The sequence below is a fragment of the Bubalus bubalis genome, chromosome 12 (genome assembly GCF_019923935.1).
Source record: "Bubalus bubalis isolate 160015118507 breed Murrah chromosome 12, NDDB_SH_1, whole genome shotgun sequence".
In the NCBI taxonomy this organism is placed as follows: domain Eukaryota; kingdom Metazoa; phylum Chordata; class Mammalia; order Artiodactyla; family Bovidae; genus Bubalus; species Bubalus bubalis.
In genome coordinates this window covers 50693596-50765684 of record NC_059168.1, presented here as the reverse complement: position 1 = coordinate 50765684, position 72089 = coordinate 50693596, and the positions used below count along the sequence as shown (strand labels likewise).

At 37.9% G+C, this 72089-nt stretch overlaps 1 non-coding gene across 1 annotated transcript; it reads right to left on the bottom strand.

Annotated features, from left to right (window-relative positions):
• Nucleotides 1–67630: 67630 nt before the first annotated feature.
• Nucleotides 67631–67737, bottom strand: LOC112578300. The gene has a single exon (XR_003102592.1). It is a non-coding gene; the product is annotated as a U6 spliceosomal RNA (small nuclear RNA).
• Between the last annotated feature and the right edge of the window lie 4352 nt (nucleotides 67738–72089).

Genomic DNA, 72089 nt, shown 5'->3' with positions numbered 1-72089 from the left:
GAACCTTCAGAGGAGTTTGTAGGTTAAAACACTCTTGTCACGCCCAGGAGTTTTTATTAACTGGAGCTCTAGGTTAACTCCTTCTCCGAAAGAGGTGGTGGGGGACAGCCCCCCGTAAAGTCAGAGGTGTAAGTGAGAGCACAAAGTAGTAAAGTAGGCAGGCTCTGGTCATGGGGGTAGATGCTCGAGGATTTCCAGGGGGACTCCTGAGGCTCGATCCCGCCTTTGCATATGTCGAGCCTCTTTCCTCATGACCTTTGCCATGGGCGGAGTACCTCACTCTGGCCCCCAACACTGAACCATGTTTCTTTTGTCTCCTGTTTGGCAGGTAGGCTCTTGGCCATTAGTGCCACCTGGAAATAGTTTCAGTTCAGTTCAGTTGCTCAGTTGTGTCCGACTCTTTGCAAACCCATGAATCACAGCACGCCAGGCCTCCCTGTCAATCACCAACTCCTGGAATTCACTCAAACTAATGTCCATCGAAGCAGTGGTGCCATCCAGCCATCTCATCCTCTGTTGTCCCCTTCTCCTCCTGCCCTCAATCCCTCCCAGCATCAGAGTCTTTTCCAATGAATCAACTCTTTGCATCAGGTGGCCAAAGTATTGAAGTTTCAGCTTTAGCGTGAGTCCTTCCAATGAACACCCAGGACTGATCTCCTTTAGAATGGAGTGGTTGGATCTTCTTGCAGTCCAAGGGACTCTCCAGAGTCTTCTCCAATGCCACAATTCAAAAGCATCAATTCTTAGGCACTCAGCTTTCTTCACAGTCAAACTCTGACATCCATACATGACCACTGGAAAAATCATAGCCTTGACTAGACAGAGGTTTGTAGGCAAAGTTATGTCTCTGATTTTGAATATGCTATCTAGGTTGGTCATAACTTTCCTTCCAAGGAGTAAGCGTCTTTTAATTTCATGGCTTCAATCACTATCTGTAGTGATTTTGGAGCCCAGAAAAATAAAGTCTGACACTGTTTCCACTGTTTCCCCATCTATTTCCCATGAAGTGATGGGACCAGATGCCATGATCTTCGTTTTCTGAATGTTGAGCTTTAAGCCAACTGTTTCACTCTCCTCTTTCACTTTCATCAAGAGGCTTTTTAGTTCTTCTTCACTTTCTGCCATAAGGGTGGTGTCATCTGCATATCTGAGGTTATTGATATTTCTCCTGGCAATCTTGATGCCAGCTTGTGCTTCTTCCAGCCCAGCGTTTCTCATGATATACTCTGCATATAAGTTAAATAAACAGGGTGACAATATAAAGCCCTGACGTACTCCTTTTCCTATTTGTAACCAGCCTGTTATTCCATTTCCAGTTCTAACTGTTGCTTCCTGACCTGCATACAGGTTTCTCAAGAGGCAAGTCAGGTGGTCTGGTATTCTCATCTCTTTCAGAATTTTCCACAGTTTATTGTGATCCACACAGTGAAAGGCTTTGGTATAGTCAATAAAGTAGAAATAGATGTTATTCTGGAACTCTCTTGCTTTTTTGATGATCCAGCAGATGTTGGCAATTTGATCTCTGGTTCCTCTGCCTTTTCTAAATCCAACTTGAACATCTGGAAGTTCACAATTCACGTATTGCTGGAGCCTGGCTTTTTGGGCATTACTTTACTAGTGTGTGAGTTGAGTGCAATTGTGTGGTGGTTTGAGCATTCTTTGGAATTGCCTTTCTTTGGGATTGCAATGAAAACTGACCTTTTCCAGTCCTTTGGCCAGTGCTGAGTTTTCCAAATTTGCTGGCATATTGAGTGCAGCACTTTCACAGCATCATCTTTCAGGACTTGAAATAGGTCAACTGGAATTACACCACCTCCAAGGAGCGGTGGCTGCATGGATGTAGGAGGGCCGAGAGGAGCTACCCCATGCCCAAGGTCCGGGGAGGTGGCCTAGAGGAGCAACCTCACATCCAAGGAGCGGCGGCTGTGCAGGAGGGCAGAGAAGAGCTACTCCACATGCAAGGTCAGGAGGGGCAGCCATAAGGAGATACTGCTCGTCCAAGGTAAGGGGCAGCAGCTGTGCTTTGCTGGAGTGGCCGTGAAGAGACACCCCACGTCCAAGGTAAGAGAAACCCAAGTAAGACGATAGCTGTTGCGAGAGGGCATCAGAGGGCAGACACAATGAAACCATAATCACAGAAAACTAGTCAGTCTAATCACACAGACCACAGCCTTATCTAATTCAATGAAACTAAGCCATGTCATGTGGGGCCACCCAGCATGGGCAGGTCATGGTGGAGAGGTCTGACAGAATGTGGTCCACTGGAGAAGGGAATGGTAAACCACTTTAGTATTCTTGCCTTAAGAACCCCATGTACAGTATGAAAAGGCAAAATGATAGGATACTGAAAGAGGAACTCCCCAGGTCAGTAGGTGCCCAATATGCTACTGGAGATCAGTGGAGAAATAACTCCAGAAAGAATGAAGGGATGGAGCCAAAGCAAAAACAATACCCAGTTGTGGATGTGACTGGTGATTGAAGCAAGGTCCAATGCTGTAAAAAGCAATATTGCATAGGAACCTGGAATGTTAGTTCCATGAATGAAGGCAAATTGGAAGTGGTCAAACAGGAGAGGCAAGAGTGAACATCGACATTCTAGGAATCAGTGAACTAAGATGGACTGTAATAGGTGAATTTAACTCAGATGAGCATTATAGCTACGACTGCAGGCAGGAATCCCTCAGAAGAAATGGAGTAGCCATCATGGTCAACAAAAGAGTCCGAAATGCAGTACTTGGACGCAATCTCAAAAATGAAAGAATGATTTCTGTTCATTTCCAAGGCAAACCATTCAATATCATGGTAATCCAAGCCTAGGCCCCTACCATTAATGCTGAAGAAGCTGAAGTTGAATGGTTCAATGAAGACCTACAAGACCTTTTAGAACTGACACCCAAAAGAGATGTCCTTTTTGTTATAAGGGACCAGAATGCAAAAGTAGGAAGTCAAGAAACACCCGGGGTAACAGGCAAATTTGGCCTTGGAATACAGAATGAAGCAGGGCAAAGGCTAATAGAGTTTTGCCAAGAGAACGCACTGGTCATAGCAAATACCCTCTTCCAACAACACAAGAGAAGACTACACACGGACATCACCAGATGGTCAACACCGAAATCAGACTGATTATATTCTTTGCAGCCAAAGATGGAGAAGCTCTATACAGTCAGCAAAAACAAGACCGGGAGCTGACTGTGGCTCAGATCATGAAATCCTTATTGCCAAATTCAGACTTAAATTGGAGAAAGTAGGGAATACCACTAGACCATTCAGGTATGACCTAAATCAAATCCCTTATGATTATACAGTGGAAGTGAGAAATAGATTTAAGGGCCTAGATCTGATAGATAGAGTGCCTGATGAACTATGGATGAGGTTCGTGACATTGTACAGGAGACAGGGATCAAGACCATCGCCATGGAAAATAAATGCAAAAAAGCAAAATGGCTGTCTGGGGAGGCCTTACAAATAGCTGTGAAAAGAAGAGACATGAAAAGCAAAGGAGAAAAGGAAAGATATAAACATCTGAATGCACAGTTCCAAAGAATAGCAAGGAGAGATAAGAAAGCCTTCCTCAGCAATCAATGCAAAGAAATAGAGGAAAACAATAGAATAGGAAAGACTAGAGATCTCGTCAAGAAAATTAGAGATACCAAGAGAACATTTCATACAAAGATGGGCTCGATAAAGGACAGAAATGGTATGGACCTAACAGAAGCAGAAGATATTAAGAAGAGGTGGCAACAATACACAGAGGAACCGTATAACAAAGATCTTTATGACCCATATAATCACGATGGTGTGATCACTCACCTAGAGCCAGACATCCTGGAATGTGAAGTCGAGTGGGAATAGTTTGCTGCTAAGTCGCTTCAGTCATGTCCGACTCTGTGCGACCCCAGAGATGACAGCCCACCAGGCTCCCCCGTCCCTGAGATTCTCCAGGCAAGAACACCGGAGTGGGTTGCCATTTCCTTCTCCAATGCATGAAAGTGAAAAGTGAAAGTAAAGTCGCTCAGTCGTGTCCGACTCTTAGCGACCCCATGGACTGCAGCCTACCAGGCTCCTCCTTCCATGGGATTTTCCAGGCAAGAGTACTGGAGTAGGGTTCCATTGCCTTCTCCAGGGAATAGTTTAGAACTACTTAAATAATCTATTTCAAATTGAGTAAATTTTGGCAGGGTATGTTTTTCGATGAATTGGTCCATAGATCTATGATTGTCAATGTTATATATGTAAAGTTGTTCATATTATTTCTTATTATTTCCATATCTGCAATATCTGCAGTGATACCTACTTAACTCCTGACACTGTTAAGTTGTGTCTTCTCTCTTTTTCTCTTTATCAGTCTTATTAGAGGTTTGTGAATTTTTTTAACTTTTTAAAGAATTTTTTCATTGCTTTCTCCATTGTGTTTTTTTAACATTCCTTTTTGTTTTATTTTTAATTTTAATAATCCCTACTGTGAACTTTCCATCTTTCTGATTGCTGTGGTTTTATTTTGCCTTCTTTTATATGTTCTTTATGTAGAAGATTAGAATATTGAAAAATGACTTTTCTATTATCAAATATACACATACGGTATTACAATTTTTGCGTTAGCTGTATTCCAAAAAAAAATTAATAAGTTGTATTTTCATTTTAATTCATTTCAATGTATTTTTATTTCCCTTAAAATTTAGATTATTTATAAAGGGTTTGTTTAGTTTCCAATTGTTTGGAGATTTTATTATCTTTTATTGATTTCTAGTATAATTCTATTGTGACTAGAAAACATGCTCTGTGATTCCAATTCTTATAAAATTGTTGGTTTTGCTTTATGGCCCTGAACATAATCCATTTTGGTTTATGTTCTGTGGATAATTTAAAAGAATCTGTATTCTGCTGCTATTGGTTGGAATGTTTCATAAATATTTATTAGATACTGTTGCCTGCTGTTATTGTGCAGTTACTCTTCATTCTTGATTATTTTCCACCTTATTTTTCTATCAAGAATTGAGAGAGAGTGGTTGAAGTCTCCAAATATAATCATGGATTTTTCTATGTATCATTTAGGTTTTATTAATTTTATTTCATGCGTTTTGCATCTATGTTGTTTGGTATATACACATTTAGGGGCAATTATATCTTTTTTGGGGGTTGATGTCTTCTATCATTATATGCAATTCTGAATTCTCCAGTAATATTTTGGCTCTAAAGTCTAATTTGGCTGCTATAAATATAGCCATTTCTGTTATCTGTTGTGAATGTTTTAATGGTATGTATTTTTCCATCCTAAAATGGGTTGAATAGTGTTCATCAAAAGTTATGCCCATACCCTGAAAACTAAATGTGACTTTATTTGGAAAAAGAATCTTTGCAGATATAATGAAGTTAAGGGTATTGAAATGAGATCATCCTGGATTACCTGTGTGTACACTAAATCAGTTGACAAGTTTCCTTATAAGAGACAGAGGAGAAGGAAACAAGAAAAGAACATGTGACAACAGAGGCAGAGATCAAAAATATGTTCTCAAACCAAGGAACACCTGGAGCCACTAGAAGCTGGATGAAGCAAAAAAGATTGTCTTCTGGAGAATTTGGAGGCAGAACAATCCTGCCAACATCTTGATTTTTGACCTCCAAAATGATAAATTAATAGATTTATTTTGCTTAATCCACTTAGTTTTGGGGACTTTTGTACAGCAGTCCTAGGAAATTAACATGCATATTTTTATTTTCACCATTCCTATATCATTATATTGAAGTGAGTTTCTTGTAAAGATATCAAAACATCATAGGGGTGGGCCATTTTTTTTTTCAATCCTCACTTTTAATCTCTGTGTTTTAATTGCTGTACTTCTTATACCAGTTGCATCCATGGTGTAATTATTGCTAGGATATGGTTTAAATCTGTCATTTTACTTTTTGTTTTTCTTTTCTGGTTCACTTAAATATTTACTTTTTTTTTTTTTCCTCTTTAGTTCCTTCATTTAAGTTATTTTTTTAATTTTATTAATTTTATTGGTTTCACCATATATCAACATGAATCCACCACGGGTGTACACGTGTTCCCCATCCTGAACCCTCCTTCCTCCTCCCTCCCCATACCATCCCTCTGGGTCGTCCCAGTGCACCAACCCCAAGCATCCAGTATCATGCATTGAACCTGGACTGGCAACTCGTTTCATATATGATATTTTACATGTTTCAATGCCATTCTCCCAAATCATCCCACCCTCTCCCTCTTCCACAGAGTCCAAAAGACTGTTCTATACATCAGTGTCTCTTTTGCTGTCTCGTATACAGGGTTATTGTTACCATCTTTCTAAATTCCATATATATGCGTTAGTATACTGTATTGGTGTTTTTCTTTCTGGCTTACTTCACTCTGTATAATAGGCTCCAGTTTCATCCCCCTCATTAGAACAGATTCAAATGCATTCTTTTTAATGGCTGAGTAATACTCCATTGTGTATATGTACCACTGCTTTCGTATCCATTCAACTGCTGATGGATATCTAGGTTGCTTCCATGTCCTGGCTATTATAAACAGTGCCGCAATGAACAGTGGGGTACACGTGTATCTTTCAATTCTGGTTTCCTCGGTGTGTATGCCCAGCAGTGGGATTGCTGGGTCATAAGACAGTTCTATTTCCTGTTTTTTAAGGAATCTCCACACGGTTCTCCATAGTGGCTGTACTAGTTTGCATTCCCACCAACAGTATAAGAGGGTTCCCTTTTCTCCACACCCTCTCCAGCATTTATTGCTTGTAGACTTTTGGATAGCAGCCATTCTGACTGGCGTGAAATGGTACCTCATTGTGGTTTTGATTTTCATTTCTCTGATAGTGAATGATGTTAAGCATCTTTTCATGTGTTATTAGCCATTTGTATTTCTTCTTTGGAGAAATATCTATTTAGTTCTTTGGCCCATTTTTTGATTGGGTCATTTATTTTTCTGGAATTGAGCTATAAGAGTTGCTTGTATATTCTCGAGATTAGTTGTCAGTTGCTTCATTTGCTATTATTTTCTCCCATTCTTAAGGCTGTCTTTTCACCTCGCTAATAGTTTTCTTTGTTGTGCAGAAGCTTTTAAGTTTAATTAGGTCCCATTTGTTTATTTTTGCTTTTATTTCCAATATTCTGGGAGGTGGGCCATACAGGATCCTGCTGTGATGTATGTCAGAGAGTGTTTTCCCTTTGTTCTCCTCTAGGAATTTTATAGTTTCTGGTCTCATGTTTAGATCTTTAATCCATTTTGAGTTTATTTTTGTGTATGATGTTAGAAAGAACATAGATGGAAAAATCCTTAACAAAATTCTAGCAATCAAAGAAATAAAGTCAGAAAGCTAAAAAAAAAAAAAAAAAAAGAATCCAACAACACATTAAAAAGATCATACACCATGACCAAGTGGGCTTTATCCCAGGGATGCAAGGATTCTTCAATATCCGCAAATCAATCAATGTAATACACCACATTAACAAATTGAAAAATAAAAACCATATGATTATCTCAATAGATGCAGAGAAAGCCTTTGACAAAATTCAACATCCATTTATGATAAAAACTCTCCAGAAAGCAGGAATAGAAGGAACATACCTCAACATAATAAAAGCTATATATGACAAACCAACAGCAAACATTATCCTCAATGGTGAAAAATTGAAAGCATTTTCTCTAAAGTCAGGAACAAGACAAGGGTGCCCACTTTCACCATTACTCTTCAACATAGTTTTGGAAGTTTTGGTCACAGCAATCAGAACAGAAAAAGAAATAAAAGGAATCCAAATTGGAAAAGAAGAAGTAAAACTCTCACTGTTTGCAGATGACATGCTCCTCTACATAGAAAACCCTAAAGACTCCACCAGAACATTACTAGAACTAATCAATGAATATAGTAAAGTTGCAGGATATAAAATCAACACACAGAAATCTCTTGCATTCCTATACACTAATAATGAGAAAATAGAAAGAGAAATTAAGGAAACAATTCCATTCACCATTGCAACGAAAAGAATAAAATACTTAGGAGTATATCTACCTAAAGAAACTAAAGACCTATATATAGAAAACTATAAAACACTGGTGAAAGAAATCAAAAAGGACACTAATAGATGGAGAAATATACCATGTTTATGGACTGGAAGAATCAATATAGTGAAAATGAGTATACTACCCAAAGCAATTTATAGATTCAATGCAATCCCTATCAAGCTACCAACGGTATTCTTCACAGAGCTAAAACAAATAATTTCACAATTTGTATGGAAATACAAAAAACCTTGAATAGCCAAAGCAATCCTGAGAAAGAAGAATGGAACTGTAGGAATCAACTTGCCTGACTTCAGGCTCTACTACAAAGCCACAGTTATCAAGACAGTATGGTACTGGCACAAAGACAGAAATATAGATCAATGGAATAAAATAGAAAGCCCAGAGATAAATCCATGCACCTATGGACACTTTATCTTTGACAAAGGAGGCAAGCATATACAATGGATGAAAGACAATCTCTTTAACAAGTGATGCTGGGAAAACTGGTCAACCACTTGTAAAAGAATGAAACTAGAACATTTTCTAACACCATACATAAAAATAAACTCATTTAAGTTCTTTGACATATTTTACAATTTCATTTTGATTTATGTGTGGTATTTTGTATAGCTGTTTTAGCAGTCACTCAGGTTTATATTACATATGCATAGCTTACCCAAGTCTACTCACATCATTATTTTAACAGTTCAAATTAAGTGGAGAAACACTTTTATATCCCTTACACCCCTTTATATCCATTTACTATGCCCTGTTTATAATTAAACTGTATTAAATATTTCCACTTTGTATTTTTAGAACCATATCCAGCCATGTTTCTTCATCATCAAATATAATTTAGAAAAACTCAAATGCATAAAAAAAAATGCATTGTATTTACCCATATTTTTGTTTACCATGTTTCTTATTCCTTGATGAAGTTCCAAGATTTCTTTTGTCTTTCTTCTACTCTAAATAACTTCCTTTAGCCATTCATTCATTGTAGTTCTGCTGACAACTATTTCTCTTCATTTTCATTCTTCTGAGAATATCTTGATTTTCCTGAATTTAATTTTTGATGGACACAGAATACTGAGTTGACAGATTTTTTTTTCTTCTTTCAGCATGTGAAAAATGTTTTGCCACTTCCTTCTGGTCTTCATGGTTTCTAGTGGAAAATCTATTGCCTTTCAAATCATTTTTCCTATAATTAAGGTATTTTTCTCACAGTTAATTGCTTTTTTTTTTTTTTTAATTTATAAGTGTTTGAATACAAGGTATCAGTGAACCAGTGAAGTTGCTCAGTCATGTTCAACTCTTTGCAACCCCATGGACTGTAGCCTACCAGGCTCCTCCATCCATGGAATTTTTCAGGCAAGAGTACAGGAGTAGGTTGCCATTTCCTTCTCCAGGGGATCTTCCTGACCCAGGGATTGAACCCAGGTCTTCCTCATTATAAGCAGACGCTTTACTGTCTGAGCCACCAGGGAAGCCCTGAATACAAGGTGCCTTGATATAAATATCCTTGAATATAAAGTGCCTTGATATAAATATCCTTGAGTGTTTCCTTTCTGAAATTCACTCAGTTTTTGAATATATACATTTATGACTTGCCAAATTTGGGGAAATTTCAACCAATATTCTTTAAATTTTTCTAACCTTTTTCACCCCCTTTTTTAAATCTTGAAGACACAAACATTACTATACTTTGTTACAGTTCCACAAGTCCCTGAGTGTTTTTGTGTGTGTGTGTGTGTTTCTGTTTGCAGTTTATTTTCACTCTATTTTTCAAATTCAGTAATTTCTATCATTCTAGCTTGTGATTTGTGCTTCTTTCTATTTGTGTATTAAGACAATGCAATGATGTTTTTATTTCAGATATCCATATCAGAACTTGAGACCTGGCGTCTAAAAGCAGAACCCTCAGTCCTAAAGATCCTCCTCTGAGTTGATCATGAAGGTACTGTGACTTGAAATTATTTAGTAGCCAAGAAATTCTCTGCAATATTGTCCAATGATAATATAAAGCAAATCAAGTACAAATTTATTTCTCTCCAATACTTCATCCACATGTATAAGCATGACTGATTCCAAGTTAAATCAATAATTGATCCTTAAATCACCACTTGCATCCAGTAGTCTCAGCACAATCGATAAACTAGCATCTCTGAATGAAACAGAAAAAGGATGAAGCATATTGGGAAATATAGATTCATCAGAACTAGCATACCATTTTATGGAGGGTGCCAAAAGAGAAGTCAGGTATGACTTACTGTTACAGTGACTAATACTAGGTATTTGATCAAGATTTGACAGAGAAATTGGCAGCAGGAAAACATAATTTGCTATTCCTGATGTGCCTAATTATATCTGGGGAGGAACTTAGCACCAACAGTGATACAAGCTCAGAATACATTTCACGCTGGAGTTGCATTTTTCTTCTGAGATGATCACCAGATATTTTACAAACCTGAAATTTCCCAGTAGGGAGTAAGTTTTACAAAATCCTTTCTCCACAGGCCAACAGAGAGAATTGTAGAACCAAAAACAATCTTGACCTTCCAATAGTATAAATTTACTTCCATTTACTGAAATATGCCATTTTCTTATAGTAGGTGTAAGTCATATACTCAATAAATGATACACTTGTCTCCTTCTAGGTATTCTTCAACTGTTTTGTCTAATAGTTTTTAATTTTTTAACCGCATCTGTGTGTTCAGAGCTCTAACTGGTCAAGTTAATATTGTTGCAGGTCATTTATTTACAAAGCAACTCATGCTTACAGATTAATCATTAGTTGTCTGAGGCCTTTGATCTCTTCACAAGTTTATAGTTTCAGTCCTACATAAAGAACTTTTCTTTCATTTCTATTGGTCTGTCCATCCCAAACACTCATTTTCTCTTTTAGTCTCTCATCCTCACATAATTTTTGTATATTTCTTCTTCTCTTTACATTCAACAATTCCCCCTCCAGGTTATCTTCTCTCTTCTATAAAACCTACATTAAAATAAAGAGTCTCAAAATTAATCCTAAGTTCAAATGAAACAAAAATTGTGATTTTTGTTTTATTTTATATTATTAATTTTTGGAAATACATATGAATTCATAGTGGGGAACTATGAAGTAAAGTAGTAAGGAAAAGGCAATGCTTATATTTTCTGATACACAGTGGATCAGCTCCATGCTAGCAAATTTACTTTCATTATTTCATTGAATCTTAAAAAAAATTAGGTTAAAAATTAAGAAACTGAGGTTCATACTCCTTATTTACTTTCTACAAAATTTTATGGTTAGTGAAACTTGTATGGGGATGACTGCTACAATTAAATATTAATAATTGTCTCCAGCAGCCTGATAATATGCATAATATCAATCAAAGCATTATTTTTCCTCTTTGTCCTTATTTTTTTTCCAGCTATAAAATCAGGATGAATAATTACATTATTTTCTTCTCAGTGCTTAAAGTATAATGGGAATCTTTTACTTTATCTCAGTTTTAGCTCGTTTCCCAAAAGATGAATATGGTCTGAAGTCAGGCAACGTGGTTTCCAAATCTAGCCTTCTTTATCAAGATTATTTTAGCTATTTGGAGACTTTTGCTTTTTTCTTATTGTTGTTATGACCATAAAATAGTGTGGTAATATTTTAAAGTTTGGATTTTATGTACAATTAAGGACTTGCAAAGAAGACAACCAAAAACTGGTTTTTGAAAGCACTTAGACCTATATGCATTTCACATTTATAGAATTATTCAAATTAAAGAAGCTTGAAACAAGAATTTCTTTGGAAAATTTTCAGTACTGTGGCATAATATCCACTTTTATGAAGAATAAGAATGTGTACTTCGTCCTTACATCAAAGTTAAAGTAAAAGACTTCAATGGTACCACCCTAGAACTTGAGCTATGAAATCCTGAAGACTCCATCATTGAAAGAGAATAAACATGAAGGACTATCACTGATTACCTGTTCTAGGGGCAGCACAAGAAGAGAAAGCTGCATTACTATAGGAAAGACAGAAGCACCTGAGTCAATTACTGTTTAGGCTCTTCTGAAGCCAATCTAAGCTTGTTGCCCAAAAGGAGTGCCTGCAATGAATCCAATAGAGAGTTGAGTAGTAAAACTCTTCGTTAAAAAACTGTGTATTATTTTTTAGGCCAAACCATAGGCATTTCCAAATGCTTTCCCTGGCAGGTCTCATAGAGGAAAGCTGACCTCCCAACACCAGAGTTGGTACACAGCCAGCGTATTACAGTCTCTAAAGGAAGTTGCAGCCAAGGACTCAAACCTCCCTGTTTGGTCATATTTTTATGCATCTTTGCATTTCTAGCCCAGGCAACTAGGTTCACAGACCTTACTCTTATGCTTCAGCTGAGGTCTTCCTACAGTCAGGTTGGGTAAGGGTGGTGGAGAAACCATGATCTTCTTTCCCACTATGACACTGTATTTAGTACTTTTGTACTCCGAGGTCACCCCTCTACCACCTTCCAGCCCTAGAGCATTAGATCTTAAATGAAATGAGTTTCCCTCGCCAATGAAGGTAAATCAAACCAAAAAAATATAGCTTAATAAAGGCTCTTCAAAATTCAAACACCAAATTCCCAGCCCTTGTAACTGTGTTATAACATAGAGTGCTAAACTCTCTTCCCTTATTTACAGCAAGAGCTCAGTTAATAGTGACTTGATGACCAGTTTTCAAAAATAAAGCAGTAACAAAGTAAATAATAATAATACTTAGCTTAAAATATGAAATGGTATTAGCTATAACAAATTACTGAGTCCTTGATAATCAGTTCAAATATATGCTGAGTCATAGGAATACAGGGCAGAAGCAACTATCCACTTTTTTAATGAAGGAGAATAAGCAAAGTTCTTAAATTTAAATATAATCTAAATTGTGTTTTTAATCTTAAAATATGATTTAAATATTAGTAGTATTAGCTAGGAATAAAAATCAGATGACACTCCAAGCAGGGAAACAGTATATATAAATACTAAGCTATGAAAAAGCTAAGTGGGAGTTAAGGATCATGTTGTATTTGTGTTTAGTTATTCAGTTGTGTCTGACTCTTTGTGACCTATGGACTGTTGCCCACCAGGCTCCTCTGTCCATGGAATTGTCCAGACAAGAATACTGGTGTGGGTTGTTGTTCCCTCCTCCAGGGGATCTTCCTGACCTAGGGATTGAACACATACATCCTGCATTGCAGGAGAATTCTTAACCATTGAGACACCTAGGAAGTCCATTAAGACATCAAGTGCCAGCGTCATGTTACAGCACATTTAAAAACAAGAGTTACAGTAGAGACAAGATTATTTTGAGCTAAGGATTTTATCTTGAAATTCATTTATCAAGGAAGAGATCAAATGAGATATGAGTTTAAGAAATAATGCGCTGAAAACAGAGAAAAAAACCTAGACAGGGATGAAATAAGAGACAGGGAAACCAAAAAAAAAAAAAAAAAAAAAGAGAGACAGGGAAACCAATGAGAAAAGCTATCTAATCCTATTTTCTCATTTTATATGTATGAAAATTGAGACACAAAATTTCCTGTATTTCTATAAGCTAGATACATAATTCTCCAATAGAAAGTTCCTGCCACTGGGCTACAACTATTATTTTTTTAATTTAAAATTCGGTGGTTTATTTATTATCTATATTATTGGTTTATATTATTATTTATTTGATGATCTCCTTTCTTCATGCTTCACCCCACAGCAATACATACACACACACACACACATACACATACATGCAAACACAAACATTTATTATAAGCTTCTTGATGTTAAGGGTTCACTCATTTCTCACCCATTTCTTTGTTTAAAAAGTATCCAGTAGACTTCACACATAGTAAGTATTTTGCAGTTGTAGACACTTGCTTGTGAGGGTGAAAGAGAAAACTAAAAATTAATAAGACAAATGTGCATCACACACACTACACATTTAATTTCTTTAGCCACATGGGGAAAAGAATAAGAGAAATTTTAAAGTCTCAAGAAGATTGGATTGTGGTGAGATAAGCAGACACGTACATCAATACTAAATCACTGGTTATGTTAACTTAAAAAGTAGTCACGACCTGTAAATTGAGTTATGTTTTATTTGGTGAGAATTTTGAACCTCAAGTCCAAGAGACAGCATCTCTGATAGCTTGAAGAGAATTTCTGAAATCTCCTAATGTATTAGAAGGGGAAGAGTTAGGAAGGTTGATGAAACCTACAGAAGTTGTCCCAAGCAAAAGAGTCTCGGCCTTCCTGTTCTGTCTTCAACTCCTGAGACATGCCTGTAGACATAGGTTTATGAGATCACAATGATGTCTCAGAATAGACATGTAAGCTGCACACCTCTACCCACACACCTCTCACACAGAAACATTCACCCTAAAGTCAATGATTTCACAAGTTATCCTGAAGACAGTGCACTAGTTAAGACTCCCATAGCTGGAACAGGGAGAAATTTGAAGGAAGTTCTGTTCCAGGCATTATGAAGAGCAATAACATTAGAAAGAAATAGTTATTATTGGCTATAATAATTGCAGGCTTTCCTGGTGGCTCAGTTGGCAAAGAATCTGCCTGCAATGCAGGAGATTGCCTACAATGCAGGTGACTACCTGAAATGCAGGAGACTGTCTGAAATGCAGGAAGTGTGAGTTTATCCCTAGGTTGGGAAGATCCCCTGGAGAAGGAAATGACAGCCCATTCCAGTAGTCCTGCCTGGGAAATCCCATGGACAGAGGAACCTGGCATGTTACCCCCATGGGGTTACAAGAGTCGGACACAATTTAGCAACTAAACCACCATCACTATATTTGTTGCACGAAGTTCTCATTGGCAAGCATCAAAAGGTTAGAGACTTTTCACCTGAAAGAGTGATAGGAAAGGATACAAGTATTACATTTTTCAGGTGACTAATCCCAAAAGAAAAATATAGTATCAGGAAAACAAACCTCAGCTCTATAATTAGAGGTTCAAAGCCCAAATTCTGGCTTGGAACAAAGTTGTGAGAGTAGATTCTAAGTGACTTCCAACAGGTATTGGGAGATGCCCGGGGGCATTTTCTTCAAGCTGAAGGGGGAGTAGATCCTTTCTTGACCTCAGTGCAATTCATCACTGGTTACCATGTAAATTCAATCTGAAGCAGCTCTGTGAACAAACCAATAATTCTGTGTAAATCAGTCACTATAGCTGGATCCATCCATAGCTTTTAATCTGCATGTTTCATTCACAAGAAGGCAGCATGATTGGATTTTCAGTTTTATACAACTAAGGATTTTTCTATTAACAGGGAAAAGTTATTTCATGCCTTTTCCTTCAGTGATTTCCCACTAAAGTACTGACCACAAATATGTCTATCAGGCTTCAACTGATAGATCACACTTCAACCCTTACCTTAAAACTAGAATTAATAGTATATGACTTTTCATACCACTATTAAAATGCATTATAACAGCTTGAAAATTACTCAATGTAAGCTAGATATTGGATCGACTATTCTTGGAGAGATTCTTTGCTATGATCTTGTTTAGTCACTGCTGCTGCTGCTGCTGCTGCTGCTGCGTCGCTTGTCGTGTCTGACTCTGTGTAACCCCATAGACGGCAGCCCACTAAGTTGTGTCCAATTCTTTCATAACCCTATGGACTGTATCCTGTTAGGCTCCTCTGCCCATGGTATTTCCCAGACAAAAATACTGGAGTGGGTTGCTATTTTCTTCTCTGGGGGACCATCCTGATCCAGGATTCAACTCCACATCTCCTGCATTATAGGTAGATTCTTTACTGCTGAGGCACCAGGGAAGCCTATAATCTTGCTTTACGGACAGTAAATCAAACATTTTGACAGTTTGAACCTGTGTCTAAAATGACCAAAATAACAAGAAAGCAGTTAACAAGTTTCTGTATTAATCTTAGTGGCAATATCAGCTTACCCTATAGCTGTCATATAACTGTTTTCGATTATTGATGCCAAAAGCACATAAATAAACTAGAGACAATGTGACAGTGACTGGGTGGACAGGTGATCTTAGTTCTAGTTCCACCATTCACCAGCCGTGAAGCTTTTTATAATTTGTTTGATAAAATATAATTGTTAGACAAGATAAAGATCATTCAAAGGGGGCAATCACCATCTGATTAATCAGTAAATATTGAAAAGCAAGGGAATTTATAATGTTCTTCCCACTGTGATACTTACATAAATCAGTCCAGTAAAATCAACCTGAGTTATTAAATTTTAGGACTAAATTGTATAAACTATAAAGATGATCCTATTAATTTTATCTAACAGGTACTCAATTTTATTTTTGGTAACCTACTCTATAGACCTCTGACCATTACTCAAGCCAATACAAATGTAAAGTACTCTAATACTGTGCTGTTTTGATTACTGTAGCTTTGAGGTACAGTCTGCAATCTAGGGGAGTGATATCTCCAGCTTTGGAGATCTCCAGTTCTTTTGCCTAAAGATTGCTTTAGCAATTCTGGGTCTTTTGTAATTCCATATAAATTTTAGAATTATTTATTCTAGTTCTGTGAAAAATGCCATAGATATTTTGATGATGCTGCTTAGCCACTCAGTTGTGTCCAACTCTGTGCAACCCATGGACTGTAACCTGACAGGCTCCTCTGTCCATGGAATTCTCCAGGCAAAAATACTGGAGTGGGTTGCCATGCCCTCCTCCAGGGATCTTCCAACCTAGGGATTGAATCCAGGTCTCCTGCACTGTAGGCAGATTCCTTACCACTGAGCCACCAGGGAAACCCTAGACATTTTTGTGTATTGCTTTGATTAGTGTGGTCTGTGTAACATTAATTCTTCCAATCTGAGTGCTTAGAATGTCTTTGCATTTCTTAGTGTCATGTTCAATTTCCTTCATTAGTGCTTTAGTTTTCAAAGTATAAGTCTTTCACCACCTTAGTTAAGTTTATCTAGATATTTTATGATTTTGATGTGATTTTAAAATTAGATTTTAAAATTTCTCTCTCTGACATATTATTAGTGTAGACAAAAGCAATAGATTTCTGTATATTAATCCCATATCCTGAAACTTTTCTGAATTCATTTTTTTTTAGTTCTCATAATTTTAGTGTGAAGACTTCAGGGATTCCTATATAAAGTATCATGTCATCTGCAGATAGTAAGAGATGTACTTCTTCCCTTTCAATTTGGATGCCTTTTATTTCTTTTTCTCATCTGATTTCAATGGTTAGGACTTCTAATACTTTGTTCAATAGAAGTGGTGAAAATGGAAATCCTTGTTTTTTTTCCTGATTGTAGAGGAAACACTTTCAGCTTTTCACCATTGAAAATTATGCTACCTGTGGGTTTGTCATGAACTGACTTTATCAAGTGGAGATGTGCTCCCTCTGTACCCACTTGCATGAGAGTTTTTAACATTAATAGATGGTGACTTTTGTAAAAACTTTTTTATGCATCTATTGAGATGATCATGTGATTTTTATTCTTTCTTCTGTTAGTTTGGTGTATCAAAGTGATTGATTTGTGAATCTTGAAACATCATGTCCCTGGAATAAATCCAACTTGATCATGGTGTATGATACTTTTAACATATTGTTGGATCCAATTTTCTAGTATTTTATTGAGAATTTTCACATCTACAGTTATCAAAGATATTGGCTTATAATTCTTTTTTTGTAGTGTCTTTGTCTAATTTTGGTTTCAGGGTTATATTGGCCTTATAGAATATATTTGGAAGTGTCTTCTCTTCAAGTGTTCTGTCCTCTTCCCCTTATGAAGCTATCTGGTCCAGAACTTTTTATCAGAAAAATTTTATTACAAGCTTTATTTCCATACTAGTGATCAGCCTGTTCAAATCGTCTGTTTCTTCTAGATTCATCTTGGCAGGCTGTATGTTTGTAGAAATTTGTCTATTTCTTCTAGATTATCTGCTTCATTTGAGGTATTCCCTTATGATTCCTTTGATTCCTTGTATCTCTGTGGTGTAAGCTGTTATTTCTCTTCTTCATTTCTTATTTGGCATATTTGGGCCCTCTCTCTTTTCATCTTGGTGAGCTTGGCTTTAAGTTTATCAGTGTAATTTATCATTTGAAAAACCAGCTCTTGGTTTCATTGATCTTTTCTATTGTTTTCTGTTCTCTATTTTGCTTATTTTCGCTCTGATCTTTTCTTTTTTTTTTTTTTTTTTCTCCCTTCTGCTGAGTTTGGGCTTTGCCTTTTCTTTTTTTTCTAATTCTGTTAGGGGGTGGGTTTAGATTGTTTATTTGAGATTTTTCTTGCTTCTGGAAGACTTGTATCACCATAATGTTCCCTCTTAGAACTGCTCTTGCTAAATCCAATAGATTTTTGGAGTGTTGTTTTTTCTTCTTCAATTTTTTGAGGTATTTCTTGATTTCTTCTTTGATTTCCTTATTAACAAACACACTATTTTTTTTCCTTAGCTGTTGTTTAGTCTCCATGTATTTGTTCCTTTCCCATTTTTCTTTCTGTAATTGATTTCTATCTTTAAAGAAGTAATAATGATATGACAGGATGATGAAGATACAGAGAATGATGGACTTCTTGTCCTCCTACTATCCATTCTCACAGATAAAGAATGATTACCCTTTAGTTAAGTTTGGGTAACACATAAATTAATGCTATTAGGTGTAAATTAAAAAAAAAATAGAAGTTCTAAAACAAATGTCATCCATTAGGAAATAGTTAAAGAAATAATAGCCCAGCTATTTACTGAACTATTATGCTGACATCAGAAAAAATGAATTAAGTATACAAGTGCTGATAAAAGATATGTTCAAGATTTATTGTCAAGTAAAAAGAACAAAAGTGGCTGTAAAAGAGAATATGTAAAATAATTCACTTTGTCTTATCAAAGAAGAGAAGTAGAATATTTACGGAAAGAAACACAAAACACTTGAAAGAAAGGTTACACCTGAAGAGAGATGTTGAGAATATGGGGATTGAGGTAAAGGACACTGTTATTTTTATCTAATGCACTTCTACACAACTGATGTTTTATCATAAGCTCAGATTACTTTTCTAATTAAAATAAAGTTATTTAAACTCAGTCTGGGTGATTTGTTGTGGCCAGAAAATGCTAAAACGCCTTAATGATCCCTATAACAGTTTGATTGTGAAACATTTCAGGTATGTTGAAACATAAACAGAACAATATGAGAAGCATGTGTCCTCATCCAGCTGTAAGAAATCTTATTTTTTTTCCTTCATTTAAAGAAGAATTGTTACAAATACAGGTAGAATTCTGACTACCCTTTCCTCATCTTACAAACTCTGCCCAACATGTAACCAATAATCTGAATTTAATGCTCACCATACTGTTCATGGTGTTCTCAAGGCAAGAATTCTGACGTGGTTTGCCATTCCCTTCTCCAGTGGACCACATTCTGTCAGACCTCTCCACCATGACTTGTTCATCTTGGGTGGCCCCACAGGGCATGGCCTAGTTTCATTGAGTTAGACAAGGCTGTGGTCCATGTGATCAGATTGGCTAGTTGTCTGTGATTGTGGTTTCAGTCTGTCTGCCCTCTGATGCCCTCGCTCAGTGCATACCATCTTACTTGGGTATCTCTTGCCTTGGACATGGGGTATCTCTTCACGGCTGCTCCAGCAAAGTGCAGCTGCTGCTCCTTACCTTGGACGTGGGGTAGCTCCTCTCAGCTGCCACCCCCAATCAGTTCATTCTAAAGGAGATCAGCCTTGGGTGTTCATTGGAAGGACTGATGTTGAAGCTGAAACTCCAATACTTTGGCTACCTGATGTGAAGAGCTGACTCATTTGAAAAGACCTTGTTGCTGAGAAAGATTGAGGGCAGGGGGAGAAGGGAACGACAGAGGATGAAATGGTTGGATGGCATCACTGACTCAATGGATATGGGTTTGGGTAGACTCTGGGAGTTGGTGATGGACAGGGAGGCCTAGTGTGCTGCAGTTCATGGAGTCACAAAGAGCAAAGAGTCAGATATGACTGAGCAACTGAACTGAAACTGAAACTGAATGCTCATCTCATACAATTACTTCAGAGATATACATAGATATCTGAAATGACATATTGTTTTACTATTTAAATACATTTTAGTAATCCTTTACTTTTCTTAAAACTATTCATAGTGAAAGTGTTAGTTGCCCAATCATATCTGATTCTTTGAGACCCAATGGACTGTAGCCCACCACGCTCCTCTGTCCATGAAATTCTACAGGCAAGAATATTGGAGAGGGTAGCCATTCCTTTCCCTGGAGGATCTTCTTGATCCAGGGATCAAAACTGGGTCTCTTGCATTGCAAGCAGATTCTTTACTATCTGAGCCATCAGGGAAGCCCAAGACTATGTATATAAAAGGCATAATATAGGTTATATTATTCTTCAACTTGTATTACTTACATTGTAGTGAAGTTGTGATGTACCTCCTAGCTCACCCTTCAAGACTGAAAGACTTTATGCCCAACTGCTGGGGGTGCTAGAACTGGTCTCCCTCACTTCCACAGTCATATTTCTCTGGAAATTACCTTATGCTAAAGAAAGCTGCCTTCCCCAAGGTAATGTCGTTACCATGGCAGGCTGGTTAACAGGAGCATAAAGCCCCTTCAAACCAACTCAAGAAGTTTTGAATGGCAAACCCAACACCAGATCTCCCTTTGAAGAGTCACAGTAAGACTGTTTTGACAAGCTAGGACAATACACAACTGAATCAAATGGTGAGGACAATTCAACTTTTTCAAATTGATTAAAATCTGGAAGATAACTAGCTACATTCCCTAGAAATACTAATGTCATAAGAGACAAATAAAATCTAATAAAATATCCCAGATTAAAGGAAACAAAAGAGATGTGCAACCAAATGCAGCATATGATGAGGGAGTTTCATGTGCTATAAGGAAATTGTTGGGATAATTTGTAACTGATAAGCCTTGATTGGTGCTTATTATAGGGCACACATTTTTCTAAGTAATATATGCTGCACTATGTTTAGCTGCTCAGTCATGTCCGACTGTTTACGACTCCATTGACTGTGGCCTTCCAGGAACCTCTGTCCATGGGATTCTCCAGGCAAGAATTCTGGTATGGGTTGCCATGCCCTTCTCCAGGGCATCTTCCCAACCCAGGGATTGAACCCAGGTCTCCCACATTGCAGGCAGATTCTTTACCATCTGAGTCTGCCTATGAGCCACTAGGAAAGCCCATGAATACTGGAGTGGGTAGCCTATCCCTTCTCCAGGGGATCTTCCCGACCTAGGAATCAAAGTAGGGTCAAGTAATATATATATATATATATATATATATATATATATATAATATTATATATATTATATATAATAGATATGTATGTATGTATATAATATTGTATAATAGATAAGTGTATATATACATATTCTCATATAGTCATCACAGGCACCTTATGAGTTGTATGCTAAGTCACTCAGTCATAGCTGACTCTTTGCAAAACTTGGACTGTAGTCTGCCAGGCTCCTCTGTTTATGGGATTTCCCAGGCAAGAATACTGGAGTGGCTTGCATTTCTTTCTCCAGGGGATCGTCCCAACCCAGGGATTGAAACCATGACTCCTGTATCTCCTGTGTTTTCCACATTGGAGTTGGATTCTTTACACTGAGCCATCAGGCAAGCCTCCACCTTATGAGTTAGGTAGAATTATTATTCTCATTTTGCAGATGAGGAAACTGAGGCACAGAAGGCTAAGTAACTTACCCAGAAAACACACTGAGTTAGAGGTAAAGTTGGCATTGAATGAAGGCAGTCTGCCTATGGGTCACTGTCATTAACCACAGCCTCTACTGCTTATTCTAAAAAGATCATTATTCCATAAGCTTTGGGCGAAAACTAAAGAGCTTGTCACCAAGTGTTGGTGAAATCGTGACAAAATGGGAAGTTCTATTTTTTAAATGGTCAAAGTGAGAGTTGTATAAAGGCAATTGGGAAAGCAATTTGGCAATAGGGAGTAAACCTGAGGATGCAAGTACTCTAAATTAGCAATTAAAGTGCTTGCATATACACAAGGAGACCTGGATAAGATTGTTAACAACAGCTTTGTCAGTAAGACCCTAGTGCTCCACCAGTAGGGCAATAGAAAAACTGTTTTTAGTCAGGTAAGGAAACACAGTAAAGCCCCAACATAATGATATGGATACAAAAATGCAATCGTGTAAAATTCAGGCCACATTATTACAAAGTTAAAGAAAAACAGTATTTTTCAGACTGCCCTTTCTCTAAAAAATAACACTAAAAATTATGGAACTCTAAAAAAGTGACTATAAAATTAACTGAAAAGATCTCAAGTAATTAATCACTATGTTTAGAAATTGAATAAACTCTCTATGCATTTCCCTTTGCACCAAAAAGTTATAGGTAGAGATTTTTATAAATTTCCAGGTAGAATGGCTTTTGGGACTCCCCTGGTGGCTCAGTGGTAAAAGAATTTGTCTGCCAATGCAGGAGACCTGGATTTAATCCCTGGGTCTGGAAGATCCCCTGGAGAAGGAAATGGCAACCACTCTAATATTCTTGCCTGAATAATCCTAGGGACAGAGGAGCCTGGTGGACTATAATCCATAGGATAGCAAAGAGTCAGACACAACTAAACGACTAAACCTCCACCAGAAGGAGTTTTAAAAAAGTGTTGATGCTAGTTTTATTACATTCTGATTAAAATATTGTTTTTCATGTTTTTACTTTATTGAATATATCAATGATTTATTTTTTATCTAATATGTGATCAATTTTTGTGAATGTTCTATGTATGCTTGAGAAGAAGTTGCATTCCCTATACTGGTGTATAATGTTTGATATAGAACCATAAGGCTGTAGGTAATGAATAGTGCCATCTTCATTTTGCTTTTTAGGTCTTTTCAGTTCAGTTCAATCGCTAAGTCACTTTTGGGTCCCAACTTTTTGGGACCCCGTGGACTGCAGCATGCCAAGTCTCCCTGTCCATCACCAATTCCCAGACTTTACTCAAATTCATGTCCATTGAGTCGGTGATACCATCCAAACAGCTCATTCTCTGTCATCTCCTTCTCCTCCCACCTTCAATCTTTTCCAGCATCAGAAAAAAATTTTTTCCTGATGAGTCAGTTCTTTGCAATGAGTCAGTTCTTCGCATCAGGTGGCCAAAGAGTTGGAGTTTCAGTTTCAGCACTAGTCCTTCCAATGAATTGTCAGGACTGATTTCCTTTAGGATGGACTCGTTGGATCTCCTTGCTGTCCAAAGGACTCTCAAGAGTGTTCTCCAACACCAAAGTTCAAAAGAACCAGTTCTTCGATGCTCAGTTCACTTTACAGTCCAACTCTCACAACCAAACAAGACTACTGGAAAAACCAAACCTTTCACTAGAATGACTTTTGATGGTAAAGCAATGTCACTGCTTTTTAATATGCTGTCTAGGTTGGTCATAACTTTTCTTCCAAGGAGCAAGTGTCTTTTAATTTCATGGCTGCAGTCACCATCTGCAGTGATTTTGGAGCCCAAGAAAATAAAGTCTACACTGTTAACACTGTTTCCCCATCTATTTGCCAGGAAGTGATGGGACCAGAAACCATGATCTTAGTTTTCTGAATGTTGAGCTTTAGCCAACTTTTTCACTCTCCTCTTTCACTTTCATCAAAAGGTTCCTTAGTTATTCTTCGCTTTCTGCCATAAGGGTGATTCCATCTGCATATCTGAGGTTACTGATATTTCTCACGGCAATCTTGATTCCAGCTTGTGTTTCTTCCAGTCCAGCGTTTCTCATGATGTACTCTGCATATAAGTTAAATAAGCAGGGTGACAATATACAGCCTTGACGTACTCCTTTTCCTATTTGGAACCAGTCTGTTGTTCCATGTCCAGTTCTAACTGTTGCTTCCTGACCTGCATACAAATTTCTCAAGAGGCAGATCAGGTGGTCTGGTATTTCCATCTCTTTCAGAATTTTCCACAGTTTATTGTGATCCACACATTCAAAGGCTTTGGCATAGTCAATAAAGCAGAAATAGATGTTTTTATGGAACTCTCTTGCTTTTTCCATGATCCAGTGGATGTTGGCAATTTGATCTCTGGTTCCTCTGCCTTTTCTAAAACCAGCTTGAGCATCAGGAAGTTCATGGTTCACATATTGCTGAAGCCTGGCTTGGAGAATTTTGAGCATTACTTTACTAGCATGTGAGATGAGTGCAATTGTGCGGTAGTTTAAGCATTCTTTGGCATTGCCTTTCTTTGGGATTGGAATGAAAACTGACCTTTTCCAGTAAACTTGTTATTCAATTTGCTGCCACAGATGAGGCAGATGGAGAGCTAGATATTCCTAGCTCTAAAGATTGTATGAAAGATTCTTGTAGCCTAAGAGCATAGGAGACAGAGAAAGTTTAAGGGTCACAGAGAAGACTTAAATTTCACTTTTGTGGAGACGTGTGTTAGCCACTCAGCTGTGCCTGACTCTTTGTGATCCCATGGACTGCAGCCCACCAGGCTCCTCAGTCCATGGGATTTTCCAGGCAAGGATACTGGAGTGGTTGGTCATTTCCTTCTCCAGTGGATCTTCCTGAACCAGATATCAAACCTGGGTCTCCTGTACTGCAGGCAGATTCTTTACTGACTGAGCTACCAAAAACATCCTTGTGGTGACATGAGGTAAGAGAAGTTCTCTCTCTGTTACTCCCTCCCACCTCCTCCATTTTGCTTCAGCCTTGATATGAAGGAATGTCATAAAGAATAACAGTCAAATACCAAGAAAGGCCATTGTGTTATGTGATGTGTTCATAATATAATATTACAGGTTTATTCTACTGAAGGATAAACGGGGTTTGGAAAATAATGCCAATGTTCGGGTTGAATAGATTTCCCTGATGGCTCAGACAGTAAAGAATCTGCCTGCATTGTGGGAGACCAGGGTTCAATCTCTGGGTCAGGAAGATCTTCTGGAGAAGGGAATGCCAACCCACCCCAGTGTTAATGCCTAGAGAATTCCATGGACAGAGGACCATAGTGGGCTACAGTCCATAGAGTCGCAGTGAATCAGACACGACTGAGCAACTGTTACTACTACCACTACTTCTACTCGGGATAAACAGAGGCAGGTTAAACTTCTAAAAGAGTATTTAGCTGTTATACATAGAATGGATAAGCAACAAGATCCTACTGTATAACACAGACAACTATATCCAATGTCTATGACAAATCATATTGGCAAAGAATATTTTTAAAAGAATATATATATATATAACTGAATCACTATGTTCTACAGCAGTAATTAGCACAGCACTGTAAATCAGCTATACTTCAATTAATAATAAAAATAATTTAAAGAAAGAGTATTCTCATGTATATCTGTGGCAGATTCGTTTTGATGTTTGGCAAAACTAATACAGTGTATCAGGTTTAAAAATAAAATAAAATACAATAAAAAAGAGTATTCTCTTTCATCACCGCTGTCATGATTTTTCCACAAAGGCATTTAATGCCCTAAATCATAGGGTCTAAGTGAAATAACTCAGTAAAAGCAGAGGGATACTGTCTATAAGACAGAACTAGGTAATTAATAGCTTGAGTAAATAAATGGCTACTATCCAGGAACAGTGCTTACCTTCCTGTCTGAAGATTCTGGAAAGAAATATGGTTAAGATGCTCTTAAGTCATTAAATTACATTGTCATTGGAAGCTTGATGCCCTGGGCACTCCCAGAACATATGGCAGAAAAATATCTTGTCAAGCATTTCATTGCCAGCATCAATCCTCAGTTTTGAGAGTCACAGCTGCCATGCTGGATGGGGGCCAAGGATGTCTCAGGGCTGCCTGTGCTTGTATAAGATAGATGGAAAGGTTGGGGATTGGTCCCGTCACTTTATTTTTATCTTGCTGCCGAGAGCATGGATCACAAGCCACAGTCTGGTGAGCTGTTTCCCCAGACCTTCTGCTCCACCTTCCTAATAGAAATGAAGGAAAGACATTGTGACCCAGGGCCATGCATCCCTAAGTGTGTGATGCATTGGCTTAACCAGGAAAATCAAGATTCTTAGTTCTAGTCTCATTTGTAATGAAGTAGTTAAAAAGAACCCAGGTAAGAAATGGGGTGACTGTGGGGGGTTTGATTTGCTTCAGTAGTACCAGGTACTAGATTGAACGTGTGTGTATGTTCAGTCTCTGGGTCATGTCTGACTCTTTGAAAGTCCATGTATATATAGCCTGCCAGGCTCCTCTGTCCATGGAATTTCCCAGACAAGAATACTAGGGTGGATTGCCATTTCCTCCTCCATGGGATCTTCCCAACTCAGGGATCAAACTTGCATCTTCTACTTTGCAAGTAGATTCTTTACCACTGAACCACATGGAAAGCCCACCTAGTTTGAATAAGACAGCCCTTCTCTAGGAAGTTATTAAGACAATAAAGCTGCTTAAGTGAAGCTTGGAGTCTTAGCTAAAGGAGAAATCAAAAGCTTTTCAGACAAGCAAAAGCTGAGAGAATTCTGCACCACCAAACCAGCTCTCCAACAAATACTAAAGGATATTCTCTAGACAGGAAACACAAAAACGGTGTATAAATTCGAACCCAAAACAATAAAGTAAATGGCAATGGGATCATACTTATCAGTAATTACCTTAAACGTAAATGGGTTGAATGCCCCAACCAAAAGACAAAGACTGGCTGAATGGATACAAAAACAAGACACCTACATATGTTGTCTATAAGAGACCCACCTCAAAACAGGGGATACATACAGACTGAAAGTGAAGGGCTGGAATAAGATTTTCCATGCAAATAGGGACCAAAAGAAAGCAGGAGTAGCAATACTCATATCAAATAAAATAGACTTTAAAACAAAGGCTGTGAAAAGAGACAAAGAAGGTCACTACATAATGATCAAAGGATCAATCCAAGAAGAAGATATAACAATTATAAATATATATGCACCCAACACGGGAGCACCGCAGTATGTAAGACAAATGCTAGCAAGTATGAAAGGAGAAATTAACAATAACACAATAATAGTGGGAGACTTTAATACCCCACTCACACCTATGGATAGATCAACTAAACAGAAAATTAACAAGGAAACACAAACTTTAAACGATACAATAGACCAGTTAGACCTAATTGATATCTATAGGACATTTCATCCCAAAACAATGAATTTCACCTTTTTCTCAAGCGCACATGGAACCTTCTCCAGGATAGATCACATCCTAGGCCATAAATCTAGCCTTGGTAAATTCAAAAAAATAGAAATCATTCCAAGCATCTTTTCTGACCACAATGCAGTAAGATTAGATCTCAATTACAGGAGAAAAACTATTAAAAATTCCAACATATGGAGGCTGAACAACACGCTGCTGAATAACCAACAAATCACAGAAGAAATCAAAAAAGAAATCAAAATTTGCATAGAAACGAATGAAAATGAAAACACAACAACCCAAAACCTGTGGGACACAGTAAAAGCAGTCCTAAGGGGAAAGTTCATAGCAATACAGGCATACATCAAGAAACAAGAAAAAAGTCAAATAAATAACCTAACTCTACACCTAAAGCAACTAGAAAAGGAAGAAATGAAGAACCCCAGGGTTAGTAGAAGGAAAGAAATCTTAAAAATTAGGGCAGAAATAAATGCAAAAGAAACAAAAGAGACCATAGCAAAAATCAACAAAGCCAAAAGCTGGTTCTTTGAAAGGATAAATAAAATTGACAAACCATTAGCCAGACTCATCAAGAAACAAAGGGAGAAAAATCAAATCAATAAAATCAGAAATGAAAATGGTGAGATCACAACAGACAACACAGAAATACAAAGGATCATAAGAGACTACTATCAACAATTATATGCCAATAAAATGGACAACGTGAAAGAAATGGACAAATTCTTAGAAAAGTACAACTTTCCAAAACTGGACCAGGAAGAAATAGAAAATCTTAACAGACCCATCACAAGCATGGAAATTGAAACTGTAATCAGAAATCTTCCAGCAAACAAAAGCCCAGGCCCAGATGGCTTCACAGCTGAATTCTACCAAGAATTTAGAGAAAAGCTAACACCTATCCTACTCAAACTCTTCCAGAAAATTGCAGAGGAAGGTAAACTTCCAAACTCATTCTATGAGGCCACCATCACCCTAATACCAAAACCTGACAAAGATCCCACAAAAAAAAGAAAAATACAGGCCAATATCACTGATGAACATAGATGCAAAAATCCTTAACAAAATTCTAGCAATCAGAATCCAACAACACATTAAAAAGATCATACACCATGACCAAGTGGGCTTTATACCAGAGATGCAAGGATTCTTCAATATCCACAAATCAATCAATGTAATACACCACATTAACAAATTCAAAAATAAAAACCATATGATTATCTCAATAGATGCAGACAAAGCCTTTGACAAAATTCAACATCCATATATGATCAAAACTCTCCAGAAAGCAAGAATAGAAGGAACATACCTCAACATAATAAAAGCTATATATGACAAACCCACAGCAAACATTATCCTCAAAGGTGAAAAACTGAAAGCATTTCCTCTAAAGTCAGGAACAAGACAAGGGTGCCCACTCTCACCATTACTATTCAACATAGTTTTGGAAGTTTTGGCCACAGCAATCAGAGCAGAAAAAGAAATAAAAGGAATCCAAATTGGAAAAGAAGAAGTAAAACTCTCACTATTTGCAGATGACATGCTCCTCTACATAGAAAACCCTAAAGACTCCACCAGAACATTACTAGAACTAATCAATGACTATAGTAAAGTTGCAGGATATAAAATCAACACACAGAAATCCCTTGCATTCCTATACACTAATAATGAGAAAACAGAAAGAGAAATTAAGAAAACAATTCCATTCACCATTGCAATGGAAAGAATAAAATACTTAGGAGTATATCTACCTAAAGAAACTAAAGACCTATATATAGAAAACTATAAAACACTGGTGAAAGAAATCAAAGAGGACACTAACAGATGGAGAAATATACCATGTTCATGGATTGGAAGAATCAATATAGTGAAAATGAGTATACTACCCAAAGCAATTTACAGATTCAATGCAATCCCCATCAAGCTACCAGTGGTATTCTTCACAGAGCTAGAACAAATAATTTCACAGTTTGTATGGAAATACAAAAAACCTCGAATAGCCAAAGCGATCTTGAGAAAGAAGAATTGAACTGTAGGAATCAACCTACCTGACTTCAGGCTCTACTACAAAGCCACAGTTATCAAGACAGTATGGTACTGGCACAAATACAGGAATATAGATCAATGGAACAAAATAGAAAGCCCAGAGATAAATCCATGCACATATGGACACCTTATCTTTGACAAAGGAGGCAAGAATATACAATGGATTAAAGACAATCTCTTTAACAAGTGGTGCTGGGACATCTGGTCAACCACTTGTAAAAGAATGAAACTAGAATACTTTCTAACACCATACACAAAAATAAACTCAAAATGGATTAAAGATCTCAACGTAAGACCAGAAACTATAAAACTCCTAGAGGAGAACATAGGCAAAACATTCTCTGACATACATCACAGCAGGATCCTCTATGACCCACCTCCCAGAATATTGGAAATAAAAACAAAAATAAACAAATGGGACCTAATTAACCTTAAAAGCTTCTACACATCAAAGGAAACTATTAGCAAGGTGAAAAGACAGCCTTCAGAATGGGAGAAAAAAATAGCAAATGAAGCAACTGACAAACAACTAATCTCAAAAATATACAAGCAACTCCTACAGCTTAATTCCAGAAAAATAAATGACCCAATCAAAAAATGGGCCAAAGAACTAAATAGACATTTCACCAAAGAAGACATACAGATGGCTAACAAACACATGAAAAGATGTTCAACATCACTCATTATCAGAGAAATGCAAATCAAAACCACTATGAGGTACCATTTCACACCAGTCAGAATGGCTGGGATCCAAAAGTCTACAAGTAATAAATGCTGGAGAGGGTGTGGAGAAAAGGGAACCCTCTTACAGCTGTTGGTGGGAATGCAAACTAGTACAGCCACTATGGAGAACAGGGTGGAGATTCCTTAAAAAACTGGAAATAGAACTGCCTTATGATCCAGCAATCCCACTGCTGGGCATACACACTGAGGAAACCAGAAGGGAAAGAGACACGTGTACCCCAATGTTCATCGCAGCACTGTTTATAATAGCCAGGACATGGAAGCAACCTAGATGTCCATCAGCAGATGAATGGATAAGAAAGCAGTGGTACATATACACAATGCAGTATTACTCAGCCATTAAAAAGAATACATTTGAATCCGTTCTAATGAGGTGGATGAAACTGGAGCCTATTATTCAAAGTGAAGTAAGCCAGAAAGAAAAACACCAATACAGTATACTAACGCATATATATGGAATTTAGAAAGATGGTAACAATAACCCTGTGTACGAGACAGCAAAAGAGACACTGATGTATAGAACAGTCTTATGGACTGTATGGGAGAGGGAGAGGGTGGGAAGATTTGGGAGAATGGCATTGAAACATGTAAAATATCATGTATGAAACGAGTTGCCAGTCCAGGTTCAATGCACGATACTGGATGCTTGGGGCTAGTGCACTGGGACCACCCAGAGGGATGGAATGGGAAGGGAGGAGGGAGGAGGGTTCAGGATGGGGAACATATGTATACCTGTGGTGGATTCATTTTGATATTTGGCAAAACTAATACAATTTTGTAAAGTTTAAAAATAAAATAAAATTAAAAAAAAAAAAAAAGAAACATGAGTCAACAGAAAAAATAAATAAATAAAGCTGAAATAAGCAGTTACCTAAAAACATGTAACAAGCCTAAGAGTGAAAGCTGCTCTTTCTGATAAATATTCTGCATTTGACTATCATCAGATCAGATCAGATCAGTCTCTCAGTCGTGTCCGACTCTTTGCGACCCCATGAATCGCAGCACGCCAGGCCTCCCTGTCCATCATCAACTTCCGGAGTTCACTGAGACTCACGTCCATCGAGTCAGTGATGCCATCCAGCCATCTCATCCTCTGTCGTCCCCTTCTCCTCCTGCCCCCAATCCCTTCCAGCATCAGAGTCTTTTCCAATGAGTCAACTCTTCACATGAGGTGGCCAAAGTACTGGAGTTTCAGCTTTAGCATCATTCCTTCCAAAGAAATCCCAGGGCTGATCTCCTTCAGAATGGACTGGTCAGGGTTATCTAAAATTCTAGGTATTACAGGCCTTTGTTTGACATTAAGAAATCATTTCATTTGATGACATCTTCACCTTAGTGAAGATGAAAATTTTATCTTTGTCAGGAATGTTCTTTTATGACAGCATTTTGTTTTGTTTTGTTAGTTGTATTCTTACAAGGTAAAGATTTACTGAGCTTTACTACTTTTTAGCTATAGATTCCTATGCACTGACCCGAACAGATAGAATAGTAGCAATAAAATGTCAACAAGTTTGGATGCTTGAATTATTTAGCATAACAATAATACAATACTGACAGAATGACATATAGACCTCCATATTTCATTAGATGAATCAAGATGGAGAAGGCAGATTGGAAAGGCCAAAGGCTGGAAACCCTAGACTGGGGCTGAACAAGAATGGACAAACCAGAGATGTTATGAAAATGCAGAATGAGGGGACAGATGTCTTGTTGTCATTTAGTTTCTAAGTCATCTCTGACTTTTTGTGATACCATGAACTGTATGTGGAGCTTCCCTGATAGCTCAGTGGGTAAAGAATCTGCCTGCAATGCAGGAGACTCCAGTTTGATTCCTGGGTGGGGAAGAGTCACTAGAGAAGGGACGGGCTACTCACTCCAATATTCTTGGGCTTCCCTTATGGCTCAGCTGGTAAAGAATCCGCCTGTAATGCGGAAGCCTGGGGTTCGATCCCTGGGTTGGGAAGATCCCCTGGAGAAGGAAAAGGCTACCCACTCCAGTATTCTGTCCTGGAGAATTTCATGGAATGTATAGTCCATGGGATCACAAAGAGTCAGACAGGACTGAGAAACTTTCACTTTTACTTTTCAGACTGTATGTAGCCCGACAAACTCCTCCATCCATGGAATTTCCCAGCAAAATACTGGAATGGGTTGCTATTTCCTTCTCCAGGGGATCTTCCTGATCCACAGATCAAACTCACATCTCCTGTATCTCCTGCATTGGCAGACAGATTCTTTACCACTGCACCACCAGGGAAATTCACTGAAGTCTTCCTCCTCCCATTATACCCAGCATATTGTTGATGTACAAAGAGTCAATTTTAACTTTCCAAAGTTGATTGTTGTCTTTCAAATAAGGTCTAGCTTCTATATTGCACTATTAATAACTCGTATTAAAACTCCCATCTACTTTTGAAGATGAAAGTTTCTCTCCGAACATGCTTGCCTTATATGATTTCTGAATTACTTTCTGCCATTCTAAATTTTTCAGAAATTTGAATTTTAAACAATGAATAAACAATGTATTTATCACTTATTTATACTTCCTTTGGGGACTTACATTTGTATTGAAGAAGGATTATAATTCAGTGAGGATCAGGCTGAGAATTCTAACCTTAATAACTTAAGACATTTCATAATAATAAGTAGAATCTTTCTGGATTAGTTTTGTGTGTGTTGGGCTTAGCTGACATATTATTTTATTCTCGTGTTTTAGTGTTTCAAAGCACAGAAGCAGAATTTTTTAATTTATTTATTTTTTTAATTGAAGGGTAATTGCTTTACAGAATTCTGTTGGTTTCTGTCTGCCAAAAGAAGCAGAAATTTAAGTGCAAGGAATATGTGTTTGATAAAGAGTATGAATAATTAGAAGTATTTAAAACTGGATGAGTAAAAACAAGAAAATAAAGAAAGCTTACCCTATACTAATGTGTACTGCTGCTTTGAAATGAGGAAGCAATATTTTTGAAATGAAACGAAATTAATCTTCCTCACAAATTCTCTATGGCCTTTATGCTACTTTTAATTTTGGGGAAAAAAAGTATATTGAATACAAGTGAATATGAGAAGTTTAATCATACTCCTGTGCTTTAGTATGAAAAGAATACAGAAAGAACCTGAGAGGATCATGTAAACAAAGAAACCATGGTTGCTCATCAAAGTGTAATTTTTCCCCTGAATTTTATCAGAGTATCTAATTTGTGACTTTACTCAATGTTGGAGAATTGAAAAAGCCGTACATTAAAATGAGATAACAATCAAGCAAGATATTCTATATCTATAGCAGGATAAAGATGTGAATCCTGCTTTACAGAGTTTCATCTATCCATCCCCTCATTTTTTTTTTAACTCCTTATCTCAGGATAAGAAATCATTCATTCTCTTTTAGGACATATGTAAATGAGAGTTTATTATGTGGTTACTTGTGATTTGAAGCATAAATTTCATGAGTCATTGAGGTCGGTTCAGAAATACCAATGAGGGTCTTAAGAAAAAGAGAGGACTCTGGGGCTAAAAGTGATCGGAGAGAGGGTGACAAGCATGAGTACATGACTGGATACATCAATAAATGTAAGTGAAGGATTTAATTATGGAAATGCTACAGATGAGTTGCTTTCTAAATTTTCAGTGTATTTGAATGTTTTTGTCTGACAAATTTTCAACAGTTAGTCAGTGATTTTGATCTCAAGTATTACAAATCTAGAAAAGATGGCATTTCTCCCTAAGCCTCATACATGACAGACAAAATTAAGACATGGTATGTTTTAGACTTGTGTTTCATCATTAATGCCAATCATAAGATTTTATTTTCTGATTTATGAAATGAAAGTTCACAACCCAAACCATCAATTATCATAAATCACATTTACCAAAAGTACCTGTTATATTTTTTTTTCTTAAGATGAATGAATTTTTATTTTGTTTCTTCAATTCATAGCTTCATGGAAGATGCCTAGTGAGAGATAGATTATAAACTTGGGAAACATTTTCCAAGTTTTCAATCTTAAACTATCTTTAAAAAGTAAGAATATCGACGTTCAGTCTTGTTATCTCCTGTTTGACCACTTCCAATTTGCCCTGATTCATGGACCTAACATTCCAAGTTCCTATGCAATATTGCTCTTTATAGTATTGGACCTTGCTTCCATCACCAGTCCCATCCACACCTGGGTGTTGTTTTTGATTTGCCTCCATCTCTTATTCTTTCTGGTGTTATTTCTCCACTGATCTCCAGTAGCATATTGATCACCTACCTGGGTCATTCATTTGCATTAAAGCACAAGTGGATTCTACCCATCCTACTTGATCTTCCCAGTGTAGTTGTATTTCACAAGAAAATTATGTTAACATGAGTTGATTTCTAATTATGGGATTTTAATCAGTGCATGAAATTATTATATATAGTTAAAATTCAAAACAAAAACAGACTGGGAAAGTCGATATTTTAGGAATTAGTGAAATAAAATGGAATGGAATGGGTGAATATAACTCAGACGACCATTATACCTACAACTGTGGGCAAGAATCCCTTAGAAGCAATGGAGTATCCAACATAGTCAACAAAAGAGTCCAAAATGCAGTACTTGGATGCAATCTCAAAAACGACAGAATGATTTCTTTTTGTTTCCAAGGCAAACCATTCAATATCACAGTAATCCAAGTCTATGCCCCCACCAGTAATGCTGAAGAAGCTAGGTTGAATGGTTCTATGAAGACCTACAAGACCTTCTAGAACTAACATCCAAAAAAGATGTCCTTTTCATTATAGGGGACTGTAATGCAAAAGTAGGAGTACTCAAAAAACACCTAGAGTACCAGGCAAATTTCCCGTTGGAGTAAAGAATTAATCAGGGCAAAGGCTAACAGAGTTTTGCCAAGAGAACACAGCGGTCATAGCAAACACCCTCTTCCAACAGCACAAGAGAAGACTCTGCACATGGACATCACCAGATGGCGAACACCAAAATCAGATTGATTATATTCTTTGCAGCCAAAGATGGAGAAGCTCTAAACACTCAGAAAAAAAACAAGATCCAGAGCTGACTGTGGCTCAGATCATGAACTCCTTATTGCCAAATTCATACTTAAATTTAAAAAAGTAGGGAAAACCACTAGACCATTCAGGTATAACCTAAATCAAATCCCTAACAATTATACAGTGGAAGTGAGAAATAGATTTAAGGGACTAGATCTAATAGGCAGAGTGCCTGATGAACTATGGACGGAGGTTCCTGACATTGTACAGGAGACAGAATGCAAGACCATCTGAAGAAAAAGAAATGCAAAAATGCAAAATGGTTGTCTAAGGAGGCCTTACAAATAGCTGTAAAAAGAAGAGAAGCAAAAAGCAAACGAGAAAAGGCAAGATATACCCATTTGAATGCAGAGTTCCAAAGAATAGCAAGGAGAGATAAGAAAGCCTTCCAAAGTGAGCAATGTAATGAAATAGAGGAAAACAACAGAATGGGAAAGACTAGAGATCTCTTCAAGAAAATTAGATTTTGTTTCCAAGAAAATTAGATTTCCTTAGAAGCAAGAAAATTTTCCGAGGTAACATTTCATGCAAAGATGGGCTCAAAAAAGGGAAGGAATTGTATGGAGCTAACAGAAGTAGAAGATATTAAGAAGGGGTGGCAAGAATACACAGAAGAACTATACAAAAAAGATATTCATGGTCCACATTATTACAAAGGTGTGATCACTCACCTAGAGCCAGACATCCTGGAATGCAAAGTCAAGTGGACCTTAGGAAGCATCACTTTGAACAAATCTAGTGGAGGTGATGGAATTCCAGGTGAACTATTTCAAATCTTCAAAGATTATGCTGTGACAGTGCTGCACTCAATATGCCAGCAAATTTGGAAAACTCAGCAGTGGCCACAGGACTGGAAAAATTCAGTTTTCATTTCAATCCCAAAGAAAGGCAATGCCAAAGAATGCTCAAACTACCACACAATTGCACTCATTTCACATGCTAGCAAAGTAATGCTCGAAATTCTCCAAGCCAGGCTTCAACAATATGTGAACCGTGAACTTCCAGATGTTCAAGCTGGATTTAGAAAAGGCAGAGGAAACCAGAGTTCAAATTGCCAACATCCACTGGGTCATAGAAAAAGCAAGAGATTTCCAGAAAAACATCTTTCTGCTTTATTAACTATGCCAAACCCTTTGACTGTGTGGATCACAATAAACTGTGGAAAAAGCTGAAAGAGATGGGAATACCAGACCATCTGACCTGCCTCTTGAGAAATCTGTATGCAGGTCAGGAAGCAACTGTTAGAACTGAACACTGAACAACAGACTGGTTCCAAATAGGAAAAGGAGTTCATCAAGGCTGTATATTGACACCCTCCTTATTTAACTCCTATGCAGAGTACATTATGAGAAATGCTGGGCTGGAAGAAGCACAAGCTGGCACCAAGATTGCCGGGAGAAATATCAATAACCTCAGATATGCAGATAACACCACCCTTATGGCAGAAAGTGAAGAAGAACTAAAAAGCCTCTGATGAAATTAAAAGAGGAGAGTGAAAAAGTTGGCTTAAAGCTCAACATTCAGAAAACTAAGATCATGGCATTCAGTCCCATCACTTCATGGCAAATAGATGGGGAAACTGTTGAAACAGTGGCTGACTTTATTTTTCTGGGCTCCAAAATCACTGCAGATGGTGATTGCAGCCATGAAATTAAAAGATGCTTACTCCTTGGAAGGAAAGTTATGACCAACCAAGACAGCATATTAAATATCAGAGATATTACTTTACCAACAAAGGCCCATCTAGTGAAGGCTAGTGATGGCTATTATTTTTCCAGTAGTCATGTATGGATGGGAGAGTTGGACTATAAAGAAACCTGAGCACCGAAGAATTGATGCTTTCGAACTGTGGTGTTGGAGAAGATTCTTGAGAGTTCCTTGGTCTGCAAGGAGATCCAACCAGTAAATCCTAAAGGAGATCTGTTCTGAATATTCATTGGAAGGACTGATATTGAAGCTGAAACTCCAATACTTTGGCCACCTGATGGGAAGGGCTGATTCATTTGAAAAGACCCTGATGCTGGGAAAGATTGAAGGCAGGAGGAGAAGTGGACAACAGAGGATGAGATGGTTGGATGGCATCACCGACTCAATGGACATGAGTTTGAGTGAACTCCGGGAGTTGGCAATGGACTGGGAGGCCTGGTGTGCTACAGTCCTTGGGGATCACAAAGAGTCAGACACGACTGAGCACCTGAATTGAACTGAACTGAATAAATTTTCTGGGTTTTTTTTTAACCTGGCAATTTCTTAATTTAGTTTCTCACATGACTTAGTTTTCAGACACTTTTACACTCTCCTGCATATGCGATTTCATAATGTCTTCCTCAAATTTTAATGACAAATAGAAAAATATTGTATATTTCTGGTGGTATATTAGTTCATTTCAGTCACTCAGTCATGTCTGACTTTTCTACCCCATAGACTTTAGCGCATCAGGCATACCTGTCCATCACCAACTCCCAGAGCTTTCTGGAATTTATGTCCATTGAGTTAGTGATGCCATCCAACCATCTCATCCTCTGTCATCCCATTTTCCTCCTGCCATCAATCTTTCCCAGCATCAGTTTTTTTTCAATGAGCCAGTTCTTAGCATCAGGTGGCCAAAGTATTGGAGCTTCAGCTTCAGCTTCAGCAGCAGATCTTCCAGTGAATATTCAGGACTGATTTCCTTTAGGATTTACTGGTTGGATCTCCTTGCAGTCCAAGAGTCTTTTCCAACACCACAGTTCAAAAGCATCAATTCTTCGGCACTCAGCTTTCTTTATAGACCAACTCTCACATACATATTTGACTACTGGAAAAACCATAGCTTTGACTAGATGCACTATTGTTGGCAAGGTAATGTCTCTGCTTTTTAATATGCTTTTTAGGTTGGTCATAGCTTTTCTTCCAAGGAGCACATATATTTTAATCATGGTTGCAGTCACCATTTGCAGTGATTTTGGAGCCCAAAAAAGTAAAGTCTGTCACTGTTTCCCCATCTATTTGCTTGAAGTGATGGGATCAGATGCTATAATCTTAGTTTTCTGAATGCTGAGCTTTAAGCTAGGTTTTTCACTCTCCTCTTTCACTTTCATCAAGAAACCCTGTAGTTCCTCTTCACTTTATGCCATAAGGGTGGTGTCATCTGCATTTCTGAGGTTATTGATATTTCTCCTGGCAATCCTGATTCCTGCTTGTGCTTCATCCAGCCCGGCATTTTTAAAGATGTACTCTGTACATAAGTTAAATACGTAAGGTGACAATATACAACCTTAACATACTCTTTTCCCAATTTTGAACCAGTCCATTGTTCCATATACAGTTCTGACTGTTGCTTCTTGACCTGCATACAGACTTCTCAGGAGGCAGGTAAAGTAGTTTGGTATTCTCATCTCTTCCAAGAATTTTCTAGTTTGTTGTGATCCACACAGTCAAAAGCTTTGATGTAGTCAATAAATCAAAAGTAGATGTTTTTCTGGAATCCCCTTGCTTTTTCTCTGATTCAACAGTTACTGACCATTTGGTCTCTTGTTCCTCTGCCTTTTCTACATACAGCTTGTATAGCTGTAATTTCTTGGTTCACTTACTGCTGAAGTTTAGCTTGAAGAATTTTGAGTATTACCATTCTAGCATGTGAAATGAGCACAGTTATACAATAGTTTGAACATTTTTTAGCGTTGTCTTTATTTGGGATTGAAATAAAAAGTTACTTTTAAAGAATATGCACATAATAGAACCTTAAATTTCAAATAACAGAAAATATATGTTTGCCCCAAAATAAAAAAAAAAATGAAAAGTATTAAAAATTAACTGAGTAGTTGAGACTCCAAAATGTACTGTTTGGGAATGCCAGTAGCTGCCATGTAGGCAGATGTGCACCTTACCTCTCACTGATGGAGGTGTCTCAGCAAAGCCTGAGCTCTGTAGAAAGTGCAGGTGAGCGTGAGAGTATAACTCCATTTGTATCATGGACTGGTAGGGATTAGGGATGCAAAGTTTATAAAAGTCACATAAACACTTTTTGAAACTGCCAAGCCTGGGAAAGTCCATTTTCTTCTGAACCTTGAAGTCGCTTCTAAGTAAGGACGCATTAAATCATAACAACAGCAAGAGAAGCCACAGCAGCAGCATCCAATCCTAGCCTTGTATCTGCCTCTGAGTCATCAAAAATAATTCTGAGATGCACTCCCTATTCATCATGGGAGTCTGAGTCTCTCCATCTTTGATTATATAAGTTCTCTGATGCAGACAGTAAAGCTCCAGCTCTAATTTCACTCTCTCACTACATATATTTCCTACGACTACCTTCTTATCTCAACTCAGTTTTCAAAACCGCATGAGTTTTACCTCTTCCATAGATATGTATCTCAAACACAAGAAGACATGTTCTTTTCTCTGAACAATTTTGTGAGTTCCTTCTTTCAACACACATTTGAAGATATTAAGATATTCTAGTTGTAGAGACTTCCCTGGTAGTCCATTGTTTTAAGACTCTGTGCTTCCAATGGAGGAGGTGTAGGTGAAATCCCTGGATGGGGAACTAAGATCCTGCATGGCTTGTGGTGAGACCAAAAATAAGACAAATACTGTTTATAAAAATATTTTAGTTGTATATGCTAGCTAATTTGGGTAATCATCATCCACAATGACTTAAAACCAGTTTTCCTCATCATAGCATCTAGCAAAGGTACATTACAGTGGATCAATAAACACTGATTGACTTCAGGGCCTCCAAAAAATGTTTTGTCCTCTTCCATGCACTCAAGTTCTATTAACAATTGTAGTTTTAGCTGAATATTGCAATCCACATAGAAAATTCATACTTTAGAATATTCACTATCTAATTAGAATGCCTCCTCACTCCAACCAGTGGCATAAATGTCACACTTTTATATTTCATATGCCTATTTATTTTCTGTGTGTGCACATACATAATTTTTTCTAATAAATTTGATATATCTCATGGTACAAAGTGTAACTATTTCTAATTAGTTTGATCAAAGATACCACAGTCAGTGCTGAGAAATGAAAATTATGCTAATAAAAATTCTATTGCTTCTGACAGGAGAAAAAATGGTCATACATTGATCCAGTTCTCCCAGCCTTCCAGAAAAATATTTATATGTGACATATTTACAAGAGCACATAAATGTATATATAGTCATACTTTGTAATATTCCTAAAGGCCCTACAGCAGAAACATCAAGACAGAAAGCTATTTCTACTGACTCTTTTATTGTTTGTGCCATTTCTACACTGGTCTATTATGACTTTAACTCTTACACACTCTACAAGGTTGAATGGGGCAAGCAATGAAATGAACTGATCATAAAGAGATCAAGTATTTCTTTCTTAGGTTATCCTTTCATTCCAGAGTCTTTGATGTCAGAAGATAATAGGATATTCTTACTAAACCAAGATTCTTATAATGATGTGAAGATATAATGTGAAGGATAAACTATCATTTATTAAGTATATAAATGTGTGGAGAGGTTAGCAGAAAATGAGCTGAACTCAGATCTATAGGGAAAGATCTGGAAATTACTGATTTGTCCCATAAATATGATCAGAAGGTACCATAAGAAACTTACCACCTAAGAAACAGAATGTAGAATAGTGAGACTTCCCTGGCAGTCCAGTGGTTAGAATTCTGTGCTCTCAATGCAAGGGGCATGGATTCAACCCCTGGTTGGGGAATTAAGATCCTGTAGGTAGCACAGAGCAGCCAAAATACTATATCACAAAGAATCACAGCACAACTTAGCAAGTGAAAAACAACCCAGTACCTAGTTTAAAAAGAAGGAATTGAACTCAGATAGTTCTGGCTGCAAAGGTTAGACTACTGGAATCATCAAATTCTCTTAGAAATTATTTGTTTGGACTGTCTCCTATTAAGTGTCTCCAAGAGTTATCTTCTGCAATAACTATAATATATATATCTATATATCTGTATCTATATTTACGCTTCTTTGTGATCTCATGGACTGCAGCACACCAAGCTTCCCGGTCCTTCACTATCTCTCAGAGTTTGTTCAAACTTACGTCCATTAAGTCAGTAATACCATCCAACTGTCTCATCCTCTGTCACTCCTTCTCCTCCTGCCCTCAATCTTTCCCAGAATCAGAGTCTTTTCCAATGAGATGGCTTTTTGCATCAGGTAGACAAAGTACTGAAGCTTCAGCCTCAGCATCAATCCTTTCAATGAATATTTAGGGTTGACTTCCTTTAGAATCAACTGGTTTGATTTCCTTGCAGTCTAAGGGACTCTCAAGTGTCTTCTCCAGCAGCACAATTTGAAAGCACCAAATCTTTGGTGCTCAGTCTTCTTTATAATCGAACTCTCACATCCGTACATTATTACTGGAAAAACCATAGCTTTGACTATACAGACTTTTGTTGGCAAAGTCATGTCCCTGTTTTCCTTAATATGCTGTCTAGGTTTGTCATAGCTTTTCTTCCAAGGAGTGAGCATCTTTTAATTTCATGGCTGCAGTCACTGTCCACAGTGATTTTGGAGTCCAAGAAAATAAAGCCTGTCACTGTTTCCACTTTTTACCCATTTGTCATGAAGTGATAGGACCAGATCCCATGATCTTAATTTTTTGAAAGCTGAATTTTAAGCTAGCTTTTTTAACTCTCCTGTTTCAACCTCAACACTAGGCTCTCTAATTCCTCTTCGCTTTCTGCTGTTAGAGTAGAATCATCTCCGTATCTGAAGTTGTTGATATTTCTCCCAGCAACCTTGATTCCAGCCTTTGATTCACCCAGCCTGCCATTTCACATGACACTCTGCATATAAGTTAAATAAGCAGGGTGACAATATACAGCCTTGACCCACTCCTTTCCCAATTTTGAACCAGTTCATTGTTCCATGTCCGGTTCTAAATGTTGCTTCTTGAACTGCATGCAGGTTTCTCAGGAAACAGGTAAGGTGGTCTGGTATTCCCATGTTTTAATTTTATGAGGTGTGTTGTATCTTAATTTCTTGTTTTAGATACTATGCCAGGCACATGGAAGATATTTCACAAATAAAGATTTTACCTCTTCTTTTCCTCATATTTATTGACTTATTTGTTCATTTGATAATAATTAATAAGGACAAACTGAGTCTAAGGATATAGGTACTCAGGAGTCAAAACTTCTAATGTTATCCTTTCTTGTATGAAGCTTATAATCTACTAGTGAATAAGTTAGAAATAAATAATATAACTAAAAAATAAATATTAAGTTAAAAGTATATGCCAAGGAAAAGGAAATACAAGGTGCTATACAAGGGACCTAAGGCTGAGTTTTCATGGAAAACTTCCTTATGGAAGTGACATTTAAGGGAAAATAAGAAGCATGAATGAGATCAACCAAGAGAAAAACATTTCAAGGCAGAACAAATCTTATGTGAAAGCTCTGGATCCTAAAGAACTTTAGCAGCTGTTAGGAACCCATAGAAATTCAGGACGAATAAAGCACAGAGAATGAAGGTGTGAGCAGCATGAAATGAGGCCAAAATTCTAGACAGATAATGAGTGTGATAATTACATGACTTTCAATAGTTAATTTTAAATGACTAGATTTTAGCCTTTGTGCAATCTGAAGACTTTAAAAGGAACTAAGTGGAAACATTGATACTATCATGCTTTTACCCAAAAGCAGATAATTCTGGCTTTTTTTTTTTTTTTTGGTAATAATTGGAGGATAATTGCTTTACAATATTGTATTGGTTTCTGTTGTATAACTATGTGAATCAGTCGTAAGTATACATATGTCCCCTCCCTCTTGAGACTTCCTCCCACCCCAAACCCCATCCCACCCTTCTAGGTCATCAGAGAGCACCAGGCTGGGCACTCCCTGTGTTAAAGAGCAACTTCCCACTAGCTATTTATCTGACACATGATAGTGTATATATGTCAATACTACTGCACAGCTAGCAGCATGGGGAAATTTTTCAGGAAAACTTTTTGTATAATTGAAGTAAGAACTGACTCACATATATAGAGAATAAGCTAGTGGTTACTAGTCGTGGGAGGTAACATAGGGTTGGGGACGGTGGAAGTACAAACTACTGGGTGTAAGCTAGGCTACAAGGATGTATTGCATAACACAAAGAATATAGATAATGTTTTGTATAACTGTAAATGAAGTGCAACATTTAAAAATTATATAAAAATTTAAAAATTAAGACATTATTAAAGCAAGATATTTTCAGCAATATGCTATGAGAATAGAAGATAATGATCAGGTTCCAGAAACTGTGATGACATAGTCAAGCATGTGACTATGAGATTAGGGTAGAGGAAGCATTGAGATGAGAAAGTCATATAATTGGAAGGCTAAAGTGCAAAGAAATTCAAATGTAAAGAACATGTGAAGATTAAAGGATTTTCACAGTAGGTAAGGAATGGAAGACATCAATTTCAGATAAATCTATAGAAAAAGACACAAGATGGCAATTTAACTTGACTTAGAGGAGGAATGGTCCCCTGATATTACCTAAGGCTATTGATATACCTCTATGCCACAGTTACCTGAAATTGATCAGTCTATGAAAAGCCACAAATTACTCATGAGCTAATTGCTTCTTAGAAACAATCTATCCTAAACCACTTCATGTTACAAAGGAAAGATTGATTCCCAGAGAAATAAAGTGTTTCTCGAGATCACATCTTAAATTTACAGGAAAATCAGTCCTAAGCCTCAGTCCGGCTTCCTTCTCGTACAACCAAATTAAGGTAATATTTCCCAAACAATCTGGTAGTGTAAATGTTTGGGGTCTTCAGGCAAACTGTAAGTACTATTAGAGACTTCCTTGTAGCTCAAATGGTAAAGAATCTGCCTGCAATTCAGGAGACCAGGGTTTGATCCCTGGATTGGGAAGTTCCTCTGGAGAGGGAATGGCAATCCACTCCAGTATTATAGCCTGGAGAATTCCATGGACAGAGAAGCCTGGCAGTCCATGGGGTCGCAAAGAGTCAGACACAACTCAGTGACTAACACACACATAAGTACTATTTTTCTTTCTCATTCAAGTTCTGAACAAGTTGGTAAAAGAATATACAGCAAAATTGAATACAAAAATAACTTCACTACTTATAAAATCTAAATTATAGCATATGGTTCAGTATGATGCAAAATGGATCAGCTAAATAAAACTCATAATTATAGATAATTACTGATGAAGTCATAAACAGTTTGTGGGGTGGGCATCCTACTCAGGTTGGAAATAAGATACACAGGAGTGAGAGAATAGCTGCTTTCTAAGGCAGTCCATTGGAGAAGGCAATGGCACCCCACTCCAGTAATTTTGCCTGGAAAATCCCATGGACGGAGGAGGCTGGTAGGCTGCAGTCCATGGGGTCACTAAGAGTCAGACACGACTGAGCAACTTCATTTTCACTTTTCACTTTCATGCATTGGAGAAGGAAATAGCAACCTACTCCAGTGTTCTTGTCTGGAGAATCCCAGGAACGGGAAAGCCTGGTGGGTTGCCATCTATGGCGTCGCACAGAGTCGGACACAACTGAAGCGACTTAGCAGCAGCAAGGCAGTCCATGCCCCAAAGTTGCATATTAATATGTTCTGATACACAATAGTTTCTGCTGTGATTTGTTTGTATTTCCATGTGAAGTCAAATTTAAATTAAAACAATATGCTTATTTATGAATAAAAAGCAATAATAAGCTGCTTTAAATGTAGCAAGGAAAGCATCAAAGAAGACTACCTCTATACCACTTTGCCTTATGGTAAAATGTTTGTGAGTAGGTTAAATCTTCATAAGTTTCTGACAATTTTCAGTACTCTTGTCACATTGGATATATCTACAAACTTAAAGGGAGTATTAAAATTATCAGAAGCTAAATCACTCTTTTCCTTTATTGTATTTAGCTACAAAAAAAATAATAAAATAAAATAAAATAAAATTATCAGAAGCATTAGTCTAATCTGGAGTGGAAGACCAAAGCCCTATATATACTGTTGAAAAATCTCATATGATTAATATTTTGAGGCAGCATCCAAGATTCATGTGCAGACTACACAGCAGAGTTGGAAGTCACATGAAAAGATCACAGGCTCACAATGATCCAGGTCAGAGAAATAAGAACATCCTGTTTACCTTTGTCATGTAGTAGACTGTATCCTCCAGAAACCCGCCGTGGCTAGCTCAGATGCCATGTAGCCAAGTGGAAATCTGTAGTGAGGATTTAAGGTTTAAGTAAATTACCTCCAGAAGTCATGTTTCCAAGCTATTTGTGTGGAACAAACAGTCTGAAATATCTAAGAGTGGAACACTTATTTCTGTAAACAAGTCACTGCAATGAATGACAATGTAGCAACTTCACTCCTTAATATCACTTTTATGCATTGGTTCTGTTACACTGGATTAAAAATATTGGACTTAATACAATTAACAATTATATTAATAAATGTGTCCCAGCAAAAAGCAGTGCCCATCACATATTTTGTTTTTGCTTTTGTTTTTCTTATCAGAAAAAGACATTTATTCCTTAGTAAACATTTGGTCAATTATAAGTTAGAGCAGTAAAAATCACTCTTAGTTTTTCTAAGTGGAATTAAATATTGGAGTCTTCATTTAAGTAATCAGCATGTCTAACCCAGGTCATTGTGGGGGTGTGAAATCATTTGTGGACTTTATTAGAAGAGGCTGTTTAGTAGAGATACCTAAATTAACAACTCCAAGCTCTCAGTAGTTGAAAATCATAAAGGTACATTTCTGTCTCACCCTACATGTTCAATGAAGTAAGCCAAAGAAATGTATTCATTGTAGCCATTCTAGTCTAAGAGCTACTCAACAAAATGATGACATCACTATTTTAACATGTGTTTCTTTCTTTATAATCACTATGCCAGGAGAAGGAAGGGCACTGGCCCATTTAATATTCTAGTTTGAAAAACACAATCACCACTTCAACTCACCCTTCCTTAGCTAATCTTCTGGCAATGTGTAACTTCAAGTGGGTGATATCACAATTCTTTATGTACCCAGAAGTAAGGATCAGATATTAATAATAAATATTATTGAATATTTATAATGCTTACCACAATTCAATCTTTTGGTCACTATATAGTTGATTTACTTTTAACTCCTCTCCAAGGGAGGCATCCCGAAGTCTAGAATACACTTGTGATAGATGATTATATTTACAGTGTTTACAACCAATCCAGGATAATTCTTTTTGTTTAGATATTCATTGGAAGGACTGATACTGAAGCTGAAGCTCTAATACTTTGGCCACCTAATGCAAAGAGCTGACTCATTAGAAAAGACCCTGATGCTGAGAAAGTTTGAGGGCAGGAGAAGGGGGAGACAGAGGATGAGATGATGGGATGGCATCACCAACTCAATGGACATGAGTTTGAGCAAACTCCAGGAGGTAGTCAAAGACAGGGAAGACTGGTGTACTACAGCCTATGGTGCAGCAAAGAGTCGGACACAACTTAGCAACTGAACAACAACAATAATCAGAGACTAAAAAATAAGCTGTTTCCTATAACACAGAATACATTGATGAAAGTAGAATAGAACAAAAAACAGTAAAGGTTCACTTCATAAAAAAAAATAGTGAACATATATTAATCACTCTTTGCAGAAATTCTGCAAATCCATTGAGCAAATATTATTAGGGCTCCTCTAAATCTTGGATGCCTTCTCAGATATCTTCAACTGCTTGTTTTCCCTCTCTCTAGTCAGTACCTCTCCTGTGCTGGGCAGCTTTTTCATCCTAGACAAGTGAAACATCACACAAAAAGAAATGGAATATGACTTTCTAAGAAGTCCCAGGTATAAGATGAGGATAATACAAACCACGCATATGGAGGAGTTTACTCCTAATGGAATGACCTCCGACAAGTGAGCAACAGGATAAAGAAAGGAAGCCTCCTTCCTCTCTTCAATGTACTATCCGTGTGGTTCCCCCATCACTATTCTCTCTAAGAAAAACTACTTACTTTGGGAATAGCACATGGAAAAAAGTAAAGATGGCTTATTTATATTTGGTTCTCTATCTTCTCCCTGTTGATGAACATATCTCCATGGCAACCTGATGGAGAAAAGAGAACCAAACACTAGCCATCAAGTGCTACAGAGAGGATGTGACACTTCTCTCTCCTTTTCACCTTTCATTGCCCAGAAAAAGCAACATAGTTATATGTAACTTCAAGGGTTAAACAATTATAATCCCTCATATAACTGGAGGAAAAGAACAGGATGCCAGAGAGCATGAGTAATGTCTACCCCAGCTGTCCTCAGTGTTTGTGTCACTCAGTGCTTCTATTAACTGGATGAGCACGCCAACGTCACCATCACCCCAGAAATTTCTTTAAGGCTTTTTCCAGCCTTCAGGAAGCTATGCCTATCTCCATCTTTAGGATTTAGCTGCTCCCCTGTGTTTCAGTATTTCGGACCCTTGGAACACAGGGCTTCCCAGGTGGCACAGTGGTAAAGAATCAGCCTGCCAATACAGGAGACACAGGTTTGATCCCTGGAGAAGAAAATGGCAATTCACTCCAGTAGTTTTGCCTGGATAATCCCATGGACAGAGGAGCTTGGTGGGCTACAGTCCATGGGGTCACAGTGTCAGACATAACTGAGTGACTGAGCATGCACATGCTCTTGAGACATAAAGGTTCATTCTAAACAGATTAAGGGCTTCACAGGCAAAGGACTTTGACAAAGATCCTGACAAAGAGAAGCCATAGCTTTTCTGTTTACCTTCTTAGAGAGCTAGGTACAAGTGTTGTGAGAAAGGAAAATGTCTCACATTCCTTTGATCACAAGAGAATAAGACACTTATATTACTTCAGTGGATTATTCTGCCACACTTATGGTAGTGAATAAAAATATAGATTCAGAGGTCCACGAGACCTGTGCTCTAATATATGCTTTCACGCTAGTTACTAGCATACTACAGTTTGAAGAATAATTTTTTCAGGTTCCTGAATTTTAATCTCATTACTTATTTCTTTAAAGTAGTAAGTATTTCAAATAGTTTGTGTATGCTAACTAGAAATATACAGGTAAATAATTGGCAGAATAACAAAAATATGGTTTATAATTCTATTTATTTCCTATCAAAACTTAAGACCATGCTGTGCATAGTCACTCAGTCATATCTGACTCTCCGTGACCCTTTGGACTGTAACTCGCCAGGCTCCTCTGTCCATAGGATTTTCCAGGCAAGAATACTGGAGTGGGTCTCCATTTCCTCCACCAGTGGATCTTCACGACCAAAGGATCAAATTGCAGGCAGGTTCTTTACTTGATGAGTCATCAAGGAAGCCCAACAGATCCTAGATAAAAGTCATTGTAGATACTGCATGATATCACATATATATGTAGAATCTAAAATAGTACAACAAACCAGTGAATATAACAAAAAAGAAGCAGACTCACAGATACAGAGAACAAACTAGTGGTTACCAGTGGGGACAGAGGAGCAATATAGGGGTGAGGGTGTTCAGTTCAGTTCAGTCACTCAGTCATGTCCGACTCTTTGTGACCCCATGGACTGCAGCATGCCAGGCCTCCCTGTCCATCACCAGCTCCCTCAGTTTACTCAAACTCACATCCATTGAGTCGGTGATGACATCCAACCATCTCATCCTCTGTCATCCTCTTCTCCTCCCACCTCCAATCTTTCCCAGCATCAGGATCTTTTCAAATCAAGCTATTGTGTTAAAGATAGGCTTGATGATATATTGTATGACATGGGAAATAAACCCAGTATTCTGTAATAACTATAAATAAAAAGTAACTTTTCAAATTGTATGAAAATAATAATTTTAAGAGATTAAAAGCAAAAATAAAGAAACAATAAAATATCAGCTCTATAGTAAAGTGCTGTACAAAAAATTAAAACTAAAAAAATTTTAAATTCAGTAAGATTCTGATTTCATGCTATTAAATTGATTTTGCCTAAAATATATTAAAACTTGGTTTAATTTATGTTAATATTCTTAGTTTTCTTTCCTATTACTTTCTTCTTCCTTCCCGATAAAGGATTTCAAGAAAGCCTAGAAAATCCCCTGGGTATTTTTCTTTTCTGGCCTGTACCACCGAGGTGGATGAAAAAGGAAATAAAAAGTTATGTACATGCATATTTGTAATCACCTGTCATAATGATGCTTTTTATTTGTATGGTGTCTTAGCTTAAAAAATATATAAATATGCAAGACCTCATTCAATTTTTACAATGTCTTTGAGTAGCATTCTAGAAATGAGACAACTGAAGATCTCTGAAGTTGTGCTTCCAAGATATAAAAAGCCACATTTAGGACAAATTCAAATTTTTCTTAAATGTTAAAATTTAAGGGTTTTTTTTTCCTCTTTTCCTTTTCATTTTGTTGAGTTTGTTGGTTTTTCAACAAGAAAAGTACAGAGTAGTAAGTTCTAGTAAAATGAAAAAACTTAAGTCAATAGCAATTTTCCTTGAGAAACTTAACAACTACCTGGAGAGATACCATAAACACCTCCTAATATTTTCAAGAAAGTATTAATTTATGTGACCTGTGAATAAATGCAGAAAAGCTATAGGACGATTTGAAGGAGTCAGGAAGATCTATGCAATAGATATGTGTGATAGGAAGTAATAAAATTATTTTAAGATACCAAGTCTTCATAGTTCCATTCACCTAGAAATGTGAAAACATTTAGACATCCAGGACCAGGAGACAAAGCAACCAACTAATAATTTATTCAAACACTAAGTGGCAAACACAACTTAAACACTAAGGTGATATTCATGCTAGCTATTTTACAAGTAAAAGGAATCCATGAGATGAATACACTATGGTTATGATCATAGATACCATTTCATAGCTTAAATCTCATGTACTAAAGGTCTTACAGACAAAACCAGCTTTTTCTCACTGCAGCCCTCAATACATCCAAGCCCTGTTGCAGAGAAATAGAGGAAATTTTGTCTTCTATTATGTTTATGTTCTTATTTACTTCCAAATTTCTTTCCAAATAATATAATTAGGCTGTTGGTTTTAATTTCTTAATTTTGATCATTCGGTTGATTTCTGGTTATGTTCATGATGATTTAACTTATTAATCCTGCTTCACAAGCCTCTAGCTATGTAGTTATGTCACCATTTAAGGCTAAATCAGTTATCAGAGTTTACATTATTACTAAGTATTATTTACTCCTGAAACAAAAGCACTATGTTTCTGTGTCCATTTCTATTTTTCCTGGCATCATTCATTTCCAATGTTTATATATTTAGCTTTAAATGAGTATCTCAATTTCCATAATCATCCTAGTATATATATAGGCACTCACACTAGTAAAGTAATGCTCAAAGTTCTCCAAGCCAGGCTTCAACAATATGTGAACCATGAACTTCCTGATGTTCAAGTTGGATTTAGAAAAGGCAGAGGAACCAGAGATCAAGTTGCCAACATCCGCTGGATCATTGAAAAAGCAAGAGAGTTCCAGAAAAACATCTATTTCTGCTTTATTGACTATGCCAAAACCTTTGTGTGAATCTCAATAAACTGGAAAATTCTGAAAGAGATGGGAATAGCAGACCACCTGACCTGCCTCTTGAGAAATCTGTATGCAGGTCAGGAAGCAGCAGTTAGAATTGTACATGGAACAAAAGACTGGTTCCAAATAGGAAAAGGAGTACGTCAAGGCTGTATATTGTCACCCTGCTTATTTAACTTATATGCAGAGTACATCATGAGAAACACTGGGCTGGAAGAAGCACAAGCTGGAATCAAGACTGCTGGGAGAAATATTCATAACCTCAGATATGCAGATGACACCACCCTTATGACAGAAAGTGAAGAGGAACTAAAGAGCCTCTTGATGGAAGTGAAAGAGGAAAGTGAAAAAGTTGGCTTAAAGCTCAACATTCAGAAAACGAAGATCATGGCATGTGGTCCCATCACTTCATGGCAAATAGATGGCGAAACTGTGGAAGCAGTGGCTAACTTTATTTCCTGGGGCTCCAAAATGACTGCAAATGGTTATTGCAGCCATGAAATTAAAAGACGCTTACTCCCTGGAAGGAAAGTTATGACCAACCTAGACAGTATATTAAAAAGCAGAGACATTACTTTGTCAACAAAGGTCCGTCTAGTCAAGGCTATGGTTTTTCCAGTAGTCATGTATGGATGCGAGAGTTGGACTGTGAAGAAAGCTGAGAGCCGAAGAATTGTTGCCTTTGAACTATGGTGTTGGAGAAGACTCTTGAGATTCCCTTGGACTGCAAGGAGATCCAACCAGTCCATTCTGAAGGAGATCAGTCCTGAGTGTTCATTGGAAGGACTGATGTTGAAGCTGAAGTTCCAGTACTTTGGCCACCTGATGCAAAGAGCTGACTCACTTGAAAAGACCCTGATGCTGGGAAAGATTGAGGGCAGGAGGAGAAGGGGACAACAGAGGATGAGATGGTTGGATGGCATCGCTGACTCAATGGACATGAATTTAGGTAAACTCCGTAGTTGGTGATGGACAGGGAGGCCTGGCATGCTGCGGTTCATGGGGTCACAAAGAGAAAGACACAACTGAGCGACTGAACTGAACTGAAGTGATGAATTTTTCTAAAGGCTCAAAAACATCAAATATATTTTCTCACCTTCTCTCATCCCCCAGGGATAATCTCTCAGCCCTCCATTCTACACAAATCTGTTTTGCTCTGTATCACTTTAGTGTTATCCTGGTCTATTGAACAACTGTTGCCCAAATACCACCCTACATTCTTCTGTGTTGGATTCACTAATCCCTTATTCTTCCATTTTCTTGGTCTTGATTTATAGCTCTCTTGACTTGGTGTAGAAGTCTAAGTTAAAAAAAAAAAAAATCTCTTGGAATTTTGAAAGCATTGTCTTCTGTTCTCCATCCTCTTGGAATGCTCTTTCACATATGGGTCGATATAATCTAAACATGTTAATTTTTAAAACCTATGTATTATTTATAATTAGTCATGTTTTCTAGCATCTCTTTTTCAAATAGATGATTGATCTTCTTTTGTGCCTATGAAGATATTGATTATAGGATATTTTATTTCCCTTCCTGATTCTTGTTCATTTCTTTGTCTATCTTTTATAGGTGGTGCTAGTTGTAAAGAACCCAACTGCCAATACAGGAGATGTAAGAGATGTGGTTTCAATCCCTGTGTCGGGAAGATCTCCTGGAGGAGGAAATGACAACCGACTCCAGTATTCTTGCCTGGAGAATTCCATGGACAGAGGAGCCTGGTGGTCTACAGTCCATGGGGTCACAAAGAGCTGGACATGACTGAAGTGACTTAGCACACATCTTTCATATTGGAGGATTTTTTAAAATGTTAGCCACCCTTGACTCTCCAGTCATATATAAAAAGTTGATTGAAAGTCATGTGGGCATGAACATCTTTACCATCTTTGGGGCTTCATTGTTGGGATATCAGGCAGAAAACTGAATTTTATTTGTTTTACTGACAATTACCAGTTTCTCTACCCACTGAGCTACCGAGGACTTCCCTCATAGCTCAGTCAGTAAAGAACCTGCCTGCAGTGCAGGAGACTCAGGTTCCATTCCTGGGTTGGGAAGATCCCCTGGAGAAAGAAATGGCAACCCACTCTAGTGTTCTTGCCTGGAGAATCCCATGGACAGAGGAGACTTGCAGGCTATACAGTCCATGGGGTCCCAAGAGTCGGACATGACTTAATGATTAAACCACCAAGCCACTGCTCTAGAGGAAGCCTCCAGTCTTCTGCCTGGAGCATTGTCACCTGTCTCGTGAGAGAATGATGGAAAATGTGGCTGGGTTTCCCTACACCCAGTGTTCACCTGACTCCCCCCTCCATCTTCATTCCCATATCTTACCCACAGCATCTCCTGTGTCTAGTGGACCAGAGACCTTTAGATTTAACTTGTCCACAAAGGATGCCACTTGTCTTCTCATAAGAGGGGTAATCATTTGACTGTGCTTGGGTAGACCTGTCAAACAACTTCCTGTTTTAGCCATTTTAATCAGAAGCACCTTCTATGGTACTGAAGCTTCCCATTTTGAAGTCTTTATTGGATCCTTATGTGCAATTATCATACTTTTCATTGCCATCTTGTGCTGTTGGTTCCCTCTCTTCTAACCTCCCATCATTTTTCCATCTTCCAGTATTGTGTTATATCCTGTTCATTACTATTCTTCCCTGCTATTCAATTTCATTTTGTAAATGTATGAGTTTTCATTCTACTGTCATTTCCTATGTATAGTCAGAAATCTAGTTTAGTAACTTAATTTTTTTCTAACCCAACACACTGGAGAACAAAATTCTATCAATCACAGTGGCACACTTACAGAGAGATTTTTCAAAATATAATGAAGAGAAGGTCATTACAGAATCACAGAGAGCATACATAGCTGACCCCTCCAGAGCAGGTTTGCATACTGAGGAGTTCAGCCCAGACTCAAACATTATATGTGATTTTTCAGGTCCCACCATAGGCAATTTCAAAGTCTCTACTTGATGGGGGAAAGCTGGCCTCTCCACAACAGTCATGGTGCATGATCAATGAATGATAGTCTCTAAGGGGAGTTATAGTCAAGGAGTAAGACCCCAGGAGCCTGCATTCCAAAGCTGCTCTATTTTGAAAAAAAGTGAAAGTGCTAGTTGCTCAGTCCTGTCTGACTCTTTGCAACCCCATAGCCCTCCAAGGGTCTTCTATTCTTGGAATTCTCCAGGAAAGAATACTAGAGTGGGTTGCCATTCCCTTCTCTTGGGTAGCAGGCAAATGCCTTCCTTAAGTGCCTCTGCTAAAGCCTTCCTAAGGAAGTGGGAAGGCAGAGGGGAACTTGAAGATGCTTTTCCTCACTCCGACTCAGTACTCAGTACTTTTCCATTCCTGGCTCTTTCCCCTAGCTCTGCACCCAGCCCCAGGGACCGGACAGTAAAACTATTGTTCCAGGTCTCATCAACAATGAGGCAAACCACATCTGTGTTGATCCACTGCACTGTTCTTTGGGGAAAAATGAAACAGGATAGTTAGTACTTCCTGTGGCTTAGCTTCTTGCTTCTACTATCATGGTAAATGATTCAAGTCTTGACTGTTAGTTCCAATTTGGCTTTTGCTTAAATGGTTACTCCATGTCTGGCATTTCAGCTGTCCTCAGCTTAGCTGAGCTCCTCACATATACTCTTTCTTCCCTAGATTGCTAGTTTTAAATCCTGACCTGACCGGCACAGATGCCAACACAAAGTACAGAGCACTGAGGCTTTATAAAAATTATTTAACTTCCTTCAGCCTCAGATTTCTCATCTTAAAGTGAGAATAATAGCTTTCCCCTTTTCCAGCTTTGGAAGGGTTCAATGAGATGGCTTATGTAAGGATTTTAGAGGTTGCAGTCACACAGTAAATGCTAGTCAATGTTAATGATAATATTGAAGATGAAGATAACGATGGTTTAGATTGTTCAACATCATATTCCTTTAAAATCTACCCAATTTTCTCCATAAAGGAGTTGGAGTCAAGTATCTAATTCATTTTCTGTCACTAAAAAATTAAACATCCATGTTTAAATAATGATGAGCAGGGAGTTTGAGAAGAGTAAGTAATTTTATCCTTCAGTCCTCAATTGAAATTTTATTTGAATTTTAATGAAAGGCTGCATTGGCTCAGTTTGTAAACCAAGTCCCCAACGCTAAGGCAGTACCTTGTAATTCATCTCAGGCAGGCATCATTGCAATCTCAGTGTTCCATTTATTTTGTGTTCTATGAAATGTTTTCAAGATTTCTTGTTTTCATTATGGATTTTTGCTAAAGTCTGTGCTGTCTTAAAAATGATCTTTGTTTTCCTCCTCTATGGCCATAATCATTTTTAGTAATCACAAATTCACACCTCCATGTCAAGAGGGTAGGGAAGGAAATGTGGCAGAGAAATCTTGATAGCTGGAAATCATTTCCCCTTCTGACTTGTCCACATCCTCAGCCTTCTTATAAGGCATTGGCCCCAATGCTAGTACTTTTTCAAATGAATCCCCCAGTATATTATCATGAATAAATGCAAATACTTACCAGATGTATTTGGGTGTGGAGGCATTGTAACCAACTAAGTCAGTAAACAGAGAAAACATGCATGCTCTTTATAATTCTGCAGGAAGCAGATTTAGAGACAGCAAGATTTTAATATCTGTTCATTCATTTTATCCATTTATGCAATAGCTATTGTGTGTTTTCTATATGCCAGGCAGCTATGAACTTAATAATTACCATATAACACCTCTGGAAGGAGAAATTGTCAATTTATGTCTGACTGGGCCTCTTGGGTAAACAATTTTATTGGTATTGATTATCATATCTCTTTTAGAATGCTATCCATTCCACACAAGAAGTCTTACCTTGTGTGTGCATGTGTGTTTTAATTTAATTTCATTGAATTGATATCTTCCCTGGGGGAACACATAGTCATTTTAGCCAAAGTGTAAACTAACCCCCTCAAAAGCACCTAGTTAAATGTACATAGGAATAGAAAATTATCAGTGATTCTTTGTGATAAAATAGTGATTTGCCAGATTCTTGTGGTACTTATGGAGGCTCCCTGGGGATATTTATTAAATTATCAAAGCATTCCATGAGAAGGTAATGAGAAGTGGGACGCAGTGATAACAAGGTGTTTTGTCCTTTGATAGATTCGGGGATATATGAAAATCATATAACAAGTGAATAATAATAGAAACCTAATTTTTTGCTTATTTTAAGTTCTATAAGATGTGACCACTATAGATGAAAACATAGGTCTTAGATGCATTAGTGGGAGTATTCGGTCCAATAAGGTGGATTCATTTTGTGAAGTTCAGTTCAGTCGTTCAGTTGTGTCTGACTCTTTGCAACCCCATGAATTGCAACATACCAAGCTTCCCTGTCCATCACCAACTCCCAGAGTCCACCCAAACCCATGTCCATTGAGTCAGTGATGCCATCCAGCCATCTCATCCTCTGTCGTCCCCTTCTCTACCTGTCCAAAATCCTTCCCAGCATTAGGGTCTCTTCTAATGAGTCAACTCTTCCCATGATGTGGCAAAAGTATTGGAGTTTCAGCTTCAACATCAGTCCTTAAAATGAACACCCAGGACCGACCTTTAGGATGGACTAGTTGTATCTCCTTGCAGTCCAAGGGCCTCTCAACGGTCTTCTCCAATACCACAGTTCAAAAGCATCAATTCTTCGGCACTCAGCTTTCTTTATAGTCCAATTCTCACATCCATATATGACCACTGGAAAAACCATAGCCTTGACTAGACGAATCTTTGCAGGCAAAGTAATGTCTCTGCTTTTATATATGCTATCGAGGTTGGTCATAACTTTCCTTCCAAGGAGTAAGCATCTTTTAATGTCATGACTGCAATCAGCATCTGCAGTGATTTTGGAGCCCAAAAAAGTCTGAAACTGTTTCTACTGTTTCCCCATCTATTTCCCATGAAGTGATGGGACCAGATGCCATGATCTTCGTTTTCTGAATGTTGAGCTTTAAGCCAACTTTTTCACTCTCCTCCTTCACTTTCATCAAGAGGCTTTTTAGTTCCTCTTCACTTTCTGACACAAGGGTGGTGTCATCTGCATATCTGAGATTATTGATATTTCTCCCAGCAATCTTGATTCCAGCGTGTGCTTCTTCCAGCCCAGCGTTTCTCATGATGTACACTGCATATAAGTTAAAAAAGCAGGGTGACAATATACAGCCTTGATGTACTCCTTTTCTTATTTGGAACCAGTCTGTTGTTACATGTCCAGTTCTAACTGTTGCTTCCTGACCTGCATACTGGTTTCTCAAGAGGCAGGTCAGGTGGTCTGATATTTTTAAGAATTTTCCAGAGTTTATTGTGATCCACACAGTCAAAGGCTTTGGTATAGTCAATAAAGCAGAAGTAGATGTTTTACTGGAACTCTTGCTTTTTCGATGATCCAGTGGATGTTGGCAATTTGATCTCTGGTCCTCTGCCTTTTATAAAACAGCTTAAACATCTGGAAGTTCACCATTCACGTATTGCTGAAGCCTGGCTTGGAGAATATTGAGCATTACTATACTAGTATGTGAGATAAGTGCAATTGTGCGGTAGTTTGAGCATTGTTTGGCATTGCCTTTCTTTGGAATTGGAATGAAACTGACCTTTTCCAGTCCTTTGGCCACTGCTGAGTTTTCCACATTTGCTGGCATATTGAATGCAACACTTTCACAGCATCATCTTTCAGGATTTGAAATAACTCAACTGGAATTCCATCACCTCCACTAGCTTTGTTCATAGTGATGCTTCCTAAGGCCCACTTGACTTCACATTCCAGGATGTCTGGCTCTAGGTGAGTGGTCACACCATTGTGATTATCTGGGTCATGAAGATCTCTTTTGTACAGTTCTTCTGTGTATTCTTACCACCTCTTCTTAATATCTTCTGCTTCTGTTAGGTCCGTGTCATTTCTGCCCTTTTTTGAGCCCATCTTTGCATGAAATATTCCCTTGGTATCTCTAATTTTCTTGAAGAGAAAATGTCTTTACCATGCTATTGTTTTTCTCTATATCTTTGCATTGATCACTGAGAAAGGCTTTTTTATCTCTCCTTGCTATTCTTTGGAACTCTGCATTCAGATGGGAATATTTTTCCTTTTCTCTTTTGCTTTTCACTTCTCTTCTTTTCACAGCTATTTGTAAGGCAGCCTCAGGCAGCCATTTTGCTTTTTTGCATTTCTTTTTCATGGGTAAGGTCTTAATCCCTGTCTCCTGTACAATGTCATGAACCTCCATCCATAGTTCATCAGGCACTCTCTCCATCTGATCTAGTCCCTTAAATCTATTTCTCACTTCCACTATATAATCATAAGGGATTTGATTTAGGTCATACCTGAATGGTCCAGTGGTTTCCCCACTTTCTTCAATTTAAGTCTGAATTTGGCAATAAGGAGTTCATGATCTGTGCCACAGTCAGCCCCTGGTCTTGTTTTTGCTAATTGTATAGAGCTTCTTCATCTTGCCTGCAAAGAACATAATCAATCTGATTTCAGTGCTGACCATCTGGTGATGCCCATGTGTAGTCTTTTCTTGTGTTGTTGGAAGAGGGTGTTTGCTATGACCAGTGCGTTCTCTTGGCAAAACTCTATTAGGCTTTGCCTTGCTTCATTCCGTATTCCAAGGCCAAATTTGCCTGTTACCCCAGGTGTTTCTTGACTTCCTACTTTTGCATTCCAGTCCCCTATAATGAAAAGGACATCTTTTTGGGGTGTTAGTTCTAAAAGGTCTTGTAGGTCTTCATAGAACCATTCAACTTCAGCTTCTTCAGCATTACTGGTTGGGGCATAGGCTTGGATTACCATGATATTGAAAGGTTTGCCTTGGAAGTGAACAGAGATCATTCTGTCATTTTCGAGATTGCATCCAAATACTGCATTTCGGACTCTTTTGTTGACCATGATGGCTACTCCATTTTTTCTAATGGATTCCTGCCCCCAGTAGTAGATATAATGGTCATCTGATTTAAATTCACCCGTTCCAGTCCATTTTAGTTTGCTGATTCCTAGAATGTCGACATTCACTCTTGTCATCTCCTGTTTGACCACTTCCAATTTGCCTGGATTCATGGACCTAACACTCCAGGTTCCTATGCAATATTGCTCTTTACAGCATCGGACCTTGCTTCTATCACCAGTCACATTTTTGTGAAGGTATGGAATCCTTCTCCCGATAAACAATTCAGAGAACTATCAGTATACATCTGGTGATAATTAGCAGACAGTAGGGAAATACTTGAGCACTTTTCACTCAAAACATACTTTGTTTTACTCTTATTTGTAGTGTTTGAAATATGTCTAGGCAATCCAGAAAGCAAACATCGAGATACAAAGATGAACTAAATTTCTCTTGTGTGCTGTGCTAAGTCACTTCGGTCATATTCAACTTTTTGTGACCCTAGGTACCATAGCCACCAGACTCCTCTGTCCATGGGAATAATCCAGGTAAAAATACTGGAGTGGGTTGCCATTCCCTCCTCCAAGGCATCTCCCAGTCCTAGGGATAGAACCCCTGTCTCTTATGTATGCTGCATTGACCGGCAGGTTCTTTACTGCCAGTACCACCTGGGAAGCCCCAAATTTTACTTAGTTTTTTATCAATAAAAATAGGAAAATACAAGCTAATAGTGGGAAGTAGACAGGGCATATGTTAAGATTAGATTTTATAAGATATGAAAATCCCTGTGTTTCTTCAAGATGCTTAGTTCCAGTTGCAAATGATACAATTCAAATCTATGTACTCTAAAGAAAAGTTTGTTCTAAAATGGCAATTAATGTAAATCCTAAATCCATCATTGACGGATCAGTTTGGAACTACAAAAGTTGATCACAATTCTTGTTTTATTTAAAAGGTTTTGGCAGATGCCCTTGGCTGAGAAACTGAAACCCCAAATTTCATTCGTGACACCAGATGGGCTTTATGAGTTAAATGTCTTACCCTTTGTACTGAGGAATTCACATCTCCTTCTTAAGATTGGCTCATGATTTATTAATGGATTAGGGTCACTCAACACTGATGACACACAGGTATCCAGCCAGATTATTTTAAATGAACACCTGGAACCTCTTGGCTTGATATTAACATTAGTCACAAAGCTGGTCTTAGGCTGAAGCTTATACATGGCATTGTGACCATTCACAGATGTGTCATTTGTGATGCAAAATGAGAAAAGAAATACAAAAAATTGTCAAATAAGATTAATATAGACTTGGAAAATCTTCAAGCAAAGTAGCAGGTCAGAAAAATTCACTCAACGGTACTTATTAAATAGTATTTTATTAAAATAAAATAAAACCAAAATAAGAAAAATTTAAACTATATTTATTAAACTCTAATCTGTACCAAAAACAGTAGTAAGGCGTTAGTATCATCTCTTTGCTCATATCACAGTCAGTTCATCGTGTAATTTCTAACTGATTGGAAAATCTGCAACCCTTAATATGGCCGGTAGAAAAGGAAAGACTTGCTACTTTTCCAGGTTTTCTGATAATCTACATGGTCCTGGGACTGTTACCTTGCTCTATCCCTTAAGTCAGCATCATCAAATCCTGCTCAACCACCAAATAAATTGCTGCTTGCTTTCCCTGCAATGTCAGTGTACCCTGGAACAAATGTCAGTTATCTGCTAAGCATCTCTAAGCTCCTGACAATTTCCCCTGGTACAGCAGCAACATCTATCATCCAGGAACCACTCTCCATCATTTTATAAAGGCCTGGCATGGGGAAAAACGTCAGAAGCTGCATGCTGCCTCTAAGCCAGACCACAATAGAAGTTGTTCTATCCATAAGCGACCCAGGATAAGCCAGTCCAAACAAAATTGCTCACCAAGCAAGGCTCTTACCAAAATATCTGGACCCATTTTACATTGTAACACATTTCTTTTTCTTTAATATCAACCTCATCCTAAATATCTCAATGAGTATTAGCCCCTTAATGCAAAAAAAACCTCTAAATTCTATAGATTTTAATCTACTTAATAGTTGCTCTCCTCTTCATCTCCCTGATAGCTTAGACATAAAGAATCTACCTGCAATGAGGAGCTTAGACATAAAGAATCTACCTGCAATGCGGGAGACCCAAGTTCAATCCCTGGGATGGGAAGATCCCCTGGAGGAGGGCATGGTAACCCATTCAAGTATTTTTTCCTGAAGAATTCCATGGACAGAGGAGCCTGGTGGGTAACAGTCCATGGGGTCCCAAAGAATAGGACATGACTGAGTGACTAACATTCACACTTTCACTTTTCATCTCCATACCAGCCACATTCTCTTATGTGTCTAATATTTCTGGAAAAATACATGTCTGCATATTTTAATCAAGGTTCACATAGAACTTTCCTAAGGCCAAACTTAAAATGTGCTTGCATGGAACCTAGTAGGTACTCCATAAATAACAAATGAGTAATAATCTATTTTGACCTTTAAATTTCAATATTTCCTCAACTATGTTTTTCCTGTTTTGCTAGTCACTGACCCTGCCACCACTAATTACTTTCATTTCTTCTTGATTCTATGTGTCATATTTGACAGTAGAACAATTACGTGTCATAAGAATAAAATAAGAAGGAATCATATTTCTCCTCAGTTCAGTTCAGTTCAATCATTCAGTCATGTCTGACTCTTGCAATCCTGTGAACCACAGCACAACAGGCCTCCCTGTCCACCACCAACTCCCGGAGTTTGCCCAAACTCATGTCAATAGAGTTGGTGATGCCATCTAACCATATCATCCTCTGTCCTCCCCTTTTCCTCCTGCCCTCAATCTTTCCAAGCATCAGGGTCTTTTCAAATGAGTCAGTCTTTGCATCAGGTGGCCAAAGTCCTGGAGCTTCAGCTTCATCATCAGTCCTTCCAGTGAAAACCCAGGACTGATTTTCTTTAGGATGGACTGGTTGGATCTCCTTGCAGTCCAAGGGACTCTAAAGAGTCTTCTCCAACACCACACTTCGAAAGCATCGCTTCTTCAGCACTCAGCTTTCTTCACAGTCCAACTCTCACATCCATGCATGACCACTGGAAAAACCATAGGCTTGACTAGATGGACCTTTGTTGGCAAAGTAATGTCTCTTCTTTTGAATATGCTATCTAGGTTGGTCATAACTTTCCTTCCAAGGAGTAAGCATCTTTTAATTTCATGACTGCAATCACCATCTGCAGTGAGTTTGGAGCCCCAAAAAATAAAGTCTGACACTGTTTCCACTGTTTCCCTATCAATTTGCCATGAAGTGATGGGACTGGATGCCATGATCTTCGTTTTCTGAATGTTGAGCTTTAAGCCAGCTTTTTCACTCTCCTCCTTCACTTTCATCAGAGGCTCTTTAGTTCTTCTTCACTTTCTGCCATAAGGGTGGTCATCTGCATATCTGAGGTTATTGATATTTCTCCCGGCAATCTTGATTCCAGCTTGTGCTTCTTCCAGCCCAGCATTTCTCATGATGTACTCTGCATATAAATTAAATAAACAGGGTGACAATATACAGCCTTGATGTACTCCTTTCCCTATTTGGAACCAGTCTGTTGTTCCCTGTCCACTTCTAACTGTTGCTTCCTAACCTGCATACAGGTTTCTTAAGAGGTAGGTCAGGTGGTATAGTATTCCTATCACTTTCAGAATTTTGCACAATTTATTGTGATTCACACAAAGTCTTTGGCATAGTCAATAAAGCAGAAATAGATGTTTTTCTGGAACTCTCTTGCTTTTTCGATGATCCAGCAGATGTTGGCAATTTGGTCTCTGGTTCCTCTGCCTTCCAGCTTGAACATCTGGAAGTTCATGGTTTAGGTATTGCTGAAGCCTGGCTTGGAGAATTTTGAGTATTACTTTGCTAGCATGTGAGATAAGTGCAATTGTGTGGTAGTTTGAGCATTCTTTGGCATTGCCTTTCTTTGGGATTGGAATGAAAACTGACCTTTTCCAGTCCTGTGGCCACTGCTGAGTTTTCCATATTTGCTGGCATATTGAATGCAGCACTTTCACAGCATCATCTTTCAGGATTTGAAATAGCTCAATTGGAATTCCATCACCTCCACTAGCTTTGTTCGTAGTGATGCTTTCTAAGGCCCACTTGACTTCACATTCCAGGATATCTGGAGCTAGGTCAGTGAGCACACCATCGTGAGTATCTCAGTCGTGAAGATGTTTTTTGCACAGTTCTTCTGTGTATTCTTGCCACCTCTTAATATCTTCTACTTCTTTTAGGTCCATACCATTTCTGTCTTTTTTTGAACCCATCTTTGCTTGAAATGTTCCCTTGGTATCTCTAATTTTCTTGAGGAGATCTCTAGTCTTTCCCATGCTATTGTTTTCCTCTATTTGTTTGCATTGCTCACTGAGGAAGGCTTTCATATCTCTCCTTGCTATTCTTTGGAACTCTGCATTCAAATGGGTATATCTTTCCTTTTCTCCTTTGCTTTTTGTTTCTCTTCTTTTCACAGCTATTTGTAAAGCCTCCTCAGACAGCCATTTTGTCTTTTTGCATCTCTATTTCTTGGGAATTTTCTTGATCCCTGTCTCCTATACAATGTCACGAACCTCTGTCCATAGTTCATCAGGCTCTCTGTCTATTAGATCTAGTTCCTTAAATCTATTTCTCACTTCCGCTGTATAATCGTTAGGGATTTGATTTAGGTCATACCTGAATAGTCTAGTGGTTTTCCTCACTTTCTTCAATTTAAGTCTGAATTTGTCAATAAGGAGTTCATGATCTGAGCCACAGTCAGTTCCCCGTATTGTTTTTGCTGACTCTGTAGAGTTTCTCCATCTTTGGCTGCAAAGAATATAATCAGTCTGATTTCAGTGTTGACCATCTAGTGATGTCCATATGCAGGGTCTTCTCTTATGTTTTTTGAAGAGGGTGTTTCTCCCCAAGTGATTTTGAATAAAAAGCTCTTTCCAAATCATACTTCCCCAAAGAATAGTGAAGAGAATATATAAGATAAACTTCTAAATGTTCAATTGACTACTAATAGTTAAGGATAGATTTTGAAATATGTTCTACTTCTTAGTGCCTCAAACCTTCTTTTCTATTCTTTAAGCATAAGAACAGAAATTCACTTCCCTCCCTCTTTGTTTGCTCCATAGCAGCAGTCCAGGGGCTTTGGCACCATGTGTGTTGAAGGAAATCTTATTGACTCAATTATCAATAGATATGAAATGTTTGTCTCTGCTTCAGGCTTAGCCGATTCTCATATTTACATTCTTGAGGAAGAGAACATGAGCTGATGTCAATAAATCTATAAATAATTTAAAACGTTTATTGGCATTGCTCTAGGAATTATTCACCTTTACCAATTCTACATGTCCACACTCATATTTATAGCTTCTCTGCTAGTCTGTACATCATCTTTAACATCTATGTTTGGGGCCAAGAATGTAAATAGAATTGTTTTAGTCAGTGATCTATCCTACTCAAGAACATGACTTTAAAAACACATCTCTCTCCCTTTCTCTTCTGCAAAGTATGTGTCCTTCTAAAGGCCCTTTACCCAGCAGGGAGCCTTCACCCCTCCCAATTCCTTTGTCTTATGAATTACTTCAGGGACTCTACTACACCCTTGGAAGGAGAGTTTTGCCTTGAACAGGGGAGTGCAATGAGATGATTCTTGACATTAGCAAAGACAATCTCATCTACAAACATGAGAAAGAATAGACTTTACAAATAAAAGTGGCAGGAAAGACACTGAGAAATGAATCTTCACCAAAGAGAGAGAAAAAGGGGAAGGAATATTGTGGAAGAAGGATAGAGGAAGAGAGAATAATAGAGCCTGAAGTGGACAAAAACCATCAGTGCTCAAAATGAAACAGAAATGTCCAAGTGTCCACAATGCCACAACACAGGAAACTGAGACCAAAAGAATGAAGACAGGGGTAAAGCAATGAATCAATTAATTTCAGTAACATGAACTCTACTAACTAGAATACAATTTTCCCCTGGAAGTTGGAAAATAATGTATAAAGTTTCTAATGTTCAACACATGTAGATACAATTCCATAACAGGGAATAACTCTCAGTATAAAAATCATTAAAGGTCATGAGCAAGCAATTCCTCTTCTAAGTGAGGGAGGGAGGTGAAAAATGACCAACAGACACATAAAAGTATAATTTTAAAGTATTAGAAATCAAAGAAATAAAATTAAAATGCTATATAATTGTTCATTCACAACATAATTTTGAAAAGAGAAATAATAACATATTTTAAATTTCTCTTTCATATCCAAATGGTGGTAGTGTTTAAAAAAAGCAAAGTCTACTTTCAATGAAAGAAAGACTCCTTAATGTTAGGGATTTTAAATAGATTTTCACTGATGTGTCTGAAAGTAATTCTAACTGACATAATGAGGTTTTGGAGGAATGTACCTTTAAGTGAGTTGTAGAATTTGCTCATGCTATTCCCCAGCTCTCTGCCTTGGTTCTGGGCCAAATTCCACCTCCCTGGCCTTTCAGTTGGCCTTTTAGTCTTTGGAAAATTAGAATGCTGGATCCTATCTGTAGTTTGTTGTGTGTGTGTGTGTATGTGTGTGTGTTTTCAGTCTAATTCTATCTCTATCACTTCCTTCTTCACTCTTCCTTAAGCAGGAACTCACTATGTTTAAAGTTACTATTCCTTAAAGGCACACTCTCCTTGATTCTTTTTGTTTAAACAAATGTGCTAATAATGATAGATAAGTCTTTTTTTTTTATTTAATTTTATTTTATTTTTAAACTTTACATAATTGTATTAGTTTTGCCAAATATCAAAATGAATCCACCACAGGTATATATGTGTTCCCCATCCTGAACCCTCCTCCCTCCTCCCTCCCCATTCCATCCCTCTGGGTCGTCCCAGTGCACCAGCCCCAAGCATCCAGTATCGTGCATCAAACCTGGACTGGCAACTCGTTTCATACATGATATTTTACATGTTTCAATGCCATTCTCCCAAATCTTCCCACCCTCTCCCTCTCTCACAGAGTCCATAAGACTGTTCTATACATCAGTGTCTCTTTTGCTGTCTCGTACACAGGGTTATTGTTACCATCTTTCTAAATTCCATATATATGTGTTAGTATACTGTATTGGTGTTTTTCTTTCTGGCTTACTTCACTTTGAATAATAGGCTCCAGTTTCATCCACCTCATTAGAACTGATTCAAATGTATTCTTTTTAATGGCTGAGTAATACTCCATTGTGTATATGTACCACTGCTTTCGTATCCATTCATCTGCTGATGGACATCTAGGTTGCTTCCATGTCCTGGCTATTATAAACAGTGCTGCGATGAACATTGGGGTACACGTGTCTCTTTCCCTTCTGGTTTCCTCAGTGTGTATGCCCAGCAGTGGGATTGCTGGATCATAAGGCATGTCTATTTCCAGTTTTCTAAGGAATCTCCACACTGTTCTCCATAGTGGCTGTACTAGTTTGCATTCCCACCAACAGTGCAAGAGGGTTCCCTTTTCTCCACACCCTCTCCAGCATTTATTACTTGTAGACTTTTGGATCGCAGCCATTCTGACTGGTGTGAAATGGTACCTCATAGTGGTTTTGATTTGCATTTCTCTGATAATGAGTGATGTTGAGCATCTTTTCATGTGTTTGTTAGCCATCTGTATGTCTTCTTTGGAGAAATGTCTATTTAGTTCTTTGGCCCATTTTTTGATTGGGTCATTTATTTTTCTGGAGTTGAGCTGTAGGAGTTGCTTGTATATTCTCGAGATTAGTTGTTTGTCAGTTGCTTCATTTGCTATTATCTTCTCCCATTCTGAAGGCTGTCTTTTCACCTTGCTAATAGCTTCCTTTGATGTGCAGAAGCTTTTAAGGTTAATTAGGTCCCATTTGTTTATTTTTGCTTTTATTTCCAATATTCTGGGAGGTGGGTCATAGAGGATCCTGCTGTGATGTATGTCAGAGAGTGTTTTGCCTATGTTCTCCTCTAGGAGTTTTATAGTTTCTGGTCTTATGTTGAGATCTTTAATCCATTTTGAGTTTATTTTTGTGTATGGTGTTAGAAAGTGTTCTAGTTTCATTCTTTTACAAGTGGTTGACCAGATTTCCCAGCACCACTTGTTAAAGAGATTGTCTTTAATCCATTGTATATTCTTGCCTCCTTTGTCAAAGATAAGGTGTCCATATGTGTGTGGACTTATCTCTGGGCTTTCTATTTTGTTCCATTGATCTATATATCTGTCTTTGTGCCAGTACCATACTGTCTTGATAACTGTGGCTTTGTAGTAGAGCCTGAAGTCAGGTAGGTTGATTCCTCCAGTTCCATTCTTCTTTCTCAAGATCGCTTTGGCTCTTCGAGGTTTTTTGTATTTCCATACAAATTGTGAAATTATTTGCTCTAGCTCTGTGAAGAATGCTGTTGGTAGCTTGATAGGGATTGCATTGAATCTATAGATTGCTTTGGGTAGTATACTCATTTTCACTATATTGATTCTTCCAATCCATGAACATGGTATATTTCTCCATCTGTTAGTGTCCTCTTTGATTTCTTTCACCAGTGTTTTATAGTTTTCTATATATAGGTCTTTAGTTTCTTTAGGTAGATATATTCCTAAGTATTTTATTCTTTCCATTGCAATGGTGAATGGAACTGTTTCCTTAATTTCTTTTTCTGTTTTCTCATTATTAGTGTATAGGAATGCAAGAGATTTCTGTGTGTTGATTTTATATCCTGCAACTTTACTATAGTCATTGATTAGTTCTAGTAATTTTCTGGTTGAGTCTTTAGGGTTTTCTATGTAGAGGATCATGTCATCTGCAAACAGTGAGTGCTTTACTTCTTCTTTTCCAATTTGGATTCCTTTTATTTCTTTTTCTGCTCTGATTGCTGTGGCCAAAAACTTCCAAAACTATGTTGAATAGTAATGGTGAAAGTGGGCACCCTTGTCTTGTTCCTGACTTTAGAGGAAATGCTTTCAATTTTTCACCATTGAGGATAATGTTTGCTGTGGGTTTGTCATATATAGCTTTTATTATGTTGAGGTATGTTCCTTCTATTCCTGCTTTCTGGAGAGTTTTGATCATAAATGGATGTTGAATTTTGTCAAAGGCTTTCTCTGCATCTATTGAGATAATCATATGGTTTTTATTTTTGAATTTGTTAATGTGGTGTATTACATTGATTGATTTGTGGATATTGAAGAATCCTTGCATCCCATCCCTGGGATAATGCCCACTTGGTCATGGTGTATGATCTTTTTAATGTGTTGTAAAAATATGGAACGCTTCATGAATTTGCGTGTCATCCTTGTGCAGGGGCCATGCTAATCTTCTCTGTATCATTCCATTTTTAGTATATGTGCTGCCGAAGCGAGCACTAGATAAGTCTTACATTGTACTTTGTATAAGACACTATTCTAAACGGGGCACAGGCAATAACTCCTTTAATCAGCACAAAAACTTTATAGGGCAACAAATTTAGGGTTCATGGGGTCACAAAGAGTCAGACACCACTGAGCACACAACAAAAGAAAACAAACAAAGGAGGGGGAGGGGGGTCGGTCTCATAGAGGTGGATCAGGACAGCCATATGTTTGCTTGATTTTATGCTAGGCTCTCTGATGGAGTGAAATAAAAACAAAAACAGCAAGTCAAATAACAAAAACCTTTAGCTCTCTTCCCATTCTAGAACTGTATCTGATAATGCCCCTTCTCAAACCTTACCTGAAAAGAGAAGATAACTTGATTGATTCAATCCCAAGACATTTCTTTTATAAAGAATTGAGGCTACATTCTTTGAATTTATGTTTTGCCATACAGCCTTGCATTGGAGATCAATAAATATTTTTCAGTATATTGCAAATACATATATTCTCATGCTCCTTGTTCTTTTTGTTTTTGTTTTTTTCCTTTATGCACTTTGATTTCTCTCAACTGAACAAAAGGGGCTGGGGTAATTAATAGGGTAATCTTAAAGACCCTGGCTGTAATACCATCAAAATACCACCAAAATTCCATCTTGTTCTTATCAAAGGAGTTTGTAAAATTATGCAACTTATTGTGAAATCTATTTCTGACCATGTTCCAACTAGCTGGATATTCTTAGGATAGGTCTCATAGGGTAGGCCCTGCCTTTCCCTTTTTCTTGACCCTTGGGCCTAGTGAGTTAGCAAACAGTGAACAATCAGGTTGAGGAAACAGAAAATGAAAGCATTTTTGAAAGGCAAATACTCAAATGAGGACCAGGAGGGGAGAGAGGCCCCAAATGGAAGAGGATTGAGGGCAAAAGCATCTCATCATTTTCCTAAAGGATGGCCCAGTAAAAGTCCTGTAATACTTGACCACTCCAAGCAAATCGAATATTTTAAAATATGTAAAACATCTTTACTGGCTTATGACATCATATCTAAGACACAGAAATGCATCTGGCCACGCTGCAGCCCAGATCATCTGAGTGATGATGTCTTTGCAGTTTCACATATTTTTCAAACAAGACATTCAATTAGTGCTCATTATGATGGAAAGGAAGTCTTGGCAGCTTATCTATCCTCCCTATGCTGCCTCCAAGCAGTCACAGAGATTTCTGGAAATCTCCCCTGCACAAAATCATGCAAAGACATGTGCTTGTTACTGAGCCTTTGCAGTCATACTGGATAAATATAGGGGAAGAAAATAATCTGGTCCCAAAAAGCACAAGTTACAGATGGTCCTGTCACATGGCTGTGGCCAACACATCTTTCAGGTCTCGGGAGGACATAAAGAATAATGGATAACTGGTTGATAACAGCCAAAAAGAGGTGATTCCCTCCCCTGTCATTTAACTTCCTATTAGTAGAGGATTTTAGAATTAAACAATCATGAAAATAACTACTATATACTTAAGATCTACACAGTCCTAGGCAATGTGGTATATGCTTGGTGTATCTATATAAATGTGACAGATGGTAAGGCTAGCCCCATACATTCTTGAACACTCCCTGGGGAAGAATGAAAAAGGAAACAAAACTGAACTTGTTATGAGGAAATCTGAATTTTCCATGAAATGCTCCTCATGGGATGATATTTAAAATGAAGAATTTCAGGAACATTAAATTAAAATGAATTTCAGAAAACAGACTAAACTCCTGCTGTGTAAGATTGCTTTTTGTCGCTGTTGTTTGAGCAAGTGTTCCATACAATATCCCTAAAAAGTTTCCTCCAAAGCAAATAGATACATCCATTGCCATCATTGTTGGGAAGGTCAGTCCAGTGGTAAGAAATAAATATGGAAGACAAGGATTAAAATTGGAGATGTTTCATCAAATTCCCTTGGATATCTTTGACCATTTTGTGACTCTTATGCCTCTTCTGCTTCAAATTACCCCCATTTGTGATTTCCTGTATATAGTTTCCCCCAGCTATTAGAACTGGAAGTGCCTGCAAACTTATGTGCCCCTAGAGCTGCCAGCAGCCAAACGACTAATTAAAATCGAGTATGAATGCCCAGATCCTTGCCTCAAATTGATACAAATTCTAAGGTGTAATTTACACTTCAGGGCTCCTTGTAGTGAAGGCTGATGCTGGGATTTTGCGTTTAATCGCATCCTTGCTTGACTTCTTCCCTTGCTTCTCCTTCACTGTCTTGCAAATTTCCCCTGGGAGCAATTCTATAACAAATCATTGGCACATGACTCCTCATCTCAAGGTCTTATTTTAGAGAATATGAAAGGCAACAAGTGGTATAAGATATAAATCTCATCCAGTTTTCTTTGAAATCATAGACTTAATTTTACTGAGATTCTCAAATATGGAATTGTATATAATGGTTTCCAAATTTGTGTGGAGGTTAACCATGAAGGGACAACAAGGTAAGAAAAGTAAAAATGCCCTTGAACCCATAGAGAGGATTGAAAGAAAGGGAGAGAATTAACCCAGGGAAGATCATGTAAATCCATCTTCTCCTATATAAAAGTTTAAGGTACTCTATTGCATTTACTTTGCATTTTATTAGATCTCTCAAAAAAAACCTTGTCAAAATTCAAGTATGCTATGTCTCACAGTGGTGTCACTACCTTTAAACAAAGGCCATCAGAAATATGCATGTGCGTGCTAAGTTGTTTCAGTCATGTCTGACCCTTTGCGACCCCATGGACTGTAGCCCACCAGGCTCCTCTGTCCACTGGATTTCCCAGGCAAGAATACTGGAGTGGGTTTCCATTCCTTCTCTAGGAGATCTTCCCAATCCAAAGATCAAACTCATGTCTCCTGCACTGGCAGGTCAGTTCTTTACCTCTAGAGCCATCTGCTAGTTAAACTGAGGAAGCAGGTAGATGGGCCCCCCAGAGTAAAGCAGTTGGAAATTCATCCCCTTTGGAATGAAACTCCAAGATGAGAATAGCAGGACAATTAAGGAAAAAAGCTGGGCCCTGCCCAGACCACGTATTTCTCATTTTTGAAGTCAGGAGACCTCCTTGACCACACATGCACAGAAAGGCTTCTTGGAGGTCAAAGGCAATTGATGTTAACTAATGCTAGGTTACCCACAGGCCTCTTCAATAGATTCTGTCTTGGCTAAGACATGCCTGGACACACATGGGAGAAACCTGAGAAATACCAAACATGGACTGCGAACCAGGCAAATCAAAATGAATGGCCAGAAGGAAACCCAGAAGAAATGCCCCATAAAAGAAATTCAAACTGCCATGAGGGTGCAACTCAGGGATTTTCTCCCTTTGAGTCTGCTCATGGGTCTATCCACACATACAATAATATTTTTTTCCTCTTAATAAATATCTGTTTCACTACTTTCCATGTTTGTGAGAATTATTTTCCGCAAAGTCAAAGGGCCAAGGCCCTTGTCACTGACCACTGGTCTAGTGGCTAGGATCTGGTGCTTTCATCACTGCAATGGGCATCAATCCATCCTGGATTCCAAGCCCCACTCCAAGCCATTGCAGGCTGAGGCCACTGAAGATGAAAACAAGGTGGGCTTATTACTCCTTGTGGTAGTGGGCAGAGGGAGAGGGAAAGACACACACCATGAGAAACCATAGATTGTCTCAGGAAGAGGTATTAGACCCTATTCTAGAAAAGTGCATGAGAGAACTTCCAGATGTTCAAGCTGGGTTTAGAAAAGGCAGTAGAACCAGAGATCAAATTGCCAACATCCCTTGGATCATCGATATAGCAAGAGAATTATAGAAAAACATCTACTTCTGCTGCATTGACTATGCCAAAGCCTTTGACTGTGTGGATCACAACAAGCTGTGGAAAATTCTTTAAGAGACGGGAATACCAGACCACCTTAACTACCTCCTGAGAAACCTGTATGCAGGTCAAGAAGCAACAGTTAGAACATGGAAAAACGACTGGTTCAAATTTGGGAAAGAAGTATATCAAGGCTGTATATTGTCACCCTGCTTATTTAAATTATATACGAATTACATCATGTGAAATGCCAGGCTGAAAGAACAACAAGCTGGAATCAAGATTGCCAGGAGAAATATCAATAACCTCAGATATGCAGATGACACCACCCTTATGGCAGAAAGTGAAGAGGAACTAAAGAGCCTCTTGATGAAAGTAAAAGAGGAGAGTGAAAAAGCTGGCTAAAAACTCAACACTCCAAAAATGAAGATCATGGTAACTGGCCCTATCACTTCATGGCAAATAGATGGGGAAACATGGAAACAGTGACAGACTTTATTTTCTTGGCTCCAAAATCACTTCTGATAGTGACTGCAGCCATGAA